Raw genomic sequence first — 70,535 nt, 5'->3', positions numbered from 1 at the left:
TGAAGGTGAGAGTTTGTCTGTTTTGTTATTGACCGAGTGAACTTCTTTACGCGCACGAAGTCTCCCTGCCCTGAGTCAACTGCGCACGAATCAACGCTGCCAATAATCACACACTGTTTGTTGTGAATGAATGCTCTGCTTGTGTCTTTCACGCAAACTGTTACACTGTTGTGTTGAAGATTTATAAAGTTTTAGCTTTAGAAAAATAAATTTAAAAAAAGTTTGCACAACAAACCAAAATATAAAAGATTTTTTTATTTTTTTTTATTTTTAAAAGATATAAATATAAACTCAGAATGTGACGCACACTGTCACAGGACGTTTTAATTATAGGCTCCATGTTTGCAGTGAGGAAGACTAGGTTGGCCTTCGCCTTCTCCTGACGCCATGTCAGGCCAGCTGTGGCCGGACGCTAATGTCCAGCGGAGATCCAGATGTGCGTCACTTCTTCCCCACTCTCTCTCTCGGTGCGCACACTTGCTCCACCACAGAGGCTTGCCCTCACTCCTTCCAAAAGAAGAAGAGGGGGTATTTATATCCTGTAAATAGCCCAACCTCAGCCTCACACTCAAACACTAAAGCTCTATCGCAGGATTTTAATTAAAGGATGAAAAAGAATCTGCCCTCTGCTTGATTTTTTTTTAAAAAGGCAATACTGAGTGAAATCACAGTAACAGACATGACTCCCTCCCACCATTATGAGCCCGTTACTGCATGGAAACTAATCCATGGATTGTCTGCTTTGTTTGGGTTTGGACACAGGCTATCTGAGAGCGTTGACTGCGGTGGTAAGGGATATCTGAACCTCCTTCAAGCAGCAGCTCAGAAATCTAAAAAGACAAGCAGTTTTTTACAGGGGAGGAGGAGATTCTGGCCTCTTCGTGAGAGAGAGGAAATGTGGTCTTTCTGTGTAAGTGGTTTGGATTGTGAGCGCTTGATATCCAGGGGAGGTGTAGTGTTACAACTTAACTAATTTTAATCAAAACATGTGAAACGCAATCCCCGCTTGATGTGAGCCCGGCCCGGGCTGGATCTCAGGGTCGGCCCCGGTTTGTTGCCTTTGGCTGCAACTCTCTCTGCGGTTTGGGATATGGCTTGTCACTCTCACAAAGCAGATGTTTGTCTGAACTGCCAAAAGGAAACAAAAACAACATTGTGGGAAGTGGAGGGGCGGGTGAAATAAAAAAAAGAGAGAGAGAAAAGCTGCACATCTTTCATTAACAGGAAAAAAGAAAGACTTAAATGAGACAGGAGTGTAGCCCTCCTGCAGGGTTAAGACGTGATGTGAAACAGTCCTGGAGATGCGCAACTTACATCACTAAATAAACCCAATAAACAAACTGACCTTCAAGGACAACTCAATTTCACTGTTTTGCTTTGTTTACATGTGGCAGACCCTGCCACCTTTCCAGCTTCAAGCAGTGCTCCGCGGACTGTTTTCCGCTGAAAACAGCTTGTTTATTCGGTCATGAGGAAAAAAACCCCCATATATTTATGTTTATATTATTGCCTCATTAATGTCGTTAATATCGATTGATAAAAATCTGAGTTTTAATTTCCCCACTACACAATGTCCCTTTATGGTTAAATTCCTTTATGGCCCATTTTGGGTGAAGGTTGCACCTTTAAAAAAAAAAACTGTAGTCAAATGATGAAAGGGCAAAAGAAAGACACAGAGAGGGGAAAAAAAAAGACAGACAGGAAGGCAGGCAGGCAGGCAGGCAGGCAGGCAGGGGAACAGATTTTCGAGCTCAGCTGAGGTCCAGCCGAGTGTTGTCTCTGTAATACATCTGTTTCAACACCACATTCGGACCTACTCCCTCCACGTCAGCCCCGAGCGCCGCACCAGACACCGGATACTTAACTTTAATCATCGTTAGGCATATTTAGCTGGATATGATACCACTCACCCACACACTCTCCCAGACGCACACACACACACACACACATACACAGCAGAAAAGTGAGCAAGCGAGGGGAGAGATCCATTTCTTGGAGGCCCTAGTGCAGAGCAGAGGTCGGAGTGAGGAAAGCAGGGGAAAGAATGTGCAGTCAGTACTACAGCACTACAACACCACCACAGCAGGCTGGCTATGCTGGAAAAGGGTGAAACCTGAGAGGCGGCGCTGTGTCGGGTGTCAGGCCTAGAAGGTGCTGGAGTGGAGGGGAGGATGGTGAAGATGGGAGGTGAGGGAGGGCAGCGGAGAGGAAGAGAGACAAGGGGAGGGACAGGGGAAAGGAGAGAGAGAGAGAGAGAGTGGTGGACAGTGGAGAGAGACGAAGGGAGAGGAGTGGGGCATTTCCGAGAACCGTGGGACCTCGCCGTGGTGTAGGGTGTCCCGCTCTGATTTCTGCCCGTTCCGGATCGGGTTTCTCCTCCAATCCGGTTCTCCCAAAGCCACAGAGAGAGAGAGAGAGAGGGAGAGAAAGAGAGAGAGAGAGAGAGAGAGAGAGAGAGAGAGAGAGAGAGGTGGGTGGATAAAGAGAGAGACCTTTGTGCTTTCTTTTTTTTTTTCATCTGGTCGTAATAAAAAAAAAAAAAAGAAGGGACCACACATCCCATCTGTGGAGAACAGTTTTCTTTTCTCCCTCTTTTTTCCAATTAAAAGAGATAAACAAAGGATGATTCATAGATTTCACACTGGTGTTAGGTTTTAAACCTTTCCGTCTCAGATTTAGCAAGGGTAAACAACTTGAACACATCATGGAAAAAAGCGTCATACTGTACTCCACTGTGCCCGTATTCATTTCTCCGGCCGGGGCTGGGGCTGAGAAAGAATCCCTCGCATTGATTCAGAGTAGGGAGGTCTGATTATGTTTAACATAGGATAAAAAGTTCCACTAACAACCCCGGACATGTACGCTCACAATTTCCCATTTGCAGGCAGGCCGTGGCTCAGTTATCCTATCCTTTTACATGGAAGGTTAATTAGCGATTTGTTTTCTGCCTTTTCCCCGTGCAGACATTCGCAGAAAGCACCATGAACGAGCTGCTGGGATGGTACGGCTACGACAAGGTGGATCTCAGAGAGTCAGAGGCCAACGAGATCCGAAACTACAGAGAGAGGCGTCAGCACGTGTCGGTGCTAAAAGGTGAGGGGAAGTGCCGGAGCGCTCTTGAGTTTACACCAACAGGTTCTGCAGGTCGGGGTGCAGACACTGAGTCACTGATCGAATGTACTAGACATACTCTTCTCACGTTTCATTCATTCAGATACATCTATTGTTTTCTGAGTACGGTTGGCATCGATGCAAGAGCTATAACAGTGTCAGTGCTGACACATTTGTGCGATTGTGTTATGTGAAAACTCCGGATCATTTGCATCACAGTTCGTTTTTTTGCGTCTTTCAGAAAACTCATTGCCAAAACCCAAGAGCCTGGACGCCAAAGTCAGTCACTCGGTCCTCGCCATGAAGAGCGGAGAGAGAGAGTCCTCGGGTGTCCCCTCCTCCTCCTCACCCTCCTCGTCCTCAACGAGTTTATCCCTGACCACCCCGAAAGAGCACAAGGGTGCCCCGGTCATCGTCCCCCTTATAAAACCATCAGCAGGTAGTGTGCCACGGGACAACACATGAAGATATTTTAGCTTATAGCAGCTCTGCTCCCAGTTTCACACATGTACATGTAACGCATGACTTGTGTTGTGTTTATATGGGAAAAGTCAGAGTGCAGGTTCAGCTATGTGGATGGAGCAATTATTGGTTTCAGAAGTCTCCTCATGGCCCCTAAACATTCAGAAAAGACACGTAAACAGTCATTTGTGTTTGGTTTGTTGTCCGTCCAGTGATTCATGTTGCTAAAGCAACAGTTAATTCAATAAGACAAGCCGCTTGATCTCCACGAGTTTATGTTGCAGGTGGAACCAAAAAATAGTTGCTTTAGTTTGACCTGAAGTTTGAACTGAGGTGGTCGTATCATGTTCTCCAGGATGATGCTCATTGTGTAACTAATGACCAACAGCTATATTTAGTATGTCAAGGAAAAGCCACACCGATTTCTTTTCTGTTGGACGTCGAAACACTAAACTTGCTGTGAAAACTGCAAAAACATGTGGCTACACATGTTAAAATCAACACTTTTGAGTTCACATATTTCTCTTTCCTCTAGGGTTGACAAAGATGATAACATATTATGCAAATGATCAGCTGATATTTCAAGTGCTGTTAAGGGAGCTCTAAAAATCCACTGCGGACTTCAACGGGTTAATCACACATCCATGGTTCCAGTGGTTGCACCTAAAATTGGTGGGAATGTTGGCTGGTTTGCTAGATAGCACCAAGGCTCCAGAAATCTTGAAACCAGAGCTAATTTTGTGGAAAAGTGCACAAAGTGGTGGTGCTGGTAACCCTTACCCTAGAACCAGCGGGCTCTGTAGACTCTGTGAAAGAAAATTGCCCTTTGACTTCTTTAATTAATTCACATTAAGGTACATACTAAGATACTGACATAGATAATTGGCTAAATGTTCAGTTCTGATTCGAAAGAGCACAACTTGATCATGTCACCTGAGTTCCAGTGAGATTGAGTAACTTTTGGTCCCTTGAACTTGGCTTCAGCTCTTCACAGATAGTGAGAGGTAAAGACTTCTGATATCACTGTTGAAATCCTCCAAAAAATCAACACCAACACTCTTCAAAAGATTCTCTAAACCCCACAGCCACACAAACATCATTTGGAACTGAGTTGTTTTAGCAAAGCTGCACTCTTTAACTTTCTTTTACTGCCTTTCTCCCACAGTGGAAGATGTACAGAATGTGCAGATAGTGTGTGTTTGGTGCCAGAAGGAAGGGGTGAAACGCTACTCCCTGTGTATGGGTTCGGAGCTTAAGAGCTTCTGCAGTGAGAAGTGCTTTGCCGCCTGCAGACGGGCCTACTTCAAACGCAATAAGGTGAGTGGTAAAGGAAATATGTATGCAAGACATATCAGCAGTGAGCAGTCCTAAACATTTAGTTATGGCTTCTCCCTACTTTGGTGAGCGTTCAGTAGATTGCACACACACACACACACACACACACACACACACACACAGGTTCTGTTTATGGACAGTTTGTGCCATCTGTGTCACTCTCCGTACACAGGAGAAGCAAGCATCAGGTGGTTTCTGTCAGGTAAACGGACCTTCCGAAATGGATACTTATGAGGTCATAACTGACAGATTAATTTACAGGAATTTAGAGAGGGGCGATCTCCGAGAACACGCTTTCTGGTTATTATTGAGAAGCCAGTATAGGAATGGTGGGTGGGAGGTCAAAGTTTGTAGAGGACACTTAGTATCAGTTTCTCGTTAATGGAGGAGGGGCCGGCCATTAAGTGGCTTTGGTCTGGAGGACAGGAAAGCTGCAACTCTGGTGAACCGCTCCGATGCACATTGCCATGATTTTTCACCTTCCATTACGACACCGATATACCCTCTTTAGAGGTGCGGTGTGACAGGCAGCTGTATCCCCTTTCACCCTCACTGTTGTTTATACTGTGGTAGGTATATTCACAAGACAACGGAGACAAAAAGAAGGGGCTGAACAGACTGTGTGCAACAAGCCCTCTAGTTTTTCGTAGGCGGGGAAGAAAGCATTGCCGTTGACTTGTCGCTGCTTGTCTGAGAGGAAAGCCAGGAGGCCTGGGGTGAGGTGTCCACTTTCAGTGCATACCTTACCTTCAGCTGCCTCATGTTTCGTAACTCAACACGACTCGATGGGTCACAGAGAGGGGGGAGCACTCACATCCACAGAAGATCAGCTTACATGAATCAAGAGGAATTTCCTATATTAATACTGTCAAGGCCATTAATAATATGACAATACATCACCTGCATTATCTCTCCGCCCAGTTGTAGAGTTGTATCTGTTTCACAACACTAGTGATTTCCCTTTGTTGTACTGACCTTTTAGTCTTTGGTGCCATGCATAACGCTCAAACTGTCTTCTAACCTTGATGACAAGGCAATTTATTTGAAGCTATTTTTTGCACTTGTTATATGAGAAGCTCAAATTTGGTTTAATGACCACAGAATGATTCCAGTATGGCATCATGGCGAATCGGAGAATGGATCCATCAAAAGTAGTGTGAACTCAGGTCTGACAAGCTGCCTCACAGGGGTTCATGTCGTGTGTGTCTGTGGGTTTTCCCCTGTCAGGCCAGAGATGAAGACCTCCACGGTGAGAGATCCCCTCAGCACCCTCACACAGAGGACTCGCCCAGACTGGTGTTGAAGATAAACAGCAATGTCAGAGTAAGAGGACACTATCAATGTACCTTTTGTTTTCCAATGCAAAGTGTTATCATGAATATGCTATAAAATTACAAGATTAAAACAGTTTTGTGCTCATGTAGCTTGCGGTCTTCTCACCTTAAGAGGATGGGATGAAGTCAGCCCATCTCACATTGTATAGTTGTACAAAAGTCTTAAAGGAACAGTTCACCCTAAAACAAAAAATCAGTCATTATCTGCTTACCCTCAGGCTACAGGGTAACTCAACCCAACCCATGAAAGTCAGTGAAAGTTTTGAGTCCACAAAACATTTCTGCAGCTTCACAGCAAAACCACTGACATGTAGATAATCTAAGATAATGATTGAATTAAAATTTTTGGGTGTACTTGTCCATAAAAGTTTATAGCTGGAATCCATCACTTCAATAACCCCCCACAGTCTCTCTCCCCTGTGCCACAGGTGTGTGATTGGTGCAAGCATGTCCGTCACACTAAAGAATACCTGGACTTCGGGTCTGGCGAGGAGCGACTCCAGTTCTGCAGCACCAAGTGTCTGAACCAGTACAAGATGGATGTTTTCTACCGAGAAGCCCGCGCTGCTCTCACCAGCTCCAGCCCGAGCAGACCCAGCCAGGAGGGAAGGGCGGACAGCATTGTGACTGGACAGAAGCTTCTCACTCCTGAGTCTTGGAGCAGCAGCGGTGCAGCAGAAGCTCGTCATAGAAACCTTTCGCCCAAAGGCCCTACGCCGAACCACGCATCAGCAGAATCCACCTCCATCTCCCCCTCAGAAGCTTGTAATTCCAGGGTGGCTGTCTCTGGGCTGAGGACACTGGAGAGACCCATCCAGCCTCCTCCACATCCCCCTGCTGTGGAAGTGTCACCTCACCCTACTCCCCTACATCCTCCACCTCCTCCTCGTCCCACTCTGGAACACCAGCAGGTACCTCAAATGCCTATGCCCTTCATCAGACCTCCTCTTCATGCTCAGGGCCTGAAAAGCCCCCTTGCCAACCCCCCCAGACACCCAGGACCCCCCTCCAGCCCTATCCACAGACCTCCTCACTCTCCTCACCTGCAGCCCCCAACCTCCTCTTCCATGAATCCGCCAGGAATGATGCATCCTTTCCCAGGAGCCTACTTCCCTGGCCTGCACTCTCCTCCCCTGAACATGATGCCAAGAGGCCGTGTCCCGATGCCCCACATGATGAACTATGGCATCCCTTCTTTTAGCCCTCTTCTGCCCCAACCTACTGTCCTGGTGCCTTATCCCATCATTGTCCCACTTCCGGTCCCCATACCCATTCCTATCCCCATTCCAGTCCCTTCCAAGTCAACCCTAGAAACTCCAAGTCACAGTGGTGTTATCCAGCCTGTGCCAGAGGGGGCAGACAGGGGTAGATCCAGGGCCACTAGGCTGTCATCTCCAGGGATCACAGAAGGGGACACCAGATTGGGAGCCAACAAACTGACCTTTACTCAAGGTCTCCCCTCACCAACTGACCCCAGCACAAGGGACACAGATTGGGTTAAAAAAGAGAGGTTATTCCCCTCTCCAACATCCACACCCCACAGTGAATCATCCTCCCCCAGAGCACGCTACAACGACTCCCCCTGCTCAGCCCCAGAGTCAGAGGGGCTGACAGACTATAAGCAGCAGCAGTCGGAGCGACAAGTCATCCAAAGGGTTCTTCAAAGGACCCAAGTGAAGCTGGGGCCCAGTGCCAATGGAGTGGTGGATCTATCAGGGTTGGGGGAGTCAGGAACAGGGCAGGGTACCAGATCAGGGCTCCACGACATCATCAGACCCACCCCTTCTCTACCACAGTGCCCTTCACCTGACACTGTCTACCAACACCAGGACTCCCACACTCCACCTTCAAACACCCCGCCTAGCCCCACTGGAAGCAGCCATCCATACGATGCTACACCCTCTGCCCTGACATCTCGGGGCCCCAGTCCAAATGGGATGTCCCCCTCACCTGCCAGTCCAGACTCCTCCTTACCCCAGAGAATACCAGCACCACCCTCTGACCCTGCACTCAGTGAGCTGGAAGCTATCAAAGAGAACAAGTGCTCTGTTGTTGGTCCAGTGCGGGTTGAGGGCCCAGTCAGTCAGTCAGAGGAGCCCTTAGCAGTAGTTGGGGACGTAGGAGAGGACCCCCATGTTCCTGATGAGGACCATGCCTATGCCCTGCCCACAGCGCCAAAGACAGGTGGGACCACCACCCCGCTGCTCTTGCCCAAACTCAGGGACAAGGGTAGCCTCCGGAGCCCTGCTAATATGCCCAGTGCTGGAGACATGGAGCCAGCTTTGAAGAGGCGGTGCCTACGAATCCGTGATCAGAATAAGTAGAGGATGGAGGTGAGAGATTCTGTTTCAAGGCGAGGCAAAGTATAGATAGCATTGCTTTCACTGACTTTCTATCTGATGTTACTGCAGAAGGGAGGGAACTACTGTACCTTGTTTCCAAAGAAGAAATGCCACAAGCAGCCAGTGGGTGGGATTTACTGCACCAGAGCATAAACTTGATAATATACCAAACTGACTCCAAATGTATTTGCACAACCTTTCTAAATCCCATTGCATTGTTCTGTGTGGCAAACCCACCCGTGTGGTACTCTGTGTTGGCTAAATGAAAAAGCAGCAATTATTTTTAAATGCCATTTAACTAGGGATTGGAAAATGTGCGCACACACACATTCACACATACACAGGGCGAGCTTAATCACAGGTCTCACAGTATGCGCGTGGTCACTAAACAGCGTGGCGCCAAAGAGAGAGAATCCCAGTAACCTGGCACTCCTCGGGGCTCTTAGGTTACAACAGGGAAAGGAGGTGGAGGGCACAGGCAGTGAGAGTCACTTTGAAAGGCGATCACTTCACCACAACCTGACGGTCACAATGCTTTGTTTGCATGGCAGCCCGTTTTGTAGGCTCAGTTTTGCCAAGATATGCGAGTGTGTGTGTCTGTTTTTAGTGGAAGGGGAAAGATTTCTACATTTTAAACAATTAGCTGATGCTTTTATCCAGAGCAATTTGCGATGTATGAAAAGGTTTTATGTTCATTATCCCGACAAGGACAGATGGCTGCAGCTAAGACAGAACCGTGACCTTGAGGTTAAGGGATGGTCTGTCCACCTGACACCGCCATAGAGAGACAGATCAAGTGAGGCTGAATAAGTGACCTGAAAGTCTTGCTCTTGCATTACGAACGAGGAGTCCGCACAGACGTCTCTCTGAGGTCGCTCCAGAGACAGAGGTGATTGTCAGGCAGACTACAAGGCGCTGTGAATATGAGAGCCAGGCCTCAACTGTGATAGAGCTCTGGGGCTTCACTAGAACACACAGGGGCAGAACCAGAGCACTCCGATTACGCATGTCATAATGACACCCTGTTCTGGCTTCAGCTCGTCTCTCCCATGTATGAGTTTAGCACTCTTCATCTCGCCTTTCAGTCCTTTTCCTTCTCTTCACTCACCACCGCTGTCCACTGCCAACCAGATGTTGTTGTTAGAGTGCTGCAGAAAATCCCTCCTTACTTTCGACCAATCAAAGGGCCTATTGATTTCACTTGCCTGATTGGGAGTCCAAATGGCTGCAACACCACCCGTCGTCCTCACCCACTTGTATCTCGCCGCAATGAGATCATGTTACCATTTTACTGTATGCCATGAGATTAATCCACTGATATTACGGAGATGGTTTGGATTTCAACTGGCCTGCTTTTCTCTCCACTTTTCCTCTGCAAAGGTCAGCTCAGTAATAATGTTTAAAAATGATGGCTGCTGATAGAGAAAGAGAACATCACAGCAGTCAGTCTTAGTTAGACTCCCTCTGACTAAATGAGTTTCCACTTTACTCTTTGGTTTTTGTTGTGGTTCCATGCGTCCCCTTAGTAACCAATACATATGAAATCACAGCATGCTGCTTGTGTCGTGCAGACGGATTTATGGCCCTGCGTTGTGTGTAATGGGAGCTGGCTGCCGTATGCGAATGACTTTAGCTCGCCACCTCTGTGCTCCGAGGCCAAACATTGCTGTCCTGTTCTATTGTCTCGTCTGCTAAAAAGTCTTTTAAAAAATCTGACAGAATCAGCAGCCAACTGGAGGATTTCACCTCAGGAAATGGCCCGTTTTTTTTTTTTTGTTTTTTTTTTTGAGTCTCAGTTTTCCCTGCCTTTATTTGGGATATTTTATAGCCCCATGTAATCCGATCCCACCACATGGGTATTCGCTGAGCGTTTGAAACTAAAACGCATTGGGACAGAGGGAGTACAGAACCCTGGTTTTGGCCCTTGCATACGAGTGTGTGCGTCTGTTTACGTTTAATATGTGTGCTTCAATGAAAGTCTGTGTTAGTGTGTGAGAGAGAGAGAGGCCAGATGTTCTTGGTTTGATTGTGCCCTCTGCGACAGTTATCTGAGTGTTGACATGACTAAAAGCCTCATTCTCAGTGTTTATGTAGAAAGGGCGGATTAAGGAATGAGTGTCCAAATCAGGCGGGGTTGATATAAGATATGCTAGAGATGGAAATTACACAGAATCAGCCCAGAATCTATAACATCTCACTACTCTTTCTGTTTCTTTCTGGGGTTTTTTTTCTCTCCACCTAATGAACAGACTCCCTGTTTAACACTGTATGGCGGTGCCAGAATCAGTGCCACGCCCTCTCGTGGACAACGCCAGTGCTAACACCCTCCAGCCAGTCCCTCAGCCTGTCAGCCCATCAGAGTGTCGCTCTGCCTGTAGACCAGCAGGGTGCCAACCCAGGAAGCAGCCCAGATGGCCACATTCTCACAAGTCATCGTGGGGGGAAGAACACAGCACAGTCACACATTTTGTCTTGGACCAAAGAGTATTACTGGCTGGTGTGTGATGTTGTGTTCAGTGAGCGCCTGAAATGGAGCATCTCTGCTCATGCTTCGCTCTTCTTGTCTGACATTGCCCTAAAGTGTGTCTGTGTCTGTCTGTGTCTATGTGTGTGTGTGTGTGTGTGTGTGTGTGTGTGTGTGGCTGCCCAGATGCGCTCCTCCTCCTCTTCCTCCTCCTCCTTCTCCACCACCTCCTCCTCCTCTTCTTCTCCTTGCTGTACACAGCAGACAGGGCTCTGATCAGCCTTGTGTGGTCTTCTCAGATGGAGCCTGAACATGATCTCTTTCCAGGGGAAACGGTTTGTTTTCTCTGCCCGGCTTGCACAAAGAGCCACATTGTTCCTCTCCCCATATCCCACGCTGACTCCCCACTCCAGGTTTTGGGTTACCTGGCCGACGGGGGCTCAGACTTCAGGAGCTTTTTTTTTTTTTTTTTTTGACCGACAGCCAGGAATATAGTATACCCTCTTCCCCTCCACCTCGTGCCCAATCTAAATACGGTACACAGTAACATACTGGTTCTGAGATTTGGTTCCTCACAACTGATTGCCTGTGAGTCCCTGCTCACTCCTTTCAAGGGAGGAGAGATTAAGACTTCATCCTGTGTGGAGAGAGCCTGGCTGGGCTGTTAAGACAAAAGACTGAGCAGTAAAGCAGGAAAGGATGCTCCCTCTGCCTCCTCTGAAACAATATAGACCATGAGAGGGGAAACAGAGAAGTCTGTCTGTGGACACTTATGTCGTCCTGACGACGCTGGTCCGTGAATGTGTGATTTACAGACCCTCACCTTTCATCTGATCTGCCAAAGCTTTGATAGCAAAAACAATGCCAGCTTTCACGGCGCATGATAGTTTAAAGGGACAGTTCACCCCAAAACAAAAACAAACATATCTTTCCTCTCATCTGTAGTGATATTCATCCACCTAGTTTGCTTCGGTGTGAGCTGCAGAGTTTTCTACAGACATCAGCTGGAGAGATGTCTGCCTTCTCTTGACTGTAGTGGAACTGAATGGTGCCAGAAGCGGCAAAAAATTCCAGTTAATGTACTTACTCAAAATAATCCACACACCTTATTGTGAGCAGTTTCAGGTGCTATTACTACTGCAAATGTTTTCTCCCTGTATCCTGTATCACCACGTGCCATGCAGTCACTCATGGACGAGTGGCTAGCTAACCTGGCTAGGAAGCGTGAGAGATCGAGCTGTGTGGTTTGTCTGAAGTAATCAGGTCATGATTTCTGGAAAGAGACATTGCTGCTGATGTGTCATGGCATGCGTCCCCCTGTGCTGAGCTATAGCATAAGCAGGATTAGTTCACTAGCTTCTGTCAAGGGCGTTACAGTACAGCCCGGACACAAGAGTTGGAGACGGTGCTCACAATGGCACACAAAGCCAAAATTGCTCAACTTCCTGGCTATAGAAGTACCCGGATCTTCCGTGTTGTGGGGCCTGAAGTGCATCCTTGCCATTCAACTTCTGGTTTAGCATCCGGCTAACTTACGTAGCGGTCAAATTATTTAATCTTGTAGCTCTTCTAGACTTCCCAAAGTTTATTGGACTGAATGGCTCAAATTATGACTCATTTCACAAGGGTTTAGATGCTCAGAAATAATTATCCACCATTTTTACAGCCGCTTTGTTCACGATGCAAGTGTAACTTTGGCTCGGGTGCATCACGTCATGTGATTGTACTGTTTGGCCTCTACAAACGTTGCCTTCAAAGCCTGGCTGTCCTCCTGGGGGCTTGGCCTGTATTCCATGAGTAATTGCACACTTTCTTTCTGCATGGTGATGCATAAGGAAAATAGTTCCTACATGAAACAACTCACAGCAAGGTCTGTGGATTATCTTGAGGAACTGGGTCATGATTTCTAAAGAGAGAAGTTGCTGTTGAGTTTTTAAAATGTTTTGTTTTGTTTTGTTTTTGCTCTCTGAGCACCACAAGCCGAAATACCATCTACATCCATTAAGATACAAGAGAAGGCCAACATCTCTACAGCTGGTGTCTCCAAAACTCTGCAGCTCACACCGAAGCAAACTAGGTGGATTAGTCTCACTACAGGTAATGGGAACAATGTTTTGTTTTTGGAGTGGGATGTCCCTTTATCCGATCCTGATTCTGATGTTTTTAACGTCACTGTCTCTGATCAGATGATTCTAAAAAAAAAAAGAGAGAGAGAGAGAGAAAGAGAGAGGCATGTAATTTTACCAAATGTGGTATTATACTCAACCGTCACATGCTGTCGTATGCAGCGATCAGTATTACAGTTCCCTCTGTTGGGGATACCTGATGAGATTTGATCACTTAGAGGCTTTGCAACACTTTTGTCCCATTGTAAGATTTCAAGTTTTTCTAGTTCACAGTTATATGTTATATTAACTTATGGATGATGCATATGTAGATTTTCACAAAAAAAGTGCTTTATTTCTTCACGTCCTTTTCTTCGATGATTGTATTTTGAGTGCCGAAGCTCTTAAAAGCCCCTTCTTGTCTTTATGTTTGTATACTGTATGCCCACTAGAGAGCAGTGTTTGCCTTTGTAACTTTGCACCTGCCCCCACCTTTTTTTTTTTTTTTTCCAAGAAAGCACCCAGAGGCCAATAGGCATACTGCGGAAACCCATACGATCACACAGAACACTTCACTCAGTGCCAGCTGACCGATACCCAATGCCAAGTAGATAGCTTTCCCCTCCACATCTCGCTTCCATTATTCTCTCATTACATCCCAATTTTGCCAACTGTTACAGCTGTGTCATACCAAGAAGACCCAGGGTGCCCCTCAAGGCCTCCTCTTAATGAAGAGTCCCACAGTCCCCCGGGATACATAATCATCATGACCGACCCCTAGAATAACTCCAAATGTGACCCACCCCTGCCATCATTCCAAAACTACATGCCTATGAGTTTGTGTGATTGTGCGTTTTGTGTGCGTGCCCACAGCAGCGACACACGTATCCCCCCCCCACTCATTCCAGCCTACATCTTCACCGCGGGTCATGCCGTTATGTTAGTGTCATCCTCGGCTGGCCAGGGGACTTTAGTCAACAGCACATGTGAGTCAGCGATGACATCACGGCATGCATATAGCTGCGGTGTCAACAAGTGCTGCTCTGCTCTGACGCCAGAGGCCAAAAAAAGACGCTGTCAAGACTGCCAACCGTTGGTTTTATTGCACATTTTAATCATTGCCATTTCTGACCTGATACAGGATGTGTGTTGATCCAAATGTTTGGACAAAAAAACAAAAAAAAAAAGACTTTTGTGTCAGACATTTTGTTGCTGTTTTTGCCTGAAATCCATTGGTACTTTCTGACCGCCTCCCCTGTCGAACATTTAGCCCCACTGTCTGAATAGATTATTCACAGATTGTTTGTATTTGAATATAGATTCAGTTACGGAGAGCTTTGGTGGAGACCTCTTTGTAAAGTAAAATAAATAAAAGTTATTCTAAGAGCAAGGAGACGCCTTGTGTTATTGCTTTTGTGTTGTGAAAAGCACCCAAAAGTCATACTTATCGTGTTTAAATGTCACTCTGGTAAAAGTGAAAGTTAACCATAGGAAAAGGGCTTAAGACACATACTCTACTACAGTATGGGTCGACTCATTATCAGCCTGATCATTTATCGGATGTCATATTCAGCATTTTTCTCACTATTGGAGCCAGTGTAATTGAAGTAAATTACTTTAAAAACATGCTACGTTGGTTCCAATGCATCATGAGATCTGTAGGAAACCAATAACTAAAGTTAACTAATAACTAAAGTGGAGTAAAATATACAATATTTGGCTCCCAAATGTGGTGGAGTGAAGATATACAGTATGTAAAATTCTGCATGCAGTACTAAGTAAGTAAATGTACTCAGTTACATTCAGTCACTGGATTTAGCTCTTTGATTTCCTCTTACACTTCAGTGTAAAATGTTTTCCTAATTTGAACTCAGTATTTGATATTTTCCTGTTCTGTAAACCTTCTCAATCTGACTGTAGATCTACATTAACCCACACACACAAAACAATCATGTGCCATAAACACAGAACAGTCTGAGCTGTAGATAAGACCTGCTCACACACTGACGTGCCTGTAAACGTCTATTTTTAGTGCCAGCGTGTCTGCAAGGCAGCGCATCAGCATTCCTAAAATACTGAAAGTCGGTCGAGGCCCTGAGCTGTGACGGTAAAACAGATGAATGAGATAAGAGAGCAGGAATTCCGGCCTGGTGAGGGGCTGCTGGGAACACTGGCTGGAGGCAGTCAGGGGGAAGTGGTGTCCCCTGTGTCGGGTAACTTTTCTCGGGGAAAGATTGAAACCAAAACCGCTGGATGTGAGTCTCAAATACGCTTCAAGAGAACACATGGAAACAAGGAGCGAATCAATGATTAATGTTTGTCAAGTCACATACAGTTAGGCAGAATGAAACCGGACGCTTTCAAAATAAAAGCATGGACCAATGCGCTGTATTACAGTGGTGTGTTTTATTTCTTCAAATCACTTCATTACACGTAGAGGCAGAGGGTTGTGGAATAAAACTATATTTATAAACACTACTCAAAATGAGTTCCGGATGTTTTAGTGTTTCTCTGGGCTGTTCATTCTGTGATATATCTGAATTTTATTGTGTGTTTTGGGATGTTTTTTGGTCCCCAGACATAGTGCCACACATCTCGTTTGACCTTCATTCATGCACACGCATATATGCAGCATTCAGCGGTGGATTTATATCACACATTTCACATTAAAAGACGGCGATGCAGGTGAGCTACAATGCGATTTATGCACACACAAAAAGAGAAAGAATTAAATACATTACATTACATCTATGATATTGATCTCTGTACTGACACTGATTCTCAAATGGAAAGTTTTTTTTTAAGTAAAATAGAATAAAATAAAATAACATAATGAGATAAATGAAACCACAAAATACTGAATTACTAATTTCATGCATGGGGGGAAAAAAAACAAGAACAAAAATGATCATCTATAAATAATTTCTTCTGAGGTGCTTTACTTTGACGGTTCTAACCGGAAGCCTCCCCCTCCCCCTTTCACTCCGTGTACCCTGACGGGGCTCTGTCCCGCAGGTTGGGCACGCTGCGGTCGGATCACACTTGGCTGTGGCTACCTGCGAGCAGACGGGACTCACCTGAACGTGAAGTGCGGCCTTTCTTTGTTCGGGTCGGTAAAGTCCGACCGGCTTTCACTTTCCTCCGAGACACTGATTACAACAAAAACAAAACAAAACAGAAAACACTGAGAGACACTTTGGCGGCGGGTTAATCATTAAAGTGAGCGCTGAAACCGCAGTTTACAGAGGAGCCGGCATGAGGATCTGATCCAGCAGAAAGAGGGGGAGGAGGAGGAGGAGGAGGAGGAGTGCGCCTGTGTCCAGACACTAGAGCACCTTCAGGCCTACAGGTGTTTCTGTGTTTTTCATGTGACCTGGATCCACCGCACGCTGGGATCATGCTCGGAGCGGAGAGCAGGCTGGAGAGCCGGCTGAAGAAGCTGGAGTCCCTCATGAGGAGCCCACACTCGGCGCTAAACTTGGAAACGCTGCTGGTGAGTTTGCTTTTTTTTTTTTTTCTTTTTTTTTGTGTTACCTTCAGGGGTCTGTGACACAGGTGGGTGTGCCACAGGTAGCGACTGACACACACGTCAGCCGGAGGGATTTAACACATCAGCAGCCAAGTTACACAACCAGAAAGGAAATGGAAGAACTTTATTATCGTGTGGGTGACACAACTCTTTATATCTGAGATATCTGCGTGTGAAAAGCTTGATTTTTTGTTTATTTGTTTCTTTTTTTTTTATAATCATGAATTTAGCTTTTAATCACAGGAAACCCCACCTAGACTCAACATGTAGCCTCCTTTTCCTGTTTTTGCCCCCCCTCATTTTCCCAGTTATGATGGGAAGACATGATAGGAAACTGAGTTAAAGGTGCGCTGTGAAGAAATTCAAACTCAAACTTTTGGTATTTACAATATTAATGACGTGATGTGACAAACTCTTGTGGAAATATCTTTTTTTTCCCATAACTGAATAAACAAGTTGTTCTCAGAGGACAGAAGAAGGTGGCGGGGTCCGCCACCTATAAACAAAGTGTATGTCCTTTTGATGTCAGTTTGTTTACTCAGTTTAGTTCTCTTTAGTCTCTTTCTTCCCCCAAAACTACACAGTGCTCCTTTTAAAAGTTGCACCAAAACTGACCCACATTAAAACCCGCAGACAAGAAAATCCAACCAATGGTTCATCTCGCCCTGCCACTCCATCACTGCTGGGTCTCATGCCCTCTCTCTGACCTGTCCTAAGAATGTACTCAGCCCACTTCTGACAAAACCAGTGCCACCGTTGAGCTCCTCTTGCCCCGTCCTCTAGCAACAGATACACACTTCTGAGCTGATACGGAGCGGGCTTTGTTTGTCAGGGTTAGCACTTTCTCTTAGCGCTGCTCTCCCTGAAGAGATTCCTACATGCCTCTCAGGCATACCTGAGGAAATGTCAAGAAGACTGGGTGAACATGCTTTTCTACATGTTTCCCCGCTATCAGCTCGGCAAATTAAAAAAAAAAAAAAGAAGAAGAAGAAAGATCTGACGGCATACAGTTGAGAAAGGTGCCTTCTGTTTTGAAGCTGCTTCGTATGGGTTTGATATGAGTCGTCAGTCGGGTTATTTGGGCGACATCATGCTCCGGGGTCATCGCCGGGGTCAACGTGTACACACCTGAAGAATGGACGAGGCAGCTGAGGCAGATTTGATCTCGCTCCGTCTGCAGTAGTTCCTGTTGGGGAGGGGGGCGTCTATTTTCAGTGTTGATGAGTCACAGGTCCGGCGTGAAGCCGCTGCTGTCAGCCTCACAGGAGCAACAACCCGACTTATGCCATGCAGCGATGAACAAAAAAATGGGGCGTCTGAGAGAAATTCTTTAATCTGAGCCCACACGGACCGTCCATCCAGACCCCAGCGGTCATTCTTCACAGCTTTATCACATTAGTCAGCCGGGTCCAAGCAGCTCCGTGTGGTGGGCATAACAATGGCCCCCGTGCTGCCTAACGCAGGGAGCTACCACACAGGAAGCTGAAGTCACTTCCTGGAATTGAGATGGCGTTATCCTGCCGTGACCCTCGCGGCGCCGTTTCCTGTTTGTCCACAATAATTTTTTGTTGTGTGCTGACAAAAGATGTTGTTTTTCGAAGTGTCTTTTATCTGTAGAACAAAGGTCGACGCCTTTTAAGAGATAAACCGCCTGTATGCTGTCTGCGTTGGCTGGTAGTTCCCCTTTAATTCAATCAAGCCTAATCCAGAAAATCAAACTCGTTAGCGCTGCATCACCCAGACATTTGTCTCGCAAAAGGTTAAACAAAGCCAGTCAAATTCCTGGATCTGTTGCGTTTATCTGCACCAGAATTTCATCGGCTCTACTCCAGGCCCACACCCGTCCTCCGCCCGACTTTAATTGAAATCCGTTCAGGTTTTTTTTTGTGTAACTCTGCTGACAAACCAACAAACAAGCAAACGGACACATGTGAAAACAGGTGAAAGTGTCATTGTTTTGATCCCACTGAACATTGTTGTTGATGATTTTCTGCCTCCGTATTTATGCTTGATTTGTTTGTTTATTTGTGGTGCAGTGCTATGCTGTAAGAAGTGTTCATCAGAATATGAGTCACTGATGGATCTGGCAGCTGATTTGTTGTTATGAAGTAGAAGTGCCAAACATTTTTCTGGCTCTGGTTTCTTAAATGTTACTGATGATGATTTGCTTTTCAGACAAATTTTCTTTTGACATTTTACAGACGTACTTTAAATCTAGTAACAGAATATAAAAAATAAAAAAAACAGTGGATATGATTTATCATGTGGTGTTTTTAACCCATCTTGAGCCGACCACAAGAATGAGGTGCGGCAGATCAGAATTGTGACTTTTTAAAAAAGAAATGCAAACCTCCCTCCGGAGCACTGAGCTTCCAGCCCGGGCAGAATCGGCTAACAGGACGACTAGCTGCACTGCTAACTGAGCTCATTAGCAAAATACAGCTACAGTTAGCAGCAGCTAGCGGTTACGATAGCAACAAGTAAAGCTGCCTGTCTGTAAATCACATCGTGGCTAAAGCGCACATCTGTCTTGTCTTTCTTCTCACTCTGATTCAAGATTGTCACTCTGAAAGTAAGAGCAGCAGTTAAATTCACACTGTGATGGTTGAATTTAGCAATTAATCCGTTGGGTCAAGTTTGTCACACTAGTACACAAAAACAATAAATTGTAAATGATAAATCCTAATGGGCTAATTTAGTTGAGACGGGAACGTGCAAATGAATAAAACACACGGCAACGATAAATACATTTCTTTCTTTGTTTGATCTTGTCTCTGTTGTTATTGTGTTCTTTTTTTTTTTGCTTTTCTGAAATCTATTTTAAGTGGTACTGGGATGTACCCCTTTGATCATATGTAATTAATGAATTTGAAAAACAACACAGGGCTCATGCTACAGTAAAAACTGTAGGCTTAGCCAAAACGTTGTTTTTCATCTGTAGCTCCCTGGACGATGTCTTCAAAAGGCTTCGAAAATTACACCGAATCGAAGAAAACAACCAAACAAGGAGAACCAAAGTTGGCCCAAAACGGCACGAGGCCCAAGAGGGAACGCCAGTGATAATCCCCACGTACCAATAACGTGAAGCGTCTGCAGAATTACCTCATCGTCAGCCAGCTTATCGTCTGATCACAGGACGTCCAGGTACCTTTGGGCTGTGTGGACGTGAGCTAAATGACGATGGCCTCAGATGCTCTCACTGTCCTCACTGTGGCCAGCAATTACACAGAACAGACACTCCGAGGAGGCACTGTGTGTTTCTCCTTCTGTCGCTCTATTTTACTGTTGGAATCCAAACATCTAATGATTAATAGAGGGAGCTTAGATGCAAAATACATGCCAGAGGTATGTGAAATGTCCTCTGTAACAACACGTGCAGATCAGATGCTGTGTACTCGAGTGATTAACTGAATCCAGGCCTGTTTTGTATCAGCGAAGGGCACCTTTTCTTCAGATTCCCTTTCTTTTTTCGATCGGTGGAGGCGGGACGCATTCTGAGAACCCTCTCCATTGTTGCTCAGTGCGCTCAGACGGTATCAGCTCGCACAGCGGAGTAGGTGGGAGGTGTCGTCTGAGGCGGCGAGGACGCACAAACCAAGCCCGGACTGCAGGATCATGTTCAGATTTGTCCGGATTCCAGGAATGAAAATCAAACCAGCGTCAGTTCAATTGTCTCCGGCTCTGACTGGTCTGAGGCTGAATCTGGAGGCGAGAGATTTAAACCCTTCACGCCCCGAGATAATGTGTCCCGCCTGTAGGTTGTAAACAGCGGTGTGGAATCGCACAACAACTCATGAGCGATCACAAGAATCATGATAGCCGACCACCTCTAGCCTCGCAGTCTTTTCCTCCTACTGTGGCGATTCACAGCCTTACAGTTGATCATTCTTGTACAAATAAACTCTCCAAGACTCCTGAACTCCAGATAAGATAGCGAGGGAACATTTGAGTTCTAACTTGAACTCTGCAGAGAAAATGAGAATACATGTAATTTCCCGGCTCAAACCAGATGGTCGTGACGGCTTCGCAGATGTTCTCGACAGCCGTGGGACTCAAATATTTCATCAGCTAGTTTGACCCGTCACAGATAAAGAGGCTCTGACCTCAGATAGCCAGAGTTGATTAACACCTAATTGGAAAAAAAACCCTCTTAAGTCTTTTTATCTTCTTTCTAAGTGAGGAGAACCGCACCGAAATCTCTTAGCCAGCCGATAAGCCAGCGGAAAAAAAACGTTCCCCTGTGGAGATTTCTTCTGTCAGGTGGAACAAACCTTTTCAATGACTCTAGTGTTAACGTCCGGGTCAGCGGCCGTCGTGTGTGTCCGTTGTGTTGTGCGTGCGCGACACAGTGCAAACAGCACAAGGTCTGACCTCTGACGATGTGCTGTTGTGGTTTGCACTACTTTTCCTCCTTCCTTTTCTGTGAACTTGCCCGGTCTGTTCCTTTTACTTGTAATGACTCATATTGTCTTTTTGTGTTCTGCCTTCTTGTTTTAACTTCACCTCAGATCAGACCTCCTGGTGTGCAGCTTGACAGCTGAGTGTTTGTTCTGTAACATGGTCTCTCTGAGTTTCCTGCTTTTGCTTGTTTGTCAAAGAACTTGATGCGCTGAACGCTTTACATGTGTCCCACCGCGATGCTGAAATGGGACTTTTGATGCTGAACCACAGCCCGAGTCACAGATGGCACGTATAACTCGTCGCGCACGACCACAATTTTCTGTTCCCGTTTGTTAGTCGGTTGGTTTGTCAGCAGGATAACACAAAAACTAATGAACGGATTTCAGCGACACTCGGGTGCAGGGTGTGTCTCGGCCCAGAACAGACCCCATTAACTTTTGGTGCAGATCCAGATAAAGGGACGGGATCCAGGAAACTTGACTCACTTTCTTAAACATGGCGAAATGGGACTTTTTCCCTACATTTTCACCAGTCTCTCAGGGAATGATGCCTGGTGAAAAGAATCAGGTGTATTTAGGTGGCTGGTATCATGAGGTGTGCGCTCTGCTGAGCGTCTTTCTAGTTCTCTTATTATAGTGCTGCTCTTCTTTTGGCATCTTTCGGTGGATCTTTGAAAAAAAAACATTACATTACAGACACAAGGATGTAATACAGGCAGCAGGAGCTACTACGCACAAACACACACACACACGTTCCAACTGCTTCATTTGAATCTCCTAAAATTACATTATTTCCATATTATTCAAATGTTAAAATGATACTCTATGCTCTGCTTCCTGAAAGAAACATTGTATAGTCTCATTCAGAAACAATCCCTGCCAGTCATCACTTATGACCCACTAGAAATATGTGGTGGTGTGTACATCCTCAGACACCCTGCCCTCCATGTGTATTTTCTCATTTCCTTGATATTTTTGGTGTTTGTTATGTTTTATGGGAATCGGCAATTCTGCAGAAAATAAGGTTGATTGTTATCTTTTCCGGCTGGTGACTCACCAACTCAAACCCGGGAATAAGACTGTCATCTGTTAGTCTTTCTGCAGAACTGCTTGATGCAACTTTTGAAAAAGGTGCCATCAGAAGCAGCAGCGACGATCAAAACCCTGCGTAGTGTCCCTTTAACATGGCTGACTGACACACACACACACACACTGTGTAAAATGATCACAGATCCTCGAGCGTTCATCCTGAATCCAGACCCATAAGCTGTTTGTCCCACAATAGCCTCTGAGCCCTCAGGTCTATTTCCACCCGTCTGCGGCGGGGGAGATCTCTCTCTCCGCGCCGCTGCTATTTAAAGGTGCAGAATTGTTCCACATGCCCGCTGCCCACCCACTCACATGTCCCCGAGCAAACAGTCTGACAGACACTAAAGACCAGACTCCCCCAGCCGCACGAACACACACACACACACACACACACACACACACACACACACACTCACAGAAAAACACACACACGGGGGATGACTCCACTTGAACCTTGTTTTTAGGGAACAGAGGGTCATACTACACCGCCCCCCACCCACCTGCCAACTGCCCTGCCAGCCTCGTGTGTTTGGATCACAGAGACATTTTGGTTTCCATGTGAAACTCAACACCGCTGAGGCCCCCCGGCTCTCAGTCTGATGCAGCCCCCCCCCCGGCCTTCTGCGTTAAGCCTCAGGGAGGGGTTCGTGTTTGTTTGGCCCGCTGGCGGTCTGTGTGTTTCGGGCAGGGGCTCGTTATTGTTGTATGATTTGTTTTGTCCTTACACCCGACAACCATTGTCCTCCTGTCGTTGTTTCTTCAGCTGCGCATTAGCAGTCTCGTACTCTCCCCGCCGTTAAATGTTGCATTTCGGAGCTGACGGCTCACTAAAGATGTTATTCCTTCCTCTCTTCCTTCCCTCGCTTCCTCCAATCATTCAGCTTTGTTATCTTTCGTCAGCCAGCAGAAGGGCCAGGCTTGCCCTGCTACCGAAGACTTGTCCGGACAGATTAACAAAGAGAATGATTTGATCTTCCTTCCTTCCTTTCCTACAAAAATGCAACTTTGAAACACGACTTTATTCCCATGTTTCTCAATATGTTGATGAGAATTTGAGCCGAGACCGAGCAATAGTGACTCTGGTGGTGGATGAGATCAGATTTTTCTAACTAAAGACATTTATTTGTCTGTGATTAATTTGTATCTGTATTTCTTTTCCTCTTTTTTTCTCTTTTTCAGGACTCCATGAACGCGTTGGCTCATGATTTGAACTACCCTGCCCTGAGGAAAAACAAAAACATCGAGGCCTTTCTGAATCGATGTAAGAGCTGCATTTTGTTCGCCGGAGGTCAAGGTTCTCGTGTTTGGCTTGAAAAAAATATTGATAAATTTGTTAAATGCAAAAGCCAGAGAACTCCGGTCATGAGGAGCTGAGTCTGTGGCTTGTTTGTTCAGTTAAACCTTTATCTCTAGATGATGGAAAACATGACTTTTCAGACCTTCTTAAGAAAGTTTTTATCCTCAGACGGGGATTATAGAAGAGAGAGCGCACTGTTTACAGCGGTTGATGTTCCTGCAAAAGGTCAGAGAGATAAGAAGTACAGGCTATGAATTCAAACCTCGGTGCTCTTATAATCAGAGACATGTTGGTATTTCAGGGGTTTTGTCCCTGAAACAAAAAAAAACTACAGCCAAAATATTGTTAAAAGTAAGATATGTGTCACTCTTGTACAGGCTTTCTGCTTTTGTAACTTCTCTCTGTTTAGTCTTACGAATATTAAAATTAACATCATGGGACTCGTGTAAGAGAGAAAACACACAGCAGCAAGTCTGTTAAATACTTACACCACCCACCATACCGAGGCTGCAACTGTTGTTATCACAATTAAAGGTCCAGTGCGTAGGATTTAGTGGCATCGAGCAGTGTGGTTACAAATTGTCTAACGGTGGTCCAGAGTCCGCGTTCGGTTTCCTTAGTTTCTTGCGCTCAGAAGTTAAGGAGCTCAAAGTCTGCACCAACAGAAGTTCTTTTCTTCACAGAAAAAAACTCCTGCTCCTGAACGCCTCGTCAGTACCCCCCGTGACTTTATGACATCACACCGTGTCACGGGGTCACGCCTTTGCATTGTTTATGCGAAAAGAACTAGTCTGGCACGTGAGAATACATTTAGCACAGCTGCTCTGTTGTTGTTAGCACAGCTGGGTCAGGCATGTGTGAGCTGACCAATCAGAAGAGACTGCAGCTTAAACGCAGTGTTTCAGACGGTGTGAGAAAACTGATGTGGTTTTTGAGCGGCAAAGCACGTTAAGCCTATTTTTAGTGGTAACTCGAAATGAAATTATGAACCTGAAAATTGGCAAAATATGTCTCATTTAAAAAGGATCATACTAAAGTAATGTAAGCGCAGCATGTTTCAGCTGATAACTTGTGAAGACATAATTATGAATGTCGTATTCCATTTCTGCCCCAAATTCCTACACACACGGACCCCTTTGATCTGTAAGATATCCCAAAAATAATGTGAAAAATGGTCATCAGAATATCCTGGTACAGGGAGTGACGTCTTCAGAATGTTTCTTTTGTCCGAAAAATGTCCAAAACCCAAGGACTCTTCACAAACTATCATAAACGACAAAGAAAAGCACCAACGACTTACATTTCAGGAGCTAAAGGCAGCACGTTTGACATTTTTGCATGAAAAATGAACCTAATGACTGATGATTCATTTTCTTTGGATTGAATGATAGATACTCCTGATCTGTCTTCCTCATCTAAAAGCAACCGTTGCTTAAATATATTAGGTATAAATATCATAAGACTGGTGTAACTTTCACTCACACTGAACTCTCTCCTTCTTCCTTTGAGCCTTTAAATGATTGGAGCTTGATCTATGTGTCGGCATGGTAACCTATGCATCCCCCGTCCCACAGATGAAAAGGCGGTGAGTCAGCTGCGGGAGCTGCAGGTGAAGCTCGAAGACTTCGAGAAAGTGAAGCTGATCGGGAGGGGAGCCTACGGAGAAGTGCAGCTGGTGAGACGTTCCTGTCTGTGATGATGGTTGAATGAGTGTGAGATTGTTGCCTGGGGATGTTTTTCTTGGGGGGGTTTTACATGAAGCAGCAGCAGCAGAAGCAGTGAGGTTTGATGAAAGGGGTTGGTGGAGCAGGAGAGTTCCTCCAGGGGTCCCTGAAATTAGCACCAACATACCAGACATGTTAGCCACTAGAGGGAGCAACAACCTGTGAATCCACCAAAAAATATGTGCAACATCTGCAACTTGTTTTTCAGATATATAAAAAAGGCGTCTCTCTCTCTCTCCTCATCACGACCACCTTAGCTGTCCTTGCATTTAGAAAAAGTAATTAAGGGCAGGCGGTAACTCTTTTTTTTGAGCTCCCTGCTTTTCCAGATGTTTGCCCTGTTGTGCTCGAGAAAGCTTGAATCTGGTCTCTGCCGGGCGTCTTGCGGTAGAAGCGAGTCTGGACAGGCTCAGTGTGTGGGAGAGGAGTGTGAAGTCTGGTGTGGGGGTGTGGAGGAGGAGGGGGAGGAGGGCGGAGGGGATGCTTACTGTGTTTGTGCTTGAAGTCTTGTGTAAGCATGTCTGTCGATGGGTGTGTGCCTGTAATTATGGGCTCCCCTCTCTGTGTGCGCCTCTCATGTTATCTTGGTCATTGTGACATTCTTACCATCTTGTTCACATTGTCCTCGCACGCTTATCGATGTTTGCGCTGCTAACGCCTGTGACTCTCCCTCCCTCGCCGATTCCTCCGCCGCAGGTCCGCCACAAGGCCTCGCAGAAGGTATACGCCATGAAGCAGCTCAACAAGTTCGAGATGATCAAGCGGTCGGACTCGGCCTTCTTCTGGGAGGAGAGGCACATCATGGCCTTTTCCAACAGTCCCTGGGTCGTGCAGGTGCGCAACACATCACAGGTTTTAATTCTGTTGAAAACACATAAAAAAAACCCTAACCCTAACCCACCAAATATTATCCTGATCCCCCCCTATCTGCTGAAATTATGTGACTTAAAAGAAACCCCTCTGCTGTTCTTTGGGATTGACTCACACGATCCACTAAAAAGGGAAAATGTTACACAGAAATACACAGATTTGGCTAAATAATTAATCAAACATGAAGCCATCAAAATCCCCTTTAACACAGATATAGGGCAGGAGTTAAGTAACAGCGTTTAAGATCTCAGACAGCTGAACTGCAAAGAAAGAAATTATATTAATATCCAACACTGAACATTTAACATCTTATACCAGAAGAGTTCCTCAGATATTATTATCTCAAAACATTTTCATATGATGTTAATTTTGTGTAGCTGGCATTCAGCTGTTCAAAACAAATTATCCTTACGAAAAGCGTACTGACCGAAACTGCAGGTAAACCTTGTATATTCTGCAACATGTGGGACGCTATTTCTTTTGCGTAAGCATTTGTTGCTGCTGTTTTTTAATCGCCATGCCTCCTGCAGACAGACTTAACAATTGAAAAATAGTTAAGATAAAAAAAAATTCACTTGCTTTCAAAACAAACACTCATGCCGGCCAGATCAAGATATTTATGACACGACACTGTGGTACCACTTTTGTCCACAGGGGCCTCCAGACACAACAATTAATGTAAGTTCCTTGAAGCTGCTGTGAATGCAAAACTAAAAATTGTAGCAAGTAGCTGAAAATATAACTGTAAAATTAATAGTATACATTTTTTTTTTATGTAACCTGGGCTACGTTTGTTATTTTTTAGGGGACTCCTGAATAGAAAACCTTTTAAGAGCTGGAAAGACAACATTTAAAATACTTTCTAATACCTGAAGCATAGAGGATAATTTCATCATTTTTTCCAGTTCTACTTGGTGCGCGTTGTAGTTGTAAAGAGGCGTCATGTTGTCGGCATCAAGTTGGAGATAATAATCTTTGAAGTCTGCTGGTGTTGAACGCAGGTCAGCGGGCAGCCAGATCTGTATCGAAGCAAACTCTTCATCAAGTGACTCATTTTGTTGTCTCGTAGCTGTGCTGCGCCTTCCAGGATGACTGCCACCTCTACATGGTGATGGAGTTCATGGGCGGGGGCGACCTGGTCACACTCACCATGAACTACGACATACCTGAGAAGTGGGCTCGCTTCTACACGGCGGAGGTGGTGCTGGCGCTGAACGCCATCCACTCCATGGGCTTCATCCACCGTGACGTCAAACCCGACAACATGCTGCTGGACCAGACCGGACACCTCAAACTGGCAGACTTCGGCACGTGCATGAAGATGGACGCGGTAGGTTTGTGGTTTGATGTCAGGAGAACTTTAGTTGGGTTTTTTGTTTTTTTTTTTTATATTTAAGAGAACAAACCTCCCGGAACAGTTTAACAGTGAATCGACTACTCCAGCTCAAGACAGGTGGCTTTCTTCTCCCCCCGCCCTAGTGCACCACCAAGTGTTCAGACTGTGAAGTGGAGCTCAGCGCTGCACGGTTGCATCAGGTTGTTTTGTAAGGCCTCAGAGGTTATTGTGCTAAACAACCAATCTGGAGGACAGCAGAGGTCCCGCCTCTGGTGTGGGTCAGGAAGTATTTTTTTTTTTTGTTGTTTCACCGCAGCAGTTTCTAAATAGCTGCTTCACGAGCGGTCCCACACATCCGAGCTCCCCGAATATCTGCGAGTTGACAGAATGCGTCATATAAAGACGGTCAAAACAGTCGAGGAGGGAGCGAATCTGAGCCCGAATCAATGAAAAGATGTCCCTGCACCGCATATTACTGTGGAAATAGGGCTTATTTGCTTTCTCCTCTAACTCTGCCAAACTTTTACTGTCACTGCGATTCTATTCTTGGTTCCCCTCTACAGTAAATCTTGTTTATTGTCCTGTTTGCAGACAGGCATGGTGCACTGTGACACAGCTGTAGGCACACCAGACTACATCTCCCCCGAGGTGCTCCAGTCTCAGGGCGGCGACGGTTACTACGGGCGGGAGTGCGACTGGTGGTCTGTCGGAGTCTTTATGTACGAGTTGTTTGTCGGTAAGCGATGTGTGACGGACTGACGTGTCAACAGGATGTAATGTTGCACCTCTGTCACGTCCTGAGTTATTGGTGCAATCATAAACAAACTTGGATACATCCCGATGATTCTTTTAATTCCTTGTACAAAATGACTGCTTTCCGCAGGTGAAACTCCCTTCTATGCCGAGTCCCTGGTTGGAACATACGGGAAGATCATGAACCACAAGAACACACTCGTCTTCCCAGAGGACGTGGAGATGTCTCAGGATGCCAAAGACCTCATTTGTGCCTTTCTTACCAACAGGTTCGCACATGGAAATGATAAAAAAAAACAACCTAACACTTGTGCTTTTGTGTTTTTAGCAAGAATTCAGAATATTTCACAATTTCAGGCCGCCTGTCATGAGCGAACAGCTGTAGACACACTCATGCTCTCATTTTCAGCTCTGGATCACGGAAGAGAAAGCCTCCAAGTTGTAACTAAACTTTGGACTTTCTGCTAAAAAATCTATGTAAAAAGTCTCATGCTGGATGGAGAGCCAACATGTCGAATCATGCAATTGATTATGATCAATACACAAACGTCACGACAGCTTAAATAAACAGTGTGAGAGTTGCGTCAAAGATTAGACATGACGACGTAGTCTAAATTTAAACATGTGGCACACTCTTCCTCAGTACTTTATTCACCAAATGTCTTTTTTGATGGTTCTACCACCCTGAAGAAGGCAAGATTGCCGAAAAAACATTTGGTGCAAATCACATGGTGTTGTAGGAGCAAATTTCAGTTCTGCTTCAGCTAAATAAGTAAGTAGTGAGTAAAGTTTTTTTCAAAAGACAAGGCTGACCTTATTCTATATTTTTGTAGCCTTTTCTTTCTTCTCAACACATCTCATAAATACCAAAACCAAGAATGTGTTAGTCTGTCTCTAAATACTTTACAACCTCCACCGCTTGTCTGCCCAAATTTCATTGGTTCCAAAGTAAAATGAAACTATCTTAAAACAGGTTCCAAATATAGTTCCAAAATCATACAAATCAAAACCTCTACAATGGAATGTCACTCAGAAGAGCTCATGCCACTGCCAAGCCCAACAAGTCCCATTTTATTCAATCAATTCCAATGCAATATCAATATATCAATATCAGACATGTTAAAATCAGTGAGATCCAGATTGGTATTGGAATCCTGATTATGCCTGAGTTTTTAATTTATCAAGATCCAGCCATTATTCCCTGAGAAATGAACAAAAATGTAGGAAAACACCCAAAATCGCAATTGTTAAAGTTACAAAATTCCTGGATCCTTCCCCTTTGTCTGAATCCACACCAAAAAGTTAATGGGGTCTGTTCTGGGCCAAGACATATCCTTCATCCAAGTTTTGCAGAAATCCGTTGAGTAGTTTTTGCGTAATCCTGCTGACTGGAGCAAAAAACTGCATTTGTTGATGTGCCCGTAAAATTTTTACAGCATGTGGGACTGACTCATATTAAACTACAGTGCCCAGTGTTTTGTGGTGAAGGAACTTGTCAGTTAGTACAGCGATGTGGCTCATTAACGTAATTTCAATATTTTTTTTGGACAACATTACCATAGAGCTCTCACGGCACTGTAGATCAGGCTTTGGCCACACAGACAACATTTCAGATCAGTAATTGTTGGTCACAGTTCCTTCATGGGTATCACCAGAGCGATCCTTTTAAAGATACCAGTAGTTAATAAGTTTTTACCTTGCTGGTTACTTTTCATATTGCAATTTTTCCTCCCTATCTAGTGAAAATCTCTGTAGAGTTGAGTGTTTCTCCTACGTTTAAAGATAAGTGGCATGGAATATTTTTCTCTCGACTGAGTACTTTTACTTTTAACACTTTAAGTACATTTTGCTGATTGACACTTTTGATTTTAGAAGGAACTAACTAAAACGAGTATTTTCACAGTGCGGTACTTTTTACTCAAGGACCCGACTTCTTCTGCCACTGAACAAAACTAATATTCCATCATGAGCTAGTTTGCTAAAAATGCTACCGTCCAAATACAAATCGGTATTAAAGGTAACAGTTACACGAACGTATGGGTGTGGGTCGTGTACGTGGTCAGTGGCCCGTCCCCTCCGAAGAAACCACTTCCTGTTTACATTAGTAGCCCCGCCCCCCCGACAGTGCTCAAACACAGGCCCTTTCTGCTGCAGCACAGAGCAGCCTTTCATTTTCCCTCCCTCAGTTTATTTACCTTCTCACTCACTATTCTCCCACCACAGACAGAATCTCTCATGTGTACGGCTGCCCAGCCTCACACCCACACACACACACACACACACACACACACACACACACACACACACACACGTATCTTGAACAGGGCCCAATACATTCATTCACCACACATGCTCAGTCACTTGCTGAATCATTCCTGTAAGCACCACCATCCTCTCCTCTTTTTTCATTTTGTTTTTCACCTCTTTCCTTCTTTTCCATCTGTAATTTGCTTCTTCCACCTTTTTTCCTGGTGCCACTTTCCATTCCTCCATCCTCCCCTTGCTGCTGTAACTTTCTCCTCTTCTACTTTGCACTCCACTGGGCACTTTTCTGGGCATTGAGACACGGCTCAATGTAAGCCTCAGCTTGGTTGCATGTCAGATTTTTTATTTTTTTTTGCGGGGGTTTAAAAACTCTCCCTGCTCTCTTTCTTCCTCCCCGCCCCTGCCCTGTCTTCCTCTTGGCTGGGTCTGGAATGTCCCACACGTGGCAAGCCCAAACTGCCGCACCCCTCCGGTCCTGTACCCAGAGGTGGAGGAGGAGGAGGAGGAGAAGGGAGGAAAGGGGTGACGAGAAAGAGAGAGAGTGTGTAGAGTTTTAAAGAGAGGGAAGGCAGTTGTGTTTGAGTCAGTCGGAGTTGTTGACGTTACCTCCTGCAGCCTGATCCTAGATCTATATTATCTGGTCTGGTTAGAGGAGGTTCCAGGGTTCGCCAGCGGTCATGTGGCTCTCCATGCTGGTCAGTGTGGTCAGTGCCTAGTGGTCACTCCACTGGCCCGTGTGTTTGGGATGTTGATGACGACGGCGGGTGGAGGGGACGGGCGGGGGTGTGTTTCGTGTTCCGGCTGAGGAGGCTCGGCTCACAGTCTTGGTCCTGTGTGCAGGGAGGTTCGACTGGGCCGCACCGGAGTGGATGAGATCAAGTGCCACCCGTTCTTCAAGAACAACCAGTGGACCTTTGACAACATCCGAGAGAGTAAGTGTGTACATGTGCATGTGTTTGAAACTTGTGTATCTTTTGATTCCAACACAATAGAGGCACAGATTTCCCCCCTTTTTTCCCCATCTGTGGTAATGTGTGTTTCTAATACCTCTTATCATCTGCAGCCCATTCCTCCTCCAGATCTGTTTCTTATCAGCCTGACTTCATAGTTTAATTCCACCTCATGAGCCAATAAGCCTGCATGTATGTGTGCACACATGCTCTCCATATGCTACCCACTCATATCTTGCATTATACGGCAGGATGGTGTGCAGAGCGGCAGAGCATGATGCACGAAACCTGCAGGATAACCAGCAGCGTATGGGTGCGGCTCGAAAAAGAGTAAATAGCATAGGAAAAAATATAAAACAGTGCAAGAAGAAGACATGTTTTATTAGCTAATGATATCATATTTTACTGAGACAGTTTCGTCTGTTAACCCTACATTATTAACAGGGTTAAACATGGCATGCTCACTACTAATAATGCAGGCTGTTTTAGTGAAAGTCTGCACCAATAGGAGCTTGTTGTGATTAAAGGGACATTATGTAGTTCTGGAGAAGAAGCTAGAAATATGGCAGGGTCCGCCACATATAGTACATAAAGTAAAACATTTGGTAGGTTAGGGTCAGTTTGTTTATTCAGTTTATTCAGTCATGAAAACAAAGATGGGCTGGTAACTAAGTTTCTTCAGGTTTGTTCTACTGATCAAAATTTCTTTCCCCAAAAACTACACAGTGCACCTTTAATGTTGTGTAAGCCCAAATCATGTGAAATTTCCATTAAAGCGAGTTGGATATGTTTTTTAATTTAGTCAATTTAAATCCCTGCTGAGTTTTCTTCATGGTTTTCTTTAGCAGTGAAAGAGTAGAAAACATCAGATCAATCAGAGTTAATAATATACTGTAAATCCTTTTTAGGCCGAATAATTTATAGGTTTATTTGATAACAAAAACAAAGATAGAAGAAGTCAAAAACAAATCTGCTGCAGCTGTAATGATATGGATCAGTTGTTAAGCTTATAATTTGCTCCTTTTAAATTTAGCATTTGATCGTTGCGCACGGAGCATCCCTCAGCGTCTCCCAGCGCACAGTCGAAACGGATCGAGCGTCTCACAGGAAGGAAGGAAATCAGGAGAGATTTACCAGGGGTGAGAACAGGACCTCTGTGTCTGCAAAGAGGTACAACGCAGCCTCTCGCCGCTTCACCTGGCTCTTATTAAGACAACAGCCAGAGCTCCTGGCTGAACTTCAGACCGCCCCGGCCGCCCGCAACACAAAACAACCACTGTGGCACTTCTGCGCTGCTCGCCCTCAAACGCACCGTCATGAAGAGCACGACCCCCGCTCCCGCAGCGCTGCGTGCACCACCCAGTCCTCTGCGCGGATGACTTTGCCGTGTGTGGCCATGACTCAGGAGCTTCTACCGCACATGGATGATTCGTCCACTTTTATGTTTATCGTATTCAGGGTAAAGAGACGCGAGCCCCGTGGAAGGATGGATGAGACGGGAGGCGGCGCCCCCCGTAGCGGCGGGCGGGGCAGGCTGTGCGGCCTGCGTGGACCGGCCCTAATGAGAGGGGCGCCCCGGCTCGGAGGGTTGCTCCCGCTCTCTCACTCTCACTGTGGCCACGGCTGCCTGTCATTAGCCGCCCGCTATCAGAGAGCATTCTGGGAAGTCGTGCCACAAGGGCCTCCATGGAGCGGCCCGCGTCTCTTTCTGTCTCACCACATTTTTGGCTTTTTTTTTTTCTCCACTCATTTGTTTCATTCCTGTGCCTGATCTGTTTGAGGCGCAGTTGTCACGCTGAGGGTTGTGTCTTGACCTAACAGTAATGAGCTCTTTGCGCCGAGCCAGGATTGCGCTGGTCTGAGGAAACTCGATCCATAATGGCTGCCTTTTTTCTCTCAATTAGGAACTATTTATAGGTTAAAGGTCTAGCTTAGTTTTTATCTGATTGGCCCTTTGACACATTTTTGTCTGCCTCTTGTGCAGGGTTTTTTTAAAAAAAGCACGGCCGCCTGCGAGGAGAGAGCAGGCGTTCAGGCCTCGGCCGTGAAAGGAACTGTGTGTGTGTGTGTGTGTGCGTGTGTGTGTGTGTGTATGGGGCACAAAGCGAGCACTGTACGGGAATAGGAGTGGTGTCAGCCTCACGCCAACCTGCAGAGAGCTTACTCGCCAAAGGTGGCAGGGACTTTACTTGACGATGAAATTTGAAAGCCCCCCTCCAGTCAAAAACTGTTTTGTTTTGTTTTTTTTCATTCTTTTTCCTACAGTTGAATGTTTGAGCTTCACTGTGTAGAATGATGTATATGCAGAGTTTGACACTAGGAGGGTCTTTTTTCCACATTCAATATTTAACATAAACAAATGTGATTTGGAGAGTCAAAGAGTCCACTGCACAAGCACTGAGAATGGGCATGATAGTGAAGTAGGGGACAGCTAGATGAAAAATGTTGTCAGGCTGCAGTTAACCAGTTAACCAAAGTTGATTGAATGTCAAGAAAATTCTCAAAAATGCTCAACACACTTTCCCAGGGGTGTAAAGTTATGACTTCAAATTGCTTCTTTGGTCCTACTAACAGTGCAAAACCCAAAAAACTCTTCATTTACCATCATAAGTTGACAAAGTTCATTAAGAAGCCAAGACCAGCTAATGTTTAACCGTTTTGCTGTCAAAATAATTAAAAGAATGTGAAGAAATAAGTCATCATCAAGTCAACATCTCAATATTTCCATCCATAACTGACAAAACTTTTCACAGTCTGCTTCGTATGTATTAATATATTTACCGCGCTAGTTTGCTGTGGCTCTTCAAGACACCGTGTGCTTGGAAGAGCTGCCAAAAAATGAAAGTGACCGACTTGCCATGCCTTGTCAAAGTGAGCAGTAAAGGTCCAAACATCACTAAATCAGAGAGAATTGTCACTGGCTATCCTGTGTATATGCAGAGCTTTTTAGGACGCCAACCAGGCTAGCTGACAACTTTGCTCGTTAAAAACACCTGCAGTACGCGATGTAGCCTATGTCCCAAATGATCAAAAATATATTTTTTTAAAAACACTATATATAAAAAGTTACTAACAATATATTAGCAAACTGTGAAAAGTGAAGTATTTTGACTAAGATAGCGATTAAAAAAGCACTGACCGTAGAGTTGGGTTGCAGAGATATCTACTGGAGTTAGCATGCTAACCAGTTAGCTAAGGCCCGTTTACACTGCTGGCTTGTGTGCTAGCAGTGTAAACACCAACAGTCTGAGCTCCCAGTCCAGATCACCAGCTGCAAAGCTAGCAGAGCTAACTAGCTCTTGTTACAGTTATTCGGGGGATATGCTGCCCCCTGTTTGTTTTGAGTATTCAACAGGTGACTGGTTACAGCTAATCCTCGCTCCTCTGGCGTATTCTGGAGTGTTTATGAGGGCTAAGTGCCATTTTAAGGGATTTTAAAATGGTAATTTCCATGTCAGACACATTGAAGGATTGAAATGCATGTGTGGGGCGACCCTCAGTTTATGTAAAACTCCTCTCTTTGCTCAACCACTTGTGGGCTTCACCTCCTCCACTCCCCTCTTCTGACTCTCTCTCCCTCTGTCTCTGTCCTCCAGCTGTGGCTCCAGTCGTGCCCGAGCTGAGCGGCGACATAGACACCAGCAACTTCGACGACATAGAAGATGACAAAGGTGATGCTGAGACCTTCCCTCCACCCAGAGCCTTTGTGGGCAACCAGCTACCATTCGTCGGCTTCACCTACTTCAAGGAGGACCAGTAAGAAAGACTTTTTTTTCTCTCTAAAACTTTGTCTGGATTAGTGTTTGCTGACCTTACACTTTTCTCACTTGTGTTAATAATAGCGGCGTTTTTATGGAGATTTTCTCCCGAACAGATTAGCAGCTCTCATGTGTGGAAGCTTTCACAAGGGCCTCAGGAAACGGGTTTAAGTGCAGAAATTCAAGAGGTAGAAAAAGACAGCTTCACACTCGTACCTTTTTTAATACAGTCTTACACCAGTCAGACACTGTATGCCTGTTCGAGCTCCACACTGCTGCCTTGTTCCGACAGCCCCCTTTAAATGCCCTCTTTGCTGAAGCTTTTGAAAAGCCCGTGGTCTGGATTCAGTAGGAGATGTAGTAAAATTAAACGACACCTTTGTGTTGGATTTGTGATCGTATGCGCTTGAATCAGCCATGGTCTAACTTCAAGGTATGTTTTTCATTTTGGGGCTTATATTCATGAAGCTGAGGGTTCAACTACTACTTTTTTTTTAAGACTCATGAACACAGTCAGAGAACAGCTGACGCCAAAGGGCACGACTGGTTTTAAAATGATCGTAAAGTGGCTTCAGATTCCTCGGTCATTATGCAGTTGTGAGGCAGAGTCATGTAATGATTCCCAGAGACAACTGCCCACCATTCATGGTTAAGAGTTGGCAGCAGGCTGCGCGGGCTGGAGGCATCCTTTGGGTTTCTCCGGGGGTAAACCCATCCAGATGTGAGAAAAGATCCTCAGACCTTTATTGCTTTTTTTTCCCTCCGCAGCACACGGCTTCAGGTTTTAAGATTATGGATCTAAAGTAGAGGTGATTTCTGAGAGGTAGCGCAGAATTGTGGAAATGTGGGCTTGTGGACGGTGTTTGATGTTGAGCATCGCAGGCAAACTCACTCACAATCGTTTCTCTCCGTTTCCCTCTTTCAGGCTGCTGAGGGTGGATAACAACCACTCGGAGGAGGATTCAGAGGACATTAAAGAAAAGTCTGAGGATAAAGAGTCTCGCTTGAACAGTGATAAAGAGGTAGGTGTTTTTGTTCTTGAGAAGAAATGAAACAAAAGACAAAATTGGCCATTAGATAATAACATCATTTTATCTTTTTCTGAAATGAGCAGCTGCAGAAGAAGCTTCATCAGCTGGAGGAGAAGCTCGACCATGAGATGCAGGCCAAAGATGAGCTGGAGCACAAGTGCAAGTATGATAGAACATCAGTATCACTGTCAATACGTTGAACAAAGCAGGCAATCACTCAGGAGATTGGCATTCACTTCGTGCCATCTGCTAGATAAAAACCAGGCTCAGACTACACGAGCTTCAGGTTGATTATCCCCGATTCACACCTTCTGACAATCAGAGGAGAAGTCTGGTTTGAGACCTCAGCTGCTGCAGATGCTCAGACAAGATTATCCACTAATGTGAAGGGTTAAAAAAAAATCCCGTCTGAAACCTCCAGAACTGCTCAGAGACTCATCAGGGCCACCCCGACAGCATGCAGCATGGAGCGTGTTTTAAATATATGATTTATAATCCGGATGATTGCATCAGCACTTTACGAGCGGGACCAAAATAGCCAATGAGAGAGTCATCTTAGAGCAGCTGCTGGTACTGTGAGGCAACAATGTACATTCAAGCTAACGTTAACGCAAACTGCTGTTAAGAGTTAAATCCTGACCTCCAGCTTTTTTTCATTACAAAGTATTTACATTAATACACTCACTGTATCCGTTTTGTTTACATCTGCTTCCCCAAGAGATCACGTGAGGCAGTGCATTACTTCCCCTGGCACAATAATCTTAATAACGTCCAGTGGTGTATGATGCTCCCACATCTTCAAATCTTGTTGTGTGTGCTTGTTTGAGACCAGAGAGGACAACGTCTGTGAAGATTCTTCTCGTGTGAATGATGCAGCCTGATTTTAAAGTCAGTTAGCATTTCAGATCTCCTGTAGTCTGCGCTCGGCCTGATGCAGGAAATCTGTTTGATTGCTTTACACAGCAGGAGGTGACATCCAACCCTACAACGCTGATGTTTTCAGAGTTTCTGATTAATGGTAGATGTGTCAAGTTCCTGTATGTACCTACAGTGATGATAACAAAACAGAAGTCTGCAATCAAACTGTCCTCTTTTCTTCTAGAAATGCCACCAACCATTTAGACAAGCTGGTGAAAGAATTAGACAAGGAGGTAAGGATGGGTGGAGGGCACTTCCATCAGGATATGATAAAGCAGAGATCATTCCACTCAAAGCGGTTGTGATTTCTTCCCCGATTTCAGATGAGCAGCAGGCAGAAGGTTGAGGCTTCGCTCAGGCAGCTGGAGAGAGAGCGAGCCCTGCTGCAGCACCAGAGCAGCGAGAACCTGCGCAAGGTGGAGATCGAAACGGACAGGAAACGTGGCCTGGAGAATGAATGTGAGCATCTGGGACATAACGCGACTATTAACTCATTAAAACTGCATCTAGTTGTTAAGATTATATGTTTTTTTTTTAACAGGATCTACTAAATGTGTGAGAGCAAACACTGAATTAACTGTTAATTGTTTGTATTTACACACAAGTGAACAACCTGAGGGACCAGCTGGAGGATCTTAGGAAGAGGAACCAGAATTCCCAAATCTCCAATGAGAAGAACATCCAGCTTCAGAAACAAGTGGGGGAAGGATCATCTTTTTAAATCTTTTTCTTAGCTTTCATCACTGTTTCACAAGTGTAAATCAAGCATCTAAGTGCAATAATCCACATGAACTGACCTGGTCGTCCATCTCTCATCTCAGCTCGAGGAGACCAACGCTGTGCTTCAGGCCGAGCAGGAGGCGGCAGCACGGCTGAAGAAGAGTCAGGCAGAGGCACAGAAACAGGCTCAGAGCCTGGAGCTAAGCCTCAGGGAGATGCAGGAAAAGTACAGCCAGCTGGAAAAGGACAAGATGGAGCTGGAGAAGCAGCTGATGGGGCTGCAGGCCGAGCTGGAGGAGGAGAAAGGAGCTTACAGCCTCGGGACAGAAACTATTACTGACCTGCAGGGTGAGACATGGCCGTCTGGTAGACGTTGATAGGGACTGAAATGCACGAAATAAGTGGCTCCAAGTAATTTCGATGAGTCTATAGCTTTCTTCATCTAACACATGAAAAGTTGAATTTATAAGCAGCATTACGCGCTGTTGTATGACTCGTAGTGTATGGTGGCAAACGGTAGCAACTGTAGAGATATGTTAAAGGAGCAGTTCACCAGAAAATGGAAATTTGACCACGATCATCTCACCCTCATACAGTTGGAAAGTTTTGGATTCCACAAAATGTTTTTGGAGCTTCACAGCAAAAAAATAGTGCAGCATTCTCCCAAACAAATGAAGTAGATGGAGACTTGTAACACATAAAAAACAAACCTACGAGAAAATGCTTAATGTGGCTCATTCAGTGCGATCCAAGTCTTCTTTCAGAAGCTGTCGGATCCCATATTGTTTTTAAAAATAGACCTTTGACGCACCATCAAGCTCGTGCACGCTTTGCAGATGATGCTAACGCATTTAGCTCAGGGGCTTTTGTAAATATGTGTAAATATCAAACCATTCTTTTCTGCTGTTGTTTACATCTTAAATCAAGTCCCCATCTACTTCAGTTGTTTAGAAGATAATGACCGAATTATAATTTTTCAGTAAACCTTAAATACACAACAGACAATAAGGAGTGCATTTATTGACTTTATAGCTCTTCTCCGATTGCTAATAGCTGAATGTTGTTTATTTCACCTTTTAATTTCATGAGTTTTAAACACTCGCCTGCACACAGTGGCTAGAAATTAACAATAAGCAGATGAGAAATGCCGTTAAATGTGGTCGTTAAATTTAACTACAATAGCCACCAGCCAACTGTTTTTTGCAAGCCCATTATATTACAAATTTTAACGTGTCTATTAAAATGTTATAAGGTTAGCAAATCTCCCGGATTAAAAAAGGTTATTTCACTGCCATAACTGAGATCTTTACGGGTTCATTCAAAGCTGCAGCAGTAAACATCCCGTCAGTAGCAGGAAAGAAGCCGTTACACAACACAGAGCCAGAGGCTGGACGGGGGTATTAGATGTGAATGGTTTTTTCTGGACCGAGCCTCGGGAAATATCAGATCATAGGTGGAAACATCTGTTCAAAGGGCTGAGAGTGAAGTAAGATGCTGTAGCGGAGCCAGCACCTCTTCTGAGACGATGTTCGGAAACTTAAACGTGCTCGGAGGCCGCTCGCTGAGGTCAGAGGGGACACAGAGAAACAACGGTGAAGCCTGTTTGCTGTGATGCCTCATGCTTTTTTCCCTCTCCATGTGAGTGGAGTTCCATGAAAAGGGAAAATACACATGAAGTGAGTTTGCTTCGGATATCGGAGGCCAAACGTGACATAAAGTCCAGGAGCAGTATTTCATGTCCCCAAAACAAGTCTGTAGTTCAGGTGCGTTACTTAGTAGTTTCTAAAAGTCATCCTATATACTTTTTTATAATTTCTTATCTCCTTCTCCCATTACTCCACCTCAGGACGGATCGCTGGCCTGGAAGAGGAGGTGAAAGAGGTGAAGTCATCTCTGTCCAAGGTCCAGGCTGAAAAGAAGCAGCTACAGGAGAAGCTCAATGACCTGGAGAAGGTTGGTTGTCTGTTTGCTTTTGAGCTTTTTATATATTTTCAGATATTCCCCATGCAAACTTTGATTTGACATTTCGTTCTCATTCCTGTGACACAAGAGTGTTAAACAGCCTATTGCTCTCTTTGATTCTGTAGGAGAAGGGCAACCAAGAGATCGACTTGGCGTTCAAGCTGAGGTCGCTGCAGCAGAGCCTGGAGCAGGAGGAGGCCGAGCACAAGGCCACCAAAGCTAAGCTCGCGGATAAAAATACCATCTACCAGTCCATCGAGGAGGCAAAGTCTGAGGCTTTAAAAGGTGAGCAAGTGTTAAAGGTGGCTACAGGGTGGATCGCATCATCAGCATGTTCTCAAGAGTTTAAACAGTATTTCACTGAGCTCAATCATAGATACTGGGATAAGAGGCACGAAAGAGCACAAGTATCATCATGAAAGTCAACCTCTTTTGTTCAGGAGGGCCAAGGAAGAGACGCGATTATAAAATATGAAGTACTGATTGATGCAGTAGACCTCGGTCAAATAATTCCACTTTGTGTCCTGCAGTATGACAGAAAGCTATAACAGCCTGGCCTTCAACCACATCACTTTGCTCTGATTGTCCTTCGGTGCAGCCGGCCGTTTATCTGTTCCTCCATTGAGTTTCATCCAAAGGGAAAAATAGTTTTGTCAATACTGTGAACAATCGGTCCGGCTTTCGATCGCCCCCCCCCCCCACCTCATGGCATCTCTTGGTTGTTTTGTTCCAGAGATGGAGTGCACCCTACATGAGGAGCGCAGCCTGAAGCTGCAGGTGGAGGAGAAGCTGCTGCAGCTGGAGAAGGACCACTCCATGCTGGACTGTGACTACAAGCAGGCGCAGCACAAACTGGACGAGCTGCAGGGGCAGAAGGAGAAACTCTCAGAAGAGGTGCTGCTCCGGCAATGAGCTCATTAATAAATAGAAAATATTATATTTTTATACTCAATTTGATTTGAAGTAATGATAATGCTTCATGATAAGGAGAGGTCGCTTCACAATCAGTGCGTTTGCTGATGCTCTGAAGAGTGTGGGTGTGATTGATAGTAGCTGGGAGGAAAAGAGCGAGGGCAGATTGTCCACAAGTGATCGCTGATTGCTGATGGCATCATTCTCTACGGCAAGTAAAAAATAAAAGTATGAAACGTGTTGCCAAATATAGTGGGGCGGCCATTAACATACCAAAGTAAACTATACGTGTGGGAAACACTGCAGTCTGACAATAAACATGTTTAAGCTGACAATAATGCAGAAATCAAAACCTAAATAGCCTTAATTATAATTATGTTAATAAGTATTCTCTTATAAAGGCTTCATTACTATTGTTGAGGTAATGCGCTACAAAGTAATTCATTACTGTGATAATATTTACTTTTTTTTTTTTACAGTTACATTTGTACTTGGCAGTGTTGGGAAGGCCAGCCTCTCTGTAAACTGTTTTATTTTGAGGCAGTAATAGCTCACTGTCTGTGCCGCCTTGATTGTCCTCGGCATGCAATTTCAGCCTCGTTCTTGCCGTGACATTTTTCCTTTCGGTGCTATTAGGGCTGGTTTTCACCAACTTTGCTGAGGGCTTTCTGGTATTAACCAGCAAGCTCTTGTGGATGTCCTCCTTTTTACATTACGCAACGTCACCTGGCTATTGGGTGACAGTACATCTCTGGCAATGTGCTCTGTAACACAACAGTAATGAATAACTGCTACAGGGAGTAAATAAGGGAAGCAGTGCATAATTTTTTAAGTAAAGAATAATGTAGAATACACTGACCTTAATATAAAGTAACACCTCACATTTTCCTATATCACATATTGAGGTTTCTAAAGCAGTAAGAAGATGATGCTTCTGCTTCTGGGACTTCGTGATGCCCGTTTGTTCCTTATTTTTAGACTAATGACTAATCCATAATGACAGTAATCATTAGTTGCAGCCCCGACTAACCCTTTGTTACTTCAGCCTGAATTGTCCCCACTGCCACTGCTGAAAACGCTCGCATGTTCGTGCAGGTAAGAAACCTGAGCCAGCGTCTGGAGCAAGAGATCCACAAGCGGACTCTGAGCCAGAGCGAGCTGAAGATCCAGAACCAGCAGGTGTCGGTGCTCCGCTCGTCAGAGAAACAGCTCAAACAGGAGCTCAACCACCTGCTGGACCTGAAGCAGGTCCTGGAGAAACAGAACCAGGAGCTACGCAGGTCAAACACACACACACTTACATGTTAATATATTTAACATAAACACACAGGGCAGCTGAGTTTGTTATGATAGTGCTGACAAATTGCTGTAGAGAACCTCATTCATCGTATCTGATTTGAGGAAAGTGCTTGGGCTCCGTGGGTTGTTGGCCAGGAGCGACGATTGACAGATTGTTGGTGGTGTTCCAGGGAGAAGCAGGAGGCGGGCGGCCAGCTGAAAGAACTGAGGGACCAGCTGGAGGCAGAGCAGTATTTCACGGTAATTCTCACAAACAATTGTCCTTGCATGGAGTTTACTTTCTGGCCTCCATCTCATATCCGTGATATGAAATGAACTGATTCTCCCACTGTCCTCCTGCAAGACCCTTTACAAGACGCAGATCCGTGAGCTGAAGGACGAGTGTGATGAGAAGAACAAACTGGTCAAAGAAGCACAGCAGCGACTGGCAGAATATGAGGAGGAGAGGTAACTGTTCACTAGTCTGTTCTCACGACTTCATTCCCAGTCCAGACACTATAACAAGAGACACTGCAGCACCAGCATGACCTGTGATTTGTTTCAAACAACATAGAAAACCCAAAAAAGACAAGAAGATGAAACCGAAAGATAACGATTGAATCCAGTGTAAGTCAAGGACATGCAAAGAGAAAATATACTGATATACTAATAACCGTCCCCTCGCCCCCCCCGAGCAGGGATTCCCTGACAAACCAGCTGGAGGCCAGTTTGACCAAGGCGGACTCCGAGCAGCTGGCTCGCTCCATCGCGGAGGAGCAGTACTCCGACCTGGAGAAGGAGAAGATCATGAAGGAGCTGGAGATCAAAGACATGATGGCGAGACACAAACAGGAGCTCGGCGACAAGGAGGCCACCATCAGCTCGGTGAGACCAGAAGTGGATCTTGTGATTTCAAAACAGAAAGTCTTGAGCCAAGATGAGGGGCTTTTTTTTGTTTGTATCTAAGGAAATCCGTCTGAATTTTCTTGTTAACATCCAGCATTACTCACCAAAAGGCACCGTTATTGTCCTTGCGATCGAACAGATGGGTTAAATATATTTCCATCCTCCTAACAAAAGTATTTATAAAGAGTAGTAGTGGTAAAATTGACCCTAATGTGACAAAAACACTGATTTACTTATTCAAATATGTTGTATAAATCAAGTGTGTATGGATGAGACTCACCTCTTCTCTGACTCATCACAGCTGGAAGAGTCCAATCGCACTCTGACGGTGGACGTCGCCAACCTGGCCAGTGAGAAAGAGGAACTCAACAACCAGCTGAAAGAAATGCAGCAACGTGAGTGTCATTTTTCTTTTTTTCTTTTTTTTTCTTTTAGTTAATGAGCACCGTGGAAAGAGGACAGGTTTCTACAGGAATGACATTTCCCTCAGTCCTGGAAAAGGTGTTAAAAAGCTCTCACACATCAGGATGATTTGTAGGGAGAAGGCCGTGAAAGTCCCATGAAAAAGCAGCCGCGAGTCGCTCCATCGGCGAGCGGAACATCCATTTTTAAAAACGGCTTTATAAGTTGAGGATTACTTCTGTAAAACTTGTGTATGAGCCCTGAATTAATTCTCGTCTCTGCTATTTATACAGAGTTGCAGAAAGCCAAGGAGGAGGAGAAGCACATGAACTCACTCAAAGTGTCCTTTGAAAAGCAGCTGCAGAACGAGAGGACACTAAAAATTCAGGTGTGTGTCTGGCTGCCCACACAGGTCTGGAAACCCTGGAAGTTTTTTATACACTCTTAACTTTTTTTTTTCCCCTCAGACGTCTGTTATGTCACATCATCTGTTGTTGAGTATAATGCTGAGCTGCAGGCTTGTGTTGAACTCCGGGCAAAATCACCGAGATGTGAAACAAGTTTTAGAAAATCTATGCTGCAGCAGCATTGATATTCCTGCTGCGCTCACTGAATTCAGATTTATCTCAAGCGGATCTCTGTAAAAGCTTCCGTCTCGGTGTTTTGTTTTTTTTTTTCACCTCCCAGGCTGTCAACAAGCTGGCTGAGGTGATGAACAGGAGGGAGACGGTGCGGGGAGGCCACAGAGGCACCGGCACCGAGGTGCACAGGAAGGAGAAGGAGAACAGGAAGCTGCAGCTGGAGCTGAGAGCCGAGAAGGAGAAGCTGAACAGCACCATCATCAAATACCAGAGAGAGATGACGGAGATGCAGGCAGTCAGTACACAGACACTGCAATACGGGCAAAACGACAAAAAGGCTTACCGTATATACTGCCACGTTTACTTAAAGAACACGTGTTTCGAAAGGTTTAGCTTAGTCAAATAAATTAATTTATACCCTCGTTTACAATGAACATTGAGTCAACACCAAAATGAAAAAAAAATGATAACAGGGAGGAATACTGCCAAAGAAAAGTTAAAAACACTTATTTTACTGTATTTTTAAGATGCAAAATGGTTCTAAGATCCTGAATTCCCTGCACATTGTGTCAGCCATTCTCACATTATGAAACATAATTAATAGTCAGGGATTCTAAATAATTGCTGTTTTTTTTAAATGTACTTTTCTCCCTTCTAGAAACATCTGGCAGGATAAACAGAACCTTATGGCGGATCAACTTTAAACCCTGATTTAGAATAATCAAATGTAATATACAGTTCTTTAAGATTGCCACAAATAAAATAACTGAATGTTAATAAAATAAAATAAAGTTATTAAAAACGATTACAAGTAGCGGTTTGGAGGTTTAAGCTCAAAGAGTACTGACACAGTGTGGGATGTTAGATGATCTGTGCAGAAATAATAAGATGTTCAGATGTGTAGGAGGAGAATTAGTCGACAGCAAAGGCCACACAATATGCATCATTTATCCTGAGAACATGCACGACAAGAAGATTTAGTCTCTTATTATAGCCAAAGCAATTCAAGTATTCTGTTTGCTGTGGCTTTTAATTGATTACAGCAGCCCAAGAAACTGAATTAACATTGTAAACTTTTTAGATTTTATCACTACAAATTCAAATATTGAGGTGTTTTGGGTACAAATATCTAATTTGATGTGATTTAAACGATTGTAGTATCAGGTTATTTTATTTATTTAAATGCACTGTGAGCTTTTAACTGGTTATGCAACAGCCCCAGTTTGATTTATTTAATATTAAACTTACCTATATCTTGCTGTTGGGTTATTATGAAGACATAGTATTAGTAAGGAATAAGGGTGACTCAATCGTAAGCTCAACAAAATGTAATAGTCAAGTCGAGAATTTGAAATTAGAAAATGTTCAAAAACTGTGCATGTAACTCTGTTTTGATGTCTGATGCTCAGCTGATCGCAGAAGAGAACCAGGTGCGCCTGGAGCTCCAGATGGCGTTGGACAGTAAAGACAGCGACATCGAGCAGCTTCGTTGCCAGATCACCTCCCTCAGCGTTCACTCTCTGGACTCCACCAGCATCAGCAGTGGCAACGAGCTGGACATGGGTGAAGGATACCCAGGTAGATGAAGGATACTTGCTCCCACACTTATTGTCCTATATGTTAGCGCCATCACACATATTTAAGTGCAGCCAGTGAGCGAATACACATCTGCATGTACTTCCTGTGTTCCTCTTTCTCCAGTCTCTATTCCTGAGTTCTTGTTGTTTCCTTTGTTTATACTTTGAGCCTCTTTGTCTTCCAGGCCGATTGTTTTTGACCTTTTTCCTCTTTATGCTTCTTCCTCCCCCCCCCCCCCCTCCTCATTTGACCTCTCTCCCTCTTCGGGGTCTGGCGCAGTGCGCATCACTCACTCCCACACGTCCGAATCAATGTCCTTCACCTACCAGCGCACACACAAATCCGTTTGCATCGACACCAGACCCAACCTTCACTCGGCTCACTCTCTCTTTGACTCTGACTCTGAGGATGAGGAAGAATGTGACGGGCGGCTGGAGCAGGGCCAGCGCCCCCTGGCCCTCACCTACGATCAGCCCGCTGAGGCTGAACCTGCAGGTGACCCTGCATGGAGGTTCAAAACCAGGGATGGGGATGAAAATACTGTTATTTCCAGAGTTTTACTGAAATTATGGGGAGAAAAAAAAAAGCCTCAACCCTGGTTCAACCTTGCAAGTGTCAGCTAATCCCTCTACTCTGTTGACTCTGTCCCTGCTGTGCTCTAATCCCTTGTAACATTCACTGGACACAGGAATACTCACAGCTTGATCCCAGCCTGCTTTCCTCAGATTGATTCCACTGCAGAGGATGTGGAGAAACTTTTTTTCTCCAAGAGTGAAGTGTGTGTCTGTGAGTGTGTGTGTGTGTGTTGAGTTTTACCAAAAGCCTCACATTGATCGCGCATTTTCACCTGCCATATGATGCACTGTAGACTCTTTATTATCTTTATGGCTCCTAGTGAATAGTCTGTTATTGAGGTCTAGTAGCTTCCTCTTGCCCTTTGGTTTTAAGTGAGGAATCATTTCCTCTCCAAGTGGTGAGTGTCTTTTTCAGGAAAATGCCACCAAATGCTTAAAATGTCACGGTGTTGTGCTTTTTTCCGCATGATTAAAAGCTGCTCTCCTCTTTGTGTTAACGTCTTCCTGTTTTTTTTCTCTCTCTGCAAACTAGACTCCAGGCTGGAGGGCTGGATTTCACTTCCCACCAAGAACACAAAGCGTTTCGGCTGGGACAAAAAAGTAATGTGTCCACTGTTGTCTTCTCATACCTAAACATTTGTTTTCTTAGTAAGCACCATTGCCGCTGAGTCATTTCCCCCCTCTAACCTTTCGGGCCTCGTTTCCCTTTTCCTTTGCAGTATGTAGTTGTGAGCAGTAAAAAGATCCTGTTCTACAACAGCGAGCTGGACCGAGAGCAGGCTAACCCTTTCATGACCCTGGACATCGAGTGAGTCATTTCGAGCCGGGTTTAAACATTTAAAAGCAGCAATAACTAATAAAATAGGTAGAATTTATGTATTGAGCACAATAGTTGCTAATCTTAGTTGCCTAGTAACTACAAAGATTCAACAGCTATGCTTTTGGCCCTGTGAGGCTTTGAGTTACATGCTAATGTCACCATGCTGACAAGCTCACAATGTCAATTGTCAAATGTCAGTTCAGTGCTAACATGAACTTTAGCAGGTATAATGTTACGCTTAAGATGAATATCAGCATAGCATTCATTTTAAGTTGTTACACTTACTACTCTTGATTTACAGTTAACTCTTCCATGTCTTCCTCCTACAGTAAGCTGTTTCACGTCCGACCTGTCACTCATACGGATGTGTACCGTGCGGATCCCAAAGAAATCCCAAGGATATTCCAGGTATTGTGTAAAACACCTTCTCTTTTTGTCCTCTCTCCTGCCAGTAAAAATGAGGTATGTCTTTTTAAACATTTTTTTCCTTGATGAAATTCTATTTCCTGTTTTTTCGTTCTCCCAGATCCTGTACGCCAATGAAGGAGAGATCAAACGTGACCAGGAAGTCGTAGTGGAGCCCACGCCGTATGGTGACCGTCCATCCTACATCAGCCACAAGGGCCACGAGTTCATCCTCACTCTCTACCACTTCCCCACCAGCTGTGAGGCCTGCACTCGGCCCCTGTGGCACGTTTTCAAGCCGCCGCCGGCCCTCGAGTGCCGCCGCTGCCACACCAAGTGCCACAAAGACCACCTGGACAAAAAGGAGGAAGTCATCGTGCCCTGCAGGGGTCAGTATGCTCATTCAAGACTCGATGTAGAGCTTCACTTGCATGGAAGCAGAAGTTTGTTGTTTGCAAAACTTTAACTGTACCCTGTTTGTGATCCATCTTAAATATCTTTCTTCGACAGTGAACTATGACATGTCCACTGCCAAAGAGCTGCTTCTGCTCACCAACTCTCCGGATGAGCAGCAGCGCTGGGTCAGCCACCTCCTCAAACGCATCCCGAGGAAACACCCGACGATGAGTCCTCCCGCTGCGATACAGAACACCCCTCACGAAGCGACGTCGCGTTCCTCCCCACGAGTCTCTCCACATCCTTCACCCAGGAGTTCGCCTCGTATGTCGGCCCATCGCGGGGCCATCAAGATCCAACCTAGCAGACCGCAGCAGCCGTCGGGGAAGCCCAGGTGAGGACGGGGAAAGTTTTGATGGAAAATCTTGAGACATTTTCACATTTTAATGCAAAATTTATTTCTGGAGAGCATTGCTCTTTGCATCTGTCATCCATCTTGATCTTGAGGTCAAACTCACTATGATGATGCTTATATGTAGGGCGAGTTTTCAGTTTTATTCAAACCACAAAATAATGTGTTTACATCCCAATAGTGTAGGAGATGTGTTGGCAAGAAGGGTTAGAAGCATACAGAAAAAACGATGCCTGCATACTGAAGAGTGCCTCCAAAACAAAAGAAATTTAGATCTAAAGAGTGGATCTATGACATTTCAATAACAAGATGTAATCTGAACTCAACTCTTTATTTGGGAGCATCTTTTTAGTGTCCTTGCACCTTTTCTCTTGAAGCAGTTTTTATCATCCAACAAAAAATGTCGCTGTTGTTGTTAAGAAGTGTGGCAAACAATTTTAAGTTCCCTTTGCGCCATAAATGGTCATTTTAAAGTCATGTCTTAGGGATTCTGGTTGTGGTGCAGCTTCTTTCTGTTTTCCCCCAGTTTTTCATTACATTTTGCCAGAGGGCCTCTTCTGAGTCATTGTCACAAGAGAATCTTGTTTACAGGAAACTGTGCTGATCAGTATTCTTTTAGCAGTAGGAAACTTCTGGGTGAAAAATCTGAGCTAATCCTACAGAAAAAAAAATCTATTTTCCTGTACAGTGGTTGAAAGCCTCATTAATTGCTGTTCATTTGTTGATGATTCGTGATTATGATTAGTTTGAAGGGGCCCACAGCTTGATGTCTTCATTAAAAAGAGATGCCCTGATTCATTTGCATGCGCATAAGGCTGTATGCAGCTTTAATGCAGCGCCAGTAGCTGCCTAATTGAGCAGGAAATGGCACCAAACCATCACAGGAGTCACTAATTGTACCTGTCTTGTTTCCATGTGATTGATTAAGACACTCAGAGTTTGCTCTCTCAGCCCCAACCTAACTGGCTCTCATCCCTCAGTGCTGGCCCCATGCTCCGTATCATCCTCCACTGACCTTTGACCTCTCCACCTCTGACCTCACCTTTCTAACGTCTCTCATGCTGGGAGACTGTAAGTAGCAGAGCTTGTTTTTTTTTTTTTTTTTTTGCGCCATGTCCTCCCCCCCCCCCGTAATGCCGTGCTGCTGTGTCCACTAACCGTCCCCTCATCGTAACAAGCACTCAGTGAACTGCTCACAGCTCTGTGCTGCCCCCAGGTGAACCTGCCACGTATTGGTCAATAAAGCACTAACAGGAATCCACCTCACATTTGCTGTTTTCAGATTGCTTGATTTTGGCCTGAAAGACTGGAGTTGGGCGTTGGATGATGTCGATAATGATGATGATGATGATGATGATGATTTGTTCTTCTGAAGGAAGAGAAAGAGGGTGGACAGAGGGTAACTGGACCTCTGCATGTGTTGGTTTGCAGTTTGTAGAAGGTCTCATTGTGGCCAGAGGCATGTTGTGTTGGTGTGCTTTTGTTAAATTTCCAGTTCAGTTGAAAACATGAACTTGTTTTTACGATAAACGTTTGACAGTTTTTGGAAAATATGCTCACTGCACATGTTTAATGCACAGGAAGCAGACAGATTTGGGATTAATCTGTATGTTTGCCTTAAGTATTAAAAGTTATAGTGGTTCATAGGAATACTCTTATACACTAGCTTGACTTCAAGTGTTATATAAGGAGATCAATAGCAGGCTTATTCAATTATCTTTTCAACATGAATGTTTAATCTTAATTTAAGTATATTCATAAGAACAAGGACGCAATGTACCATAGAAGTCATAAATATCTTTACCTTTTTGTGTAAGTACTGCACATGTGTAGAAAGCGAGATAACTCCCTCCTAAGCTACTTTCCGTCATCCGTTATGTTAAAAAGCAATGCGTTTTATTCTTTTTTTCTTTTTGCTAGATTTACTCGCCCGACATGGTATTTTACATGACCCGGGCAATCCTCGCTGTTGTGCCCTGCAGGCATGAAAATCCAGATGAGAAAGCGAATAAGCATATTTTCTAAAATTGTGCTTCAATATTTAAATTCTTGCAAAAAAAATAAATAAATAAAAAAATACAGACCAGCATTATTCCCATATCTGTCTGCTCTTTGTGCATGTCACTCGTGCATTGTGTGGAACGCTTCCTTGTGTAATATGTGTGGATTTTGTGTGGGTGAGCCTTTTTGAAGTCCAGCCATCCTTGTTGGTGCCATCGCAGGTTTTCACATCATTTTCTTTCTCTCCCTCTCTTCACAGTTAACCCTGGCTGATCAAAGATGTGTATTTTCATCTATGCGGATTAATGACCACAGTCTGGACGCAGTGCCTACATGCCTTTTCTTTTTCTTTTTCGGGGAAGTAGACTGAAAAAAATAAATAAATAAAAAAGAGAAAGTCTAATCGTGGACAGAAGCGATTGCAGAGACTGGCTGTCGTCATGAGAACTGGGACTGTCTTTGTCGTTGTAACAAGAGGAGAAATGAGCAGTATTCATCTGAAAGCCTCAGCTGCCTTATTTTGTAACCGTCATGACAAAAACATGGACATTTTCTTCTGTCAGATTCAGTGACTCACATGGATCTGTGTGTGTGTGTGTGTGAGGTGTTAGGCATGTGTGTGTGAACATTTGTACATAGGTTAAAGAGGTCTGTCTGTGTATTGTAGCACAGAAAGTGTAGCTAATAGTATGTGACTGTTTTTATTTTTGTGGATGTAAGTCAGCAGCACATTATACAGTATCTGCTTGTCCTGTAAATGAATACGGTTTTAACGAATCATCACGATTTTTGGACATGTTTTGTCTCACAATTACAAGATAACACAGAATAATGTGAATTGAACAGTGTTTTCTCACCATTCATGATGAATTTAAATAAAATCTGTTACTCTGACGGTGAATAATTCACTTTTTCATTCATTGTTTAAAATCTGATATGTCTCGATGTCTTGCTGTGAGGGAGCTTTCAGGCTGGTGTAGATGCTGCATCAAAAGCAGAAGACAGGCGGGGGATGAAATGTGTAAAAAGAGAATCAATTCCAGTGATTTTTTTCTTGGGTTTTGACATTTTGGGGAAACTTTTCTGAATCTGATTTCTCCACCCAGATCACTGAGGTAAAACTGACATTTCGACTGGCTTGCTTTCTTGCCAGCACCTCTAACAGTGCAGGTGTGCTAAATCAATTCTTGCGTGCCAAAGTAGCTGCTTAAATTATGCATATGTATGACATGCTGATGTAGTGGCATATCACAAAGTAATGGTATTAAAAGTGGGACTACTAATGACACGTTGAGGAGCAGTGTTTTCTGTGGAAGAGCTTCTGTTGGTGTTTGACCTTTTTGTTGACTTTCGATATCTTTTATACATACTGCCGGATGCTAGAAAAAAAACTGTATCTGATCCTGATTGTTTTAAGGTAAACTCATTACAAATAAGAGCTAATTATATGCAGTGTACAGTGATTAGTAACACTAAAGTGACAAGACCAAAAGCATTAATAAGGAGTCTTTATTCTGACATTACATATATACATGTTATAGGAACATCCTTCAGAGGTGTAACATCTGACGACAGTGTATTTTCTGAGACTCTGAATTACACCAGAATAGTCCGTCTCTATCTTGCAAGTGCATGTGGAGTGAGTGGGCTTGACTGAAATAAATCTTTCAGAGCAGCCTAAAGCCAACTGGCACTCATCATACATAATGCAATAGTTCATCATGTTGCCCATCTGCTAAAATCGTATTTCATACTGCCGGTCTAATCCATTCCCGCTATCAGCCGTGTGACTGTACATCCTGGTTAAATAACCATGAAACCTGCCGTACCTGCCTGCTGCGACCTCGGGGTGGCACACAGCCTTCTGCTGCCGCTTCTCCTCCTCCTCCTCCTCCTCCTCCTCCTCCTCGCAAATAAACCTGCGGATTTTAACTCCAATCTTTTAAGTTACATTTATAAAAGGGTGTTTCTTGTGGTGGGGGTCAGTTTATTATTGTGCTGTACAAAAGTGAGGTGTTTTAATTTCATGCTGCTCTACCATGCCATACCATACCATGCTGCATATTATTGTAATCTTGGTTCGCTGGACACCTTAACTGTCCTCCAGGTTACGTCACATTTGGAAAATCGACACTTCTCCACTGGCAGGATGGTGGCTAGTGGAAAAAGCAACTGCTAATGTAAATTGTTCAAAAACTCTCTTTTTAACAAACTGTGTACACAAATAATGTTCTCAATGCTCATGTTCATGTGTAGAGACCCTGGTGATACTACGAGCAAAGTTTCATGTTGTGTCGAGCCTTCTTAGTGTTTTAAAAATAGCGATTTTGATGCTACCTTTAAAGTGCCCTTAGCACTCCCACTGAAAATGAGTTTGAGCCGAAAACTAAAATACAGTCAATCTACGGTCAAAGTGCCTCTTTCATTGTAATTATGCTTTTACATGAAGGTTTGACTCGGGTACATTCACAAGAAAAGCCTAGGTTGCATTTTGGTGAGAGTTTCACTTTAAGTCTTAAGTGAGCTTTACTTTTATTCTTCCCTTGTTATCAAGGCAGAGGGAAGAAATGGAAAATAGTTTTACTGTTGCATTGCAGCCCTCAGTCTGTGTTCTAGCACACCTGTGAACACTGTTCAGTCGTCGTTAAATCATTATGTCACATTGAAAACTGTGATGACCCACAATACAGCTTTCATTGTTTGTGAATTAAGTTGTATTGTTCAGTATAGGTCATGTTCAGACTTTTTTTAAAAATTTTGTATCAGTTAGAGGGGATTTGGGGAAATTTTGGGGCTTAAGTTATCAAATAATGTAGCGGAGTAATATTTGCCTAATATTTGTAGTGGAGTGGAAGCAAAACATTGAAAATACTCAAGTAAAGTAAAAGTACCTCAAAATCTTACTGAAGCACAGTAGTTGGGTACACGTAGTTATGTTCCTTCACTGTGTATGACTACACTTACACAAGTTAAGGGTATTGGTGTTTACAAGATGAGGCCTTTATTGAACTGTTCATCAAAATGTTTTAACTTATACTGCTTAATAACAACATATTACGCCTTAAAACTTTAACATGTTTTACCTTGTGAGTTGGTGTGAACATGTGCTTTTTTCTGACAATTCATTTATCTTCCACCAAAATAAATCAAATTAATGTGGTTTTGAACTGGTGATCGTGCAGTTTTACCTCTCTCTCACTGCTCTCTCCCTCCCACTCTCCTTCTGTTTCCCCACATTTGGAAAAAAAAAACAAAAAAAGTATTTCATTTTTTCACTCAGTGGAAAAAAAACCCATCACACAATAAAACCTCTTAAGCTCAAAGAAACACTTCAACACTTTATTTGAGAATCAGCAATCGTTAATGGAACTAGTTTTTTTTTTTATTCAATAAAACACAAGTTAAAACTAAGTTTTCCAGGTCTTGTACATTCCCTGCAGGTTTGAGTCACACAGTCTGTTGCAACTGGCTGTCCTTGACGAATGACTGTGCTGTGACAGGTCCTTGTTTACTCAATAAGTAATGATTAGATTGGGGGATTGTGCTCCCCAAATGACTCAGTAATTCAGGGAGTGAACGCTGCTGCGAGTCTGGCTGGTAGTCATCCGACTAGAGAACAACAGTAAGTTTTAATTTGCTGAACATCATGTGCATGAACTGGACATTATTGATTTGTGGGGTGAAACACGATTTAAGCCCTTGCAAGCTTTCTGACGTCTCATTTTAAATTCTCCGTGTCCTCTTTCGTCTTGTGTTCTAGTTATGAGGTCCTGGTGTGCTCTTGCTTTCCTCTGGTTGGTGTATCTTTGCCGTGGCGCTCTGTCCTGCCCGGCACTTTGCAAATGCTACCACAGGAGAGCTGAGGTGGTCTGTAACAAAGTTACCCTGACAGAGTTCCCCACAGAGGGGCTCCTGAAGAACACCACCCTGCTGACCATCCAGTTCACGAACATCACCTCCATCTCAGAGCGGCAGTTAAACGCCACGCCCCTGCTGAAAGGGCTCCACCTGTACAGCAACCACCTGCAGAGCCTCCCCTCGGATCTCCTCCGAGGCGTCCCTCGGCTCGACACTTTGGATCTCACAGACAACAAGCTGTCTGAGCTGCCTGCAGACGTCTTCAGCCACGCCCCGCTCGTCAGCTTAGTGCTGAAGAACAATCAGATTGCGAAAGCCGATGCTGAGTGGCTTCCTGATAACAGCACTGTCACCTGGTTGGACTTATCAGGGAACCACTTAATGAAAATCTCAGCTGCTCTGCTTCAGAAGCTGCCCCAGCTGGAGAATCTGGACCTTTCCAACAACCGCCTGGAGACGATCACCCCCGATTCTTTCAATGCTCTGGCCAAACTCGAGAGGCTAAACCTGCAAAACAACAAGCTGGACACCCTGGATGCATCTCTGTTCCAGAGCACCCAGAACCTCACCTATCTGTTCCTCTCACGCAATAAACTCAGCAAACTCCCCGAAAACCTTTTCCAGGGGCTCACTCAGCTCAAAGCCCTGAGTCTGGAAGACAACCAGCTGAGGCACATCCCTGCCGGGTTGCTGGACCCTCTGAACTCCCTGGACGAGGAGGGGCTGGACCTGTCCGCCAACCCCTGGCTGTGTGATGGGAAGATCGAGTACCTGTGGAGGTGGCTTCAGAAGAACCAGAGGAAGGTGTTCCTGCCAGAGACAATCCTGTGTGCCGGGCCGCCGGCTCTGAGAGAGCGCTCAGTGATGTCACTGACAGACAGTGAACTAAACCTTCAGTCTTAACGTTGTCCGTCAAACTTGTTATAATCTTGTTATGATATGCACTCAGTTAACCCTGTGTCAGCTGTCTTAACTTTTCAATCGTGAAACATTCTTCCATCAATGTACAGTCATGTCAATGTATAATTAAATATATATAATTAAATATATTAGAAGATCCTTTAAAAGTTTGTGTTTATTCTTTTATTTTTTGTACTTCAACTGCAGATTAAACATGTTGTTAAAGGTGCAATATGTAAGAATTGGCCACCTGTCAAATTCTTTCTCCAAACAAACAGGGGGCAGCACATCACCAGGGTAACCACTAACCTCTGCCAACTGGATCTGCCATTAGCTAGTTAGCTCAGTTAGCTGTGCAGCTAGTGGTCCAGACCTAGAGCTCAGGGGGCAGAGGGTTGTTGGAGTTTACATCGCTGACACATGAGATTTGGACTGGGACAGGATTGGGCGAGCTGGTTGGCATGCTAATGTCAGTAGTTATTTCCGCAGCATATTAAAAAGTCGTCATCACATCAAAACCGAGCTAAGCTAATCTAAGCAGCGTGTTGGCTGTAGATCCATATTCCAGTGACAGAAATTGTAGTGGTATCAATCCTCTCATCTGAATCTCAGCAAGAAAACAGTTAATCATATTCCCCAAAAAGTCAAACTATTCATTCAACAGATTTCATGGAGTTATAATCCAAACGCAAGTGACATATAAAAGATTAAAAAAAATCACACCTGAAAACATACCATACCATTGCGCAATGAAAAAAAAAAAGAAAAGAAAATATCGATTTGTGTGAAGCAACATCTGTTCTGTTAGAAAGGTACAGGAACAAGTCACCACTCACAGGCTGTTGAGCTGGTTTGTTTGCTTGGTACTGTTTGCCTCTTGCAACATTTTGTCCTGATTCACTGCTGGGAACAAATATAGTCAACACTGTATAAAACCAAGACTTTAACCAAACACAGGGGGGGATTCTGCTGTGCCTTGCAGGTAGGATTATACATTTGTCGTTTCTTATACATTTTCTTGATATCCTGCATGAATCTTTCTCTCTCTCTTACAATACCCCTCTTTCCCTTTGTGCAGTGCTGTAAAGATGAACTTGGTACTTGGTGCTCAGGTACTCCTGATTCTCACTGTGCTGGCTGAATGCCGCTACCAAAAAAGAGGCACCAACTCGTGCCCAGATCTGTGCTCCTGTTCGGGTGTAGAGGTGGTGTGTAGCCAAGGTTCCCTCACCCATTTCCCTGCGGATGGTTTGCCCTCCAACACCACTCGACTGTCCATCCAATCCACCAAGCTCAGCAATATCACAGCCGGCCATCTGAGTCTCGTGCCCCTTTTGAGCAACCTCCAGCTGTATCACAACAACCTGTCGAGCCTCCCTGCAGATCTACTGAAGCACGTTCCTCACTTGAGCACCTTGGATCTGACGGGAAATCGGCTGGTCCATCTCCCTGCCAACATCTTCAGCCGTGCCTCGCTTCGCAGTCTAGTGCTGAAGAGCAACCTGATCACAAAAGCAGAGGCCGAGTGGTTTCCTGACAACAGCAGCCTCACCTGGCTGGACATGTCTGGAAACCGCTTAGCAGGCGTACCCGCTGCTCTGCTTCACAGACTGCCAGATCTGGAGACTCTAGACTTGAGTGACAACAACCTGCAAGACCTTCAGCCTGACGCCTTGAAGAACCTGCCCCACCTGGCGACACTGAATCTCGCCGGGAACAAACTAACCTCCCTGAGACCTGCAACCTTCGCCCACAACCTGAAACTGTCCCAGCTGTTTCTTCAGCAGAATCGTCTCCGAGAGCTGCCAGCGACCCTCCTCCGGGGTCTCCAGCGTCTTGAACTTCTGCTGCTGGATCAGAATCAGCTGCAGCATCTGCCCTCAGGGCTGCTGGACGGCAGGAAGTCCTCTTTCAGCGTGATCTTAACAGGAAACCCCTGGGTGTGCGATGAGAAGATGGAGTACCTGTGGAATTGGCTCTCCGCCCATCGTCAAAACGTCTTCTTTTTGGAGGAGGTGACGTGTGAAGTGCCTGAAGCTCTTCAACTGCGACAAGTGGTCTCACTGACTGGCAGTGAGCTCGGACTTGACAAGATCAAAAATGAGCAATGAGGAGGTGGTATGGTGGAGTGGATATTTTCCTTTTACCCTCTAAATTTCCACTGAAACCTCCTGCCGAAGAGTAAATGATTCACATATAACTGACTGTGTCAAAGGCTGAAATAAAACTTCATGATTCATTCTTTCACCCGGCGCTGCTTCCTTACGATCTCTCCATTGTTTTTGGACGTTGTCCGGCCCACTGGGTGGCTTAAGATACTCAATTCATTATCCAAAGCCAATGAGCCATGAGCAATGAGTGCAGGTCATTAAAGAGCTAATTTACTCAAAACATCCCGGACAAAAATGTTTTACAGCGAACCTCAATGCTATCTGATTAATTACGATGTATGCTTTTTCCTATAAGGGACATTATCTCAAGTTAAATGAGTGGAATTCAATGTGCAGTCAAACTGAATGAGGATCACCAAAGAACAAAGTCCAAGATATGTTCACTGGTGCCACATCAAACGAGATTACAGCTTTCTATCCCTCCTCCCTTGATGTTTTTCTTTTAAGATTCTCACCGCAGCTGCTGACTCCAACAGATCTGTCTCACTTGTTGTCGGCTGCGTCACAGATTGCAGCAGTGTTTCAGTCCTGCCTTTTTGTTGTTGTTGTTGTTTTTAATGATGTTGAGCATGTGGGAGTGTGTGGGCAGTGCAATGGCTGAGTCTCGCAGATGACCTCTTGTGGATGTGTTTAAATATCTCTCTGTTTGTCTTTCTTTAAGTCTCCCTCTCTCCGTCTCTTTTATATTTAGTGTGTGTGTGTGTGTGTGTACAGTTACTGTCCTTAAGCCTTGATCACAGTGAGTGCACCCCAAATGTAAGTTATTGCTCTCATAAAATATAAAATATCGCCTCCTTTAGAGGCTGTTACTTACGAAAATTAAACCTTGTTTGCAAATGCTCCCTAAAGAGCCGACGGGAAAACTTCAGAGGCTTGATGTATGTTCTTTCATTCTACCTTTTTTCCGAAATTGTGTCCGGAGGGTTAAAGGTTCAGGAAGTGTTGGTCCGAATCCTAATCTTGTTTTATTAGAGTTCCCTCTGGATGGAAACATCTGTTCTGGGTAAAGTGAACAAAGGCTCTTTGGGCAGGACTTTTAATCTCCATCTGCTCCTGACTCCTCGGGGCCCCGATGCTCGGTGAGTGTGTAATTTATCCTCGGACAAATGAGAGCGAGGCTTCCCTCCTCAGATCAGCGTGGAGGAACGGAGTCTTATCTCTGGCTCGCTGCCGTGCTGTCGGCTAACGATGACTGACTGACTGACACTGAAATCTAAAGGTCATCCGCAGCTTTCTCTGACTTGGTGTTGTTACAACGGAGACATGATCATGTTTGATAGCTGCTCATTAGCACATAATAATGCCGACCTTGTTAACGCAACAACATGTTGATCCGGCCTTAAAGCAGCACTCTTGGTGTTTTCACACTTTGGTTCTTGTACAGTGTTTCGTTTTTAGGTGTTTGTGAGCTTCAAGTGCTATAGTGGTTTGATTTTGTTACCTTTGGAATGAGCTAGGCTGTTTCCCCTGTTTCTTGTCTTCTGGCTGTAGTTGTACATCACACATATCACATAAATGTGAGTGAAGTAACAATCTTCTCATCTAACTCTCCACCAGAATATGAATATGTGTATCCATCAAACTCCCTTTTTGTTTCGTGTGAGTCTTGTGATACTGTTTTTATATCAATAACTGCTGCTATGGCCTCATGATCTGAATATTTTGAGTTTCCCATCTGCAGCCTTTGCATCTTTTTACAAATACACTGTCTCCGTTCGTGAATAAGTGTCTCCACAGGAAGGTCGAGGCAAACATTACAAGCTGGAGTACGATTAATCACGAAGACAGAAAAATCCCAAGATGAAGTTTCCCCTCTAACCAGAGACACACATCCATTAACAGACGCATCTCTTCACTCTGTTCTTCGACCTTGGTACCGCAGGTCGCGCTCACCTTCTTACGCCGCATGTGTCTGAGCTCAGGATTGAAATAAGAAAACCGGCCGACTCGTTAAAAGCTCACCTGAAGGCGGGTGAGAGGAGTCACACCGCGGCTTCCTTCGGGAGCTTGAGGCCATTACCAATGCAAGCACTTAAGAACAGCAAAACACTCCCACTGAGCCCTTTATCAACCCTCCCACGCGTTTTTTTCACTCAGAGTTGACGGGATGTTGTTTATGCCTTTAAAATCGGTGCATGTTTGGGACCAGCATGCATTGCGGCTCACCTTGCATGTTTAATCAATTGTCACCGCGAGTGGTTTGAGGCTGGTGAGTGTGGAGGAAACATCCCGGTGCCATGCATTAACCTGCGTCTTCATTTATCATAATCCTGCGTGCATTTTATTAATCCCGTCCTCCCGCGCTCATAAATCATCACTCTGTCTGATGACATAAACATGGAAAAGGGACCGTGCTGCCGCGTCTTTGCATTATCTCATCATCGGCGAAGAGAACCGAGGCCTGCCCCGCCACCACCCCGCCCGACTGTATGATTGGTTGTTGTAAATGGCCTCTTGAGCTCTCCAGGGAAATGGGGCTATTAGGGGGCTCTTCCTAGATGGACGCCGTGTTTAACACCCGGCCACAAATCGAGGCTATTTTACTGCGGGAAATAAACGTTGCGGCGGAGGCTCCCTGCGTGTCCCCAGACGTGCAGGCAGTAAACCGTACGGAAAACACATTAACCTCTGCCGAAATGATCAGATATTTATCCATCAAAATCTCCCATCGCACGTGACAGCGCAGACAGAAGTGGGAGAAAAAAAAACTTTGAAAAAAAAGGAAAAAAAAAAACTGCATCGGCCAGAATGATCAACGTTGACAGCGACGCAGCCTTAATGGCGACGAGATTAATGGAGGACACACAAAGCAGCAGCGGTGACGCATTTTTAAGAGAGGAGATGAGGCATCGTTTTTTTTTTTTTCTTTTTTTTTTTTACGGATGTTGCTCTATATTCTCAGCCAGATACTGCCGGTTGTTTTGGCTAAAGACCGGATAAAAATAACCTGATAAGACTGTGAGAGTGTTGGAAATGCAGCACAGGGGACAGACAGGTGTCAGGTTTCTGTTTGAATGGCTGGTTCAAACAAATGGCTAAATACATGTTCTTACTTATTGTTTTTTTTACGTATTTTTTTTTGTTGTTACAGTTCACCGGTAACCTTAATGAGTTACTTTGCAGATTCAGGTTTATAATGCAAAACATAATCAACAAATACAGTACCGTACGTATTCTCACAGGTTAAGATAAGGGCCCTGATGTACCATCGGTGAGTATCTGTGGATCTTTTTGCGCAGCTCTGTTAGCATGGCTGGCTGGGCTCATAAGATCAGCGGTGGAGCCCATCAGACATATGAGCTGGTCGTTGCGGTGTGTTTAAGTGCAGTGATTTTATGTTGTTTGATGGGCCCTGTGGCATTTTTGATCCCTAGGGGACAATTTACAAGCTTTCCAGCAGTCTATAAAGGAATCAAATTAAAAGGCCAACAAGTATCTGCTGCAAAATTAAAGGAAAATGATGTAAAAATTGTCACTTTGTGCGATTTGGCATCCCCCACTATTACTGAGCACAACACCACCATCGTCGTAAATACAGATCCCAGGTCTGTAACAACTTGTCAGACCTAATGAAGGCACTAATGATGCATTTTCCTAAGAGAGCCACTGTTCATAACAAGTACTTTTAATCTTGGTATTTTAGCCTTAATGTGATGATGATGATGTGACTTAAACAGAAGAAAATGAACAGTGGTCGAACACTATTTTATCAAGTAAAGGATCCGAACACTTCTTCCATCACTGGGATGTGGTATTGTTGAAGTGACTGGTCCGTGCGACATTTTGATCCAAACAAATCTGAGAGGAAATGTGCTGATTGCTGTTTTTAACGGCCACGCTTTTCACCAGGTGAAAAGCCTGCTTTCAAACACAGTGTCGAAATGCAGTAATTGTTCCTTAATGGGGTTAGCGGTGAGCATTTTTAAAAAGACAATTTTTCTGCATTTTACCCTTTATTTGACAGTCAGTGTAGTGAGAAGGAGGAACCATGCAACAGAGGTCCCTGAGGTCCCAGGCCGCCCCACAGCGCGGGGGATTCGCACGCTGTTGAAGCACTTCGTTTGTGACCCTTTTAGTGGCCGAGTGTTCCTGGATCACCAGCAAAACACACCTTGGGTAGTTGGAACTCCTATTCTACGGAAGAAATCCTCGCTATGACATGTTGTTTGGTATATTTTCCAAGGCAAGGATCACACCGTTGTCAGGAAGATGAAGACTGCTTTAGATTTCTTTTTTTTTTTCATGTCACTGTTTCGTTACTAATAAAATTCAGTTCAAAACAGCAGAATGAATAAACAAGATGATTGGCGAACAGCGGAGGTGTGTCGCTGCATTACTTGTGCCCTGCTCGAGTGCACTGACTTGAACAAGATGTTGTTTAAAATCACTTGTGAGTCACTTGTGAACTTTTGATTTGTGATTTCCATCCACATCCATTGGTTTTGTTCCGCTGGTCTTGGGTCGGGTCGCGGTGGCAGTAGGTCCACCAGGTCCTTTCAAAGGTTTAACACCAACAAGGAACGTCAAGAGCACACACAATATTTCGGACCGTTTATGCATGCAGGGCTACGCGTTAATGTGCAAAGACAACACAAGGAAGGCAACTAAGCCAAATGTCAATTGTGCGATACCACTTAACTGCGTCTTTCATTAGCCCGCCGTGAAGGAAACCCAACAGCTCTGATCGACTAATGACACGCTTTTAGCCTCTGAAAAAAAAAAAACAAAAAAAAAACACACACCCACAGATCATTTACTCTTCCACCAACTTCACCCATTCCCATCTGACTCTACACATCCACTCTCTCTAATTACTATGTAAATATTCCTCTGCTGCGAAGCTCTGTGTACGGATTTGATGAGGCTGCTGTTAGAGGGGAAATCTTTTCCTAGTAGACACTCAATTCCTTCTCTGTCTCGCTGCGTGATTTTTCTTGCCAGGGGACGGCAGATTGATCTGCACATTTCCATCCATCTGTAATCACCCGCAGTGACCCACGCAGAGGACAAGCGAGGCCGAGGGAGTTTAATTACCTCCAAGCACAAAAGACAAGGACGCACCATTTCATCACCGCTTGACGTCTAAATCTCCTCGACGACTCCTCGCATCCTCGGACAAGTTTTTTTTTTTACGTCGGCTCGCTGACATCCTTTCACACTGAGCTCATGTAGATTATCATCCGGCTCCGTCTGCCCAGAGGGGCTTTATGCGGCGCCTATAACAGACCTTTCACCTGTTGTTGGGGCGGGCAGCATGGAGCGATGCGGAAACTTGTTCACGGCATGTAGAAACAAGGTCAAGGCCAGCCTGTTGCGGGGGAGAGCATGTGTTGGGGATGAGCGTAGAGACGCCAACTGTTTGTGAGGGTGGCCTGCGAGAAAAACAACGAGCGTGAGCTGAGACATTCATCTAACCACTTACTGATCGGTGCATCGGTTAAGCTCCTGCTAAGATCTCTGTTTAAGTCATTGATTATTCAGGAATATCTGCGCATTAAATCCAGAGCCTGAGCCAATTAGCCTAGCTTAGCATTAAGAGCGGAGGCAGAGAGAAACAGCTCTTTGCATGCGCATGTCGAGTCTAATATTGGATTAGGCTCGATTCAATCCGAGGGAGCTGTTTGCGCTCCGCTGAGCACAAGTGTAGATAACACATCAAATGTAATTTGTTTGATCTGTATAAAAATATAAATTGATCACGACAGTTTACAGTTTTTCCCAAAATGCGAAACAATGTTACTTTTACTGAGACGTCAAGTGGTTTGCCAGTTTGTTGTGCGAGCTAATGTTGCTTACGTTAGCTGTGTTATCAATATGACCTTTTTAATCTTCAGCCCACGTGATCTCATCTTGTATATGTTGCTGTTTTGAGAGCAAATCCTCGACACAGAGTTTTACTTTTGCAGCAGCAATCAATCCTCCGCCTGTGTCTGTTTCATTTTTCACAAGATGGATGTCGCCCCTTTGAATGAAACTTCACTCGGCGTGTCACATTAACCTGCGCTAGAGTCCCAAAATCCATTACAATAATGCAGAAGCTGTCACAGTTTGACATATGGAAGAGGCATGTTTGAGCGATTCCGTGACAGAGATGAATGTGTCGTCCCAGAGGAGGTGTAAGTCTGACGACACCCTCTCTAAATATTGGTTTTATGGCCCTGCAGCCTTAAATTAATTGTAATCATTTTAACAATCCTCAGCGGGACGACGATGTTCCACTCCATTAAACGTCATTGTCTCTGGGTGAGATAATCAGCAGTGGCAAGTGCATCAGAGACCAGGTTAGATCTATCACTAGCAGGCTTTTGGCCTCTCAAGGCCAATTTCCTTAATGAGATGTCCATACATTTATCAGCAGAAGTGACACGGGGCCACTGCAACATGGCTGATACCGTGGAATTAGCCCTTTGTGAGCCATTTTTGAAGTGGGAAAGAGAAAACACTCTGCAGAACCAGGTCTTTATTATTCAGGCGGCGGTACACAGGAGAGCCGTTTATTTCTTTCATGTGCTGCTGTTTATAACCTTCTAATTAAATTCATTTGCTAAAAAAGCAGTGCAACGGACAGATTGATTTTTACATAAACTGTGGCAGCTTTAACAAGGCCTCGGCTTTGAACAAGTTATTTGAGGCTGTCAGTGGACGCCGCTTCCAAAGCCCAAGTTCATCAGGAGGCTGTAGCTTGGCAGAAATGTAATGCGAAGGTCGTTACTTCAGACGGCCAGGGCCTGATCAAAGCCGGCAGCGCCGCAGAAATGGTTGAACTAGCAGTGCAGAACAAAACCAAGTGCACAGCCAATAAATGACAATTCACCCAACGCCACCCGAGTCATTACGGGGTAACAACATGAATAAACACACCATGGTCCTGACTTTTAATTTGCATATTCATATTTGCTGTATGTGTTTTCTCTTTACACTGGGGGACCCGTCAGCCTGGAGGACTCACAGCAGAGGGTAAAGATTTTCTCTGTGAAATTGGTTCCCTGAAGGAAACGTTGCCGCCTCACACTTACGACCTTCACAGCTTGCTGAGTCTTAGTTTAGATTTTTCCCATATGTTTTGAATTTCGCTTTCACTTTCAAAGGAATATGTAAAAGGTTTGAAGAGCGTTGCGGCTGGGAAGGTGAATGAGACGCTCGGGATCGTGACTCCAGAGCTGGAGCAAGGAGATGATTAGCATAGCTTAGCATAAAGACTGGCAGCAGGGGAAACAACTAGCCTGGGTCTCTTATAATCTGAAGAATAAACATGTATCTCATTTACTTCACCTATACCCATTAAAGCACAGCCGATACTGGATTTTGGAACAATACCTATATGAGGTAGCACAAAAATTCCAATATGGGTATACTGGCGAATATTCCAACACATCAATATTGGATATATTGGCGTTAACAGCCAATCAGATGTCAGGGTGGTTTGGACACACCCCTTATCATCTATTCCTCAAAATCTGGACAAGAAATCACACATCTGCATTTAACAAAATGACAAATGATTACACCAACTCTTTAATGGCACCTGACTTTTCTTGGGCAGTGAGAGCATCTTCAGCACCCAGCGGTGAACTCAAATGAAGTGATATTCTCAAACTGCACGTGCCATGCTTACTGATGCCATAACAACTATAAGTATCTGATAGGCAGCTGTGGCTCAGGCGTAGAGCCAGCAATCTTGTTATCGGAAGGTTGCTGGTTTGATTATTACTAATCAATAACTAATGCTTCCATATTAAGCTGCAGAAAAAGAAAAAAAACAATTAGAAACAAATAGAAACAATTAAAAACTGTAGTTTAATAGTGAGTTCATAAAGAATGTGTTGCTTTCCAGCGCTTTCTAATATAATAATATTATAATAATATAATAATAATAAATATAGAAGGGGTGTTTTCCAACATCCCCCTCAGCCTTTATACACACTTGTTTCTAGAGCAGCGGTGGGCGGTCGAGGGCAGGTGAAGCATATCAGTCGGAGCCATCGCAGATGTTTTTTCCCTGAGTTAAGGCCACATCACCTCCTCCAGGCTCAACATTAAACGGTGATAGCCTGGAATCACCCGGCCTCTATTTCACATAAAAAAAGGTGTCATAAACCCCTCCATCAGATAACAGCCTGAAAAAAATGAGGCTGTAACTCGCCGGCCACATCTCAAGACGCTGAGCTCAGGCTGAAACCAGAGGCAGCGCTGAACTCTGAACACCTTTCTGTAATCTTCTCGGGCGAGCGGGTTCCAGGATGAAAATCTATCACAGTTTAATTTTACACTCAAGAGCTTCGGCATAAATCTTTGTTTTCACAGAGAGGAAGATAAAAGGTAATAAACCGCTACTTTAATCCACTGTGGGATACTCTTCGCGGATTTATATTAAGTGTTGAGTTCACACACGCCGTGTCAGTGCAGCCATAACTATTACTCACTATTCTCCTGCTGCCGTCTTCCAGCCGAAACTTGGAGTTTGCGTTCAGTCCTCCGCAGGAGCGAATGCTTTGCATCAGACCACGTCTCTAATAGTCCCCTGGACGAGAAAGAAACTGCCTCAGCAGTGTGAACCATTTTCCAGGTGAATCACCCACCTCATGTTGCATTTGCAGTTATATTTTCATTTTCAGGTTAATGTGCCAGCAAGCATCCAAAGACCACACTTAATCTTTGCCGGCCAGTAATTAGGTTGCAGGGACACGGCTGTATTGATTTCATTGTTTAACACTTCATGGTGGAAGGTTTCGGCATAGTCAGCTGCAAGGCCATTTGGTGTTGCCTCTAAACCAACACGCTGATGCTGAAATGTAAGTGTATTACATTCTGCAGGTTCTGCAAATTGCACCTGCTATTTTTTTTCTGCTGCATGTTCTTTTAAATCCCACAAGGGCAGACGTGAGGATTTTGCAAGAGAACATTCTGTGAGCTCTAAGAGGCAGAAGAAGTGGTGAGGTTGGAGGAAAGAGAGATACGGAAATTACTTTTTTCTTTTCTTTTTTTTTTTTTGTTGCAGATCGGTCAGACGGGTTAAGTGCATCATCCCATTCTGCTATTTTGTAAAAAGGTCATATTTAATCTACGTAATTATCGTCATGCAATTTTATGCTGCTCTCGGCCTCAAATCACAGTGCCCCTTGGTGCACGTACGCAGCGATTTTGAACATCCCTGTTCGAAAAATTAAACTCATTCAGTGCACAATGATGCAGGAGTGTGTTTTCTTGCCATTCTCTCTAATCTGACGTTGGGGTGATTATTTCTTCCCTCTCCTGCTGCTAGAAATATGTCTCAAACAGGGATAGCGCTCAGAGGGGTGGGCTCTTAAGCCACGCCATTATGCAAAGACATTCTTCTTCAAATGAATGCGTTTGACTGTCTTCTGCAGGATATGAATCCATTAAAATATCCCATTTGTGCCATTTCAAGGTCGATATTATCTGTTTTTATTGTGGTCTTGAGGGCAGTATCTTATCCAGGATGTGTTTGAATGCCTTTTTTGTTGTTGTTCATGATGTGTTTCTTTTTTTCCCTTTCTTTTTTGACTCTTCTTTCACTCAGTATTATAGTTTTAGATCTCCGCCTTTGGCCTCTCCACTATATCTGAAATGTCGTTCTAAACTTTGCCAAAGAATAATAACACATTTTGTGACTCAAGCTGGTGGATTCTGTTGAAAGGTACAAGCCATTTTGACCTTTTTAATGGAAAATATATTTTCCTGTCACTCAGGAGGAGGGAAGAGACAGTCACATTTAACATTTACTCTACAGAGGTGATACAAAAGCAGGAGTATCTGTAGGCTACTTGCAGTTAGGCTACCAGTGGTTAGCTCAACTCATTTGTGGGGGAAAAACAGCGCAATACGATATGATTTTAAAAAATCTTGATATTAAATTTAGCCTATGTTTGACCTTGTTAGCTAAAAGCAATGCTCTCTTAGCCATCTTTGCCATCAATAAATTGTTAGCTAAATGTATGGCATTGGGGAATCAGCTAGCTAATAAACAGTTAACCTAGCTAATGGTTTAATTGGCTGAAATGGTTAGTAACGGGTAAAAAAAAAAAAAAACATATTTACCATTCATGCCAACTATAAATAGTTGGCTAAAAGGTAATGGACAGGATAACTAATAGTAAATAGTTAGCTTAGCTAAAAGTGAACAGTTACTGTTATTAGCTAAGTAGCTAATAGATAGAGTAGAAATTATAGGCCAAATAAAAAGTTCAGATTTATACCATCCATTGAATGTTAGCTAAAAGACAGCCTAAAGGACAAACAGTAAACAGTAAAAAGTTAGCTTAGCCAAAACTTAACAATTTGCTAAAGACATTAGCTAAAGTAGCTAATAGTTAAATTAAAAATGAATAGGATAATAAATAGTTGACATTTATGCCAACTGTAAATTGTTAGCTAAAGGGTAATGGACAGGTTAGCTAATAGTAACTAACCTAGCTCAAAGTTAACAGTTGCAGTTATTAACTAAAGAGCTAATGGATTGGTTTAAATGGTTGAAATAATTAATTATGGTAATTCATGACCAAATAGTAATGGTAGGCTGATATATAATCGCAGTGTTTGCTAAAAGTAATGGATAACACATGAAATTGCCAAGAATAGGAATAGGGAATGGACAGAAATCTTTTCCCATTACAACGATAAAGAAACAGCGGTTTAGGGGCATACATGTACAACACAATTAGCTCAAGTTTTGTCCTGAACAGTTGTAGACATAGAAATGGTTCAAAGTTCAAGCTGAACTGTCACCTGTCTGTACTATTTGTTTACATGCTACCTACAGGGATTTCCCTATTTTTAGAGGGCACCAAGGGGAAGAAGATCCCTGTCCTAAAAAGTCAAGGGGAGCAGAGAGGAAAGGCAAGGTGAGGTCTCTGTGTGTTTGTGCTGTCAACAAAATGGTCGGGTGTAACTCAATACCAATGTACCGGTTCGTCACCAGGAAACAATCACAGCTGGGAGTCAGCTGGATAGACACGTGAGTTTCAGGAATAGCTCTGATTATTTAAAACACATGCAAACAGTAGTTTGTATCAGGCAAAATGTCTGTGTAGATTTACAGCTTCCTACGAGTACCATCCACATTTTATCACTAGATGCAATGAAATATTGACGTGCACGCACAGCAGCATGGTACCGAAACAAATATGGCATGCTATAGACTCTCTCTGCATGATTATTCTTCTCCGTCCTCACTGCATGTTGGCCTAAAAATAAAAACAGAAAAGTCATTTAATTGTTGGCTGGAGAATTTGGAGAACTTTCCCTGAGCACTCCTACACAGATGGTGATCCTTTTAGTCTGATGATTTCTAAAAAAAAAAAACAAAGCAACAAAAAAAAAAAAACAATTTCTGTTGCACATACACATGCATCAGGAACATTTGTATCCAAGACAACTGTGTCAGCGTGTCCACCATACCTCCAGAATAGATCCATCTTCACTGGAAAACCCTGTCTCATGGTTTAACAACGATGATCGTGTAGGATTTAGGCACAACAACCATTAGGTAGATGGAAAGTCAAACAGTAAATGCGACTATATAAGTGAGGGGATAATGAGCGCAATTTTTTGAGTCAACGTGCAGGAATGCCTCCTGTCTTACACGCCCACTGGATGCCACCGATGACCAACATGTGGGCGTGAAAAATTGGTGATCAGCCAGCGGATCACAGCAGGTCACTGTGGAGTGGATCACGCAGCGCTGTGGGTATATGGGTGAAGGAGTATGTAATTATTTGTGTGTATTTGTAGGTAGGCGGCAGAGGGGAGGGGGGGCTGTTTGTGTATGCCAGTGTGTCTGTGTTCGTGCGTGTGTGTGTGTGTGTGTGTGTGTGTTCTTGTAGATCTAAATTTGAACATGGAGGTGCATGTGTATTTGCATGTGCCTCTGCTGGAGGAGGATCATTGTTCCACTGTACAATGCACGCCTTTGACATTCCAGCTCCACCTGTCAGCGCACACAAAGGCCTTTCTCCAGGCTTTGACATGTGTGAATCTGCTGCCGGCCGGGAAAGATAGCACGGCCCTGCGTGGGACACGTGTGGGTGGACGGCCTGCAGAGTCCTGCCTGACCTCCTGCGTGATCTTTGTTTCAGGCTGTATAACTGAGAATGGAGCGCAGTGGAAAACATTACAGAGGAGGTATCTAATACTGAATCAGTGTCCCTCTTACTAATCAAACAAACTGACATGTTGTCCCAATAACTGATGCAGACACCCTCCTAGGCTGGCAGCAGCGAGATGTATCATCGCTGTTCCTTCCTTTAAAAAATTTAACAGATGATTTAGTAATCACAATGCTTCATATTTTACATTTTGGACGTTAAGTTTTTGGTCCCCCATCAGGGATGTTTAAACACACCTGAACTCACGAAACAAATGTATTTTTTGAGTTCAACATAAAATTGTATGCAACAAAATATGTACTTGTCATTGTCATTTTGACTTTACAGCACCGATTCCTGGCTAGAGTTAGGCCTACTTGTACCTCTGCAGTTAGCCCTAGCAATCTAAAACTTGCAAAGCAAGCTAACAACTAATTTAAAGACATTAACATCGCAATTGTAGTATTAAATCTGCAAAGTTTACATATAAAAACCACTGTTGCAACTGAGAGTCCAAGAAAACTAGCCTAGATAGCAAACCAGACTCATTAGCTAAACATTAAATTGTATACAATTTATTGAAACCATTTATCCACTACTTTTAGCTACAACTATTTTTGTTTGTTTGTTTGTTTGTTTACCATCTGTAGCTAAACTTTAGCTTAACTAAAAGCAGACTAATGGATAACTTGCTGAAATAGCCTAGTAAGCTAATGGTAAAAGTAATGGATAAACAAATAGTTGACTAAATGGCTGAAATGGTTAGCTCAGTAGCTATGAAATATGCAGCTAAAGCAATGGATAAATAGACAAATAGCTATGAGTAATGGATAAACAAATAGTTATATAAAGATAAGCTAATTGATAAAACAAATAGCTAAATGCAGTGCATAGCTAGCTTGATTAAATATATAGCTAATAGCCTAATGGATAAATAGCTAGAGGAAGACATACTGTTAAATACATTGCTAGCTAAAGTTTTGGATAGACAAATAATTAGCTGAAAGTAAATGGTTGTAATTGTTAGCTAAGTAGCTAATGGATAAATGGTTGAAATAATAAGCTAAAATGGATATATAAATGAATAAACAAAAATAGCCTAATAGATAAACAAATAGTTGTCTTAAAGAAGACATATTGATCACACATTGCTAATTAAAAGTAAATAAATAAATAGCCTAATGGATCAACAAAAAGCTAAATGTGGGCTAACTGGAAACACATTGCTAGCTAAAAGTACATGATAAATGAAAGAAAAAACGATAAAAAGTTATCTTAAAGTAGGGGAGAAATGGTTAAAATGTCCAGTTTAGTGTTATTAGTGGGCCTAAGAATGCAAATGTGACCAAACTGATTTACATGTATAACAGTATAAGTGTATCAAAAAGGCTCAGCAACAGCCCACTTAATATTGTTAAACAGGCCAATATCCAAATTTTAACATATTTGGAACATGATCAGATGTTTGAGGTTGAATTAAT

General features: G+C 44.1%; 4 protein-coding genes across 9 annotated transcripts in view; all 4 read left to right on the top strand.

Annotated features, from left to right (window-relative positions):
• The window catches only part of LOC119012922 (sine oculis-binding protein homolog), an 18,972-nt gene extending 4,426 nt beyond the window's left edge, over positions 1–14,546 (top strand). For 4 of the 5 annotated variants that reach the window (XM_037087148.1, XM_037087146.1, XM_037087147.1 and 1 more), the window contains 7 exons: positions 1–5; positions 2,964–3,093; positions 3,353–3,550; positions 4,739–4,890; positions 6,136–6,231; positions 6,650–8,575; positions 10,834–14,546. The exon at positions 1–5 is cut by the window's left edge. In XM_037087148.1, the coding sequence (XP_036943043.1) occupies positions 1–5; positions 2,964–3,093; positions 3,353–3,550; positions 4,739–4,890; positions 6,136–6,231; positions 6,650–8,566 (2,498 nt within the window). In that variant the 3' untranslated portion in view covers positions 8,567–8,575; positions 10,834–14,546. The remainder of the gene's footprint in view (positions 6–2,963; positions 3,094–3,352; positions 3,551–4,738; positions 4,891–6,135; positions 6,232–6,649; positions 8,576–10,833) is intronic. The other variant, XM_037087151.1, reaches the window with a different exon arrangement.
• A 1,584-nt stretch (positions 14,547–16,130) lies between these two features.
• Positions 16,131–50,922, top strand: LOC119012418 (rho-associated protein kinase 2-like). 2 transcript variants are annotated; one of them, XM_037086239.1, is made up of 33 exons: positions 16,131–16,646; positions 23,351–23,432; positions 25,043–25,143; positions 25,889–26,026; positions 27,132–27,392; positions 27,990–28,134; positions 28,282–28,420; positions 31,257–31,348; positions 34,963–35,122; positions 36,050–36,146; positions 36,239–36,318; positions 37,258–37,306; positions 37,397–37,532; positions 37,679–37,770; positions 37,895–38,141; positions 39,640–39,746; positions 39,881–40,040; positions 40,489–40,649; positions 41,763–41,947; positions 42,137–42,206; positions 42,310–42,413; positions 42,644–42,830; positions 43,153–43,246; positions 43,547–43,641; positions 43,941–44,129; positions 45,244–45,412; positions 45,692–45,907; positions 46,520–46,587; positions 46,707–46,795; positions 47,137–47,215; positions 47,334–47,601; positions 47,723–48,002; positions 50,281–50,922. In XM_037086239.1, the coding sequence occupies exons 1-33, from the start codon at positions 16,551–16,553 to the stop codon at positions 50,282–50,284; spliced, it is 4,440 nt and encodes a 1,479-aa protein (XP_036942134.1). In that variant the 5' UTR covers positions 16,131–16,550; the 3' UTR covers positions 50,285–50,922. The 2 variants fall into 2 exon arrangements, with proteins under 2 accessions (XP_036942134.1, XP_036942135.1); XM_037086240.1 differs by lacking the exon at positions 45,692–45,907 and having other exon boundaries at positions 16,133–16,646.
• A 2,614-nt stretch (positions 50,923–53,536) lies between these two features.
• si:dkey-90m5.4 (leucine-rich alpha-2-glycoprotein) lies at positions 53,537–54,942 on the top strand. Its single transcript, XM_037086620.1, has 2 exons — positions 53,537–53,643; positions 53,782–54,942. The coding sequence occupies exon 2, from the start codon at positions 53,784–53,786 to the stop codon at positions 54,780–54,782; it is 999 nt and encodes a 332-aa protein (XP_036942515.1). The 5' UTR covers positions 53,537–53,643; positions 53,782–53,783; the 3' UTR covers positions 54,783–54,942.
• Positions 54,943–55,670: 728 nt separating this feature from the next.
• On the top strand, positions 55,671–61,241 carry LOC119012037 (leucine-rich alpha-2-glycoprotein-like). Its single transcript, XM_037085485.1, has 2 exons — positions 55,671–55,761; positions 55,858–61,241. The coding sequence occupies exon 2, from the start codon at positions 55,868–55,870 to the stop codon at positions 56,888–56,890; it is 1,023 nt and encodes a 340-aa protein (XP_036941380.1). The 5' UTR covers positions 55,671–55,761; positions 55,858–55,867; the 3' UTR covers positions 56,891–61,241.
• The last annotated feature ends 9,294 nt before the right edge of the window (positions 61,242–70,535 follow it).

This window comes from Acanthopagrus latus, chromosome 22, assembly GCF_904848185.1.
Source record: "Acanthopagrus latus isolate v.2019 chromosome 22, fAcaLat1.1, whole genome shotgun sequence".
NCBI classification, from domain to species: domain Eukaryota; kingdom Metazoa; phylum Chordata; class Actinopteri; order Spariformes; family Sparidae; genus Acanthopagrus; species Acanthopagrus latus.
This window is presented reverse-complemented; position numbering and strand designations above follow the sequence as displayed.

Bases quoted from the DNA above. Each gene is read 5' to 3' on its own strand.
- LOC119012418 (XM_037086239.1), top strand. From the start codon at position 16,551: ATGCTCGGAGCGGAGAGCAGGCTGGAGAGCCGGCTGAAGAAGCTGGAG. The intron at 25,144-25,888 runs GTGAGACGTTCC...CCTCCGCCGCAG, and splicing joins CCTACGGAGAAGTGCAGCTG to GTCCGCCACAAGGCCTCGCA. The intron at 28,421-31,256 runs GTTCGCACATGG...TCCTGTGTGCAG, and splicing joins TGTGCCTTTCTTACCAACAG to GGAGGTTCGACTGGGCCGCA.
- si:dkey-90m5.4 (XM_037086620.1), top strand. From the start codon at position 53,784: ATGAGGTCCTGGTGTGCTCTTGCTTTCCTCTGGTTGGTGTATCTTTGC.
- LOC119012037 (XM_037085485.1), top strand. From the start codon at position 55,868: ATGAACTTGGTACTTGGTGCTCAGGTACTCCTGATTCTCACTGTGCTG.